Below are 72,089 nucleotides of genomic sequence, written 5' to 3' on the forward strand. Positions count from 1 at the left end.
CGTTATCCACCGCTCCATGGATTGATTTTTCGACAGCTTCGTTAAAAACAAATGCACATGGCCAGGCGGAGGGTTATCAAAACAGAGGAAAAGAGACAAGACTTGCATAGTTCCTCTTATATTTTGAAACAGTTTAATCACTTGGTCTGAAACACCATCGACTGTTGCTGGCTGCTGGTGTTTGATCTGCAGCAGTAGTTGGGCTGACAGCACTGATCGCTCTAATTGGTGTTTCAGCCTGGGTGAAGGGTGTCACACTATTAGTGAATCTGATTCAACGGCTCAGTTACTGGAAAACACTCACAGGGAGACATGTTTTCTCTCACACTCTGCTGCACACACACACACACAGGTATTTTTCTCACTTGTGAGGACAGTGGCTTAACCACAAACACCACATGACAAATACAACCGTCACCCTGATATCAGTCTTTTCTACTGTAACCATAACAGCAACAACAAAGCTTAAAGGTATAATATGTAGGAATCCCCCCCATCTAGCGGTGCGGTTGCATATTATCTGAACGTATTCTTGATGTTGCATTCACGTGAAATGGGGCAGACGTCAGACAGACAACAGACGCTGCATGTAACAGGATAAACAAGCGTCTATGTAAACAAGTGGTCCACCAGCACGAGGCAAAACAATACAGGCGTGACAATATGTTGTCATGGTGATGTGGTATTGTTTACCTGACCCACCGTCTTTCTCTCGTTGAGTAAAATGACATCCGGTTGGTTTGCCGACGGCCGTCTGCCTGACTGCACCTGAATGCAACACCAGTGCCTCCGTCCTTCCTCACACTACACAGTGGTGACAGTTTTAACAGGCCGAGCCCACAGCTCCGCTGAGTTTCTATGGTTACCTACGGTCACGCTGCCACTCAACGTAAAAAATGGCGATGCAACATAGCCGCCTCGGTTCGGTGCGTCGCCCACTTATGTATTTGTAACGACTTGTAACAACTCATTCCAAGGTACGAAAAAGCTTTCATTTGTATGCGGGTGTGATTCCACTTAAGTGAAATACGTATTTATGAAAGACATATTTGATTTTTGCTAATAAAAAGCCAAATAAGTTACATACTGGGGCTTTAAACTCTGAGAGGAAAAAGATGCATTGTTTTTTCTGATGCAGTGTTTAAAGTTCCAGATGAAACCCCCAAACACTGCTCAAAAGACTGAGCAGTTGCCCATCAGTCCTCATGGGAGACGTCAACTCCCAAACAAGTGTGACGAACTGGCAGCCAGCAGCATATTGGGAGTGTTTCGTGTTCGTGGAGGGAATGGGGAATGGTGGTGGAAGCTCATCTAGATCTGTAGATAGTTCCCAGTGAGACTTCATCTATTCATCTCATGCTCTGACAGTTGAACGTCATGCTGTCATGCTTTTTCTTACTTGGAGGATTGTTTGATCCTCCCTCTTGTACTTACCATGTGATGAGCTGTAGACATGTGTAACACTGGTTGAGGACCATTAACAATATTAAAGGGCCTCTCTCTCATCATCACTGGTGTTTCTCCTCTGTAGTCTTGTTTAGGTCGTAACCCAGACGCCTTCAGGCCCAAGATTGCTGGTGGGAGGTCAGGAGTGGTCAAAGGTTGGCACAACAAAGGCTGCAACTGTAAACGCTCCAACTGCCTTAAGAACTACTGCGAGTGCTATGAGGTACACACACACACACACACACACACACACACACACACACACACACACACACACACACACACACACACACACACACACACACACACACACACACACACACACACACACAGTGACCCAGGTTCACTACTGTTGACAGTGGCCAACATTGGGGGCCCTAGTTTCGTGGCACAGCGTAGGTGGCACAGGGTGGCGCAGCCGGTGTAATGCAAGTTTGGACCAGCGCAGCCTGGCTCACGGTCAGTTTGGCAGATTGGTAGATCACGCTGCGCCGAGATGGGTGTGGCAGCGCAGATTCAGCCTGCCGCAGTCGAAGTTTCGTGTGAAAATGTCCCGCCGAGGGTGCGCCGAAAGCTAGCCACCTCAAACCAGGTCTACTCTCGGCACACGGCAAGCGCAGCTGGTGCAGTGGTAGATTGGCAGGCAGGTTTCCACAGTTCCAGGCGCATTTAGATGCAATAAATAATCACAACAAACACTATTTAATGCAACTAATGGAATCAACACGTGAATTTATATCTATAGAGATTGTCCCGTCACATCTGACGTCAGATCAAAGGCTGTCGGCAGCGTAATGGAAACTCCACCTGAATTAACACAGCAGGGACCAACTGGCACTGAAAAGCAGCTGTGGATGTCCCAATAGCAGGACTGTGAGGGTGGATGACTGCATGTCGCTGCCGTGTTGAGATACGCACTGTGTCGTTGTGATGATCCGCTTTATTTATTTATTTACTTATTAATTTATTAGCGGGCGAGCGACCGCGGCGTCACGCAGCCGTAATGAAAAACAAAAAACAAACCACCACAACAGCCTTGGCATCAGATAGTGAGTATATAGCCTAATCAGCATTTCTCATCACAGAAAAAAAAATAAAAAAGAGACAGACAGAGAGAGAGAGAGAGAGAGCGTCCTTTACGCTGAGATGCTCCTGGTTTCATCCCTGTTACCATGGTGTTTGTTTACGTTGTGATCAGTGTACACCTCTCATCTTTCTTACACAGGGTTTAAATACTAAATGTGAGTTTCTTTATTAGTTGTTGTTTCTTACACTGGGCAGCGGTTCTCAGTGTATCAGGTCAAACCTGATTAAGGATATTAGTAAACTCATTATTGGTCACTCTGAGCTCGGACCTCCGGACCAAAACAGCTATTTCCTCCTGGGAGAGGTTCGGCCTCTGGAGTCGCTGTCTCCGTCCATGTCCAAGTATAAAATGACAAACTTGCAGTTAAAGGTGAGGAGAGGAGCTCATTTGATTGGTGAAGATCTGAATCGGCTGTGTTAATCCCACTCCACGCCTTTCTCTCCTCCTCCTTTCCCACTCCCGCCTTGTCTCCTCCCTCTTTGCCGTTTGCGCCGGTAGGAGGGATAAGGGGAGTGCCCGCGCTGGCCTGAACCGGACTGCGCCGTGCACCAAACTTGCAAAATGCACCTGGACACGCCCCGTTGGCGCGGTGTCTACAAAACTAGGGCCCAAGGCCTCTGGGTCTCTGGCCATGTCCAGGCTACACCTTCATGATGCCAACACGACGCAAAATGTGGCAAAAACATTCACTTAGAATCAAAGATGAACTGATTAGATTTTGGTGATCAAAGGTCAAGGTCATGTTTTGTCATCACAAAACATGATTTTGGCCTTAATGAACCCACCTTGAGAACTTTAATGGGATTTTCTTTAGTTTTGCTACAAATTCCAGTGAGATTCAAGCATGAACTGATGAGATTTGAAGGTCATCAGTTTAGGTGAAGCCTTTATGCCAGTGGAAATTGGCAAATGGTTAATTCAAGGATCTGACCTGTCTAGTCGGAGAAGAGTAGGCTGACAACCATAGTAATCTGTTGTGTTAATTCCAGTTTCTCTGGTAGAGATAAATGTATCATTTTTTGGAATAGTAATTGAAAATCTGCCTGTATGCCTCCTTTTTATTTCTTTTGTTTTATATCACCTTATAATATCAGGCAGTTTCAAACATACAACATACTCACTTTTTTTTTCCACTGTCTTTTGAGAGTGCGTTAACCTCTGTGTGTGTGTGTTTGTGCAGGCGAACATCATGTGTACCTCGAGCTGTAAATGTGTTGGCTGCAGAAACTATGACGATAGCTCTGAAATGTGCCTCAGAGAGAAAAGTGTCAAGGACAAGTGAGTCAGTTTGACACCACATCATTCTGCATCCGAGCTGCTTTAAATCTCTAATATCAAACAAGAACCATGTGAACAGATTTGTTCTGTTGCAATTTGGTAGAGAATTTTTAAATGGACTCGCCGTAGTTAATTAGCTTCAAGATCACATTACATTACTAACAATTTCATGTTTGTGTCTTTCACTGTGTGGCTTCACCAGTCAGCTCCATCAGCTCTCTGTGTGCTACTGTTGACACCTCAGTAACAGTAGGGCCAGATAGTTAGCAAATGTCACTGACTGACTGACTGAATGATCATATGTCCATCGCTAATCAGCCGACTTTCGCCATTGGTTGTTGGGTTTTTTAACAACCATTGCCACAGACCGGCTCTATTATAAGGTGTTTAGTCTGTAGTATTCCCAACTAGATTTAGGGCGTATTCACACCAGGAAAGTCTGATAGTTCACTTGCTTTGGTGCGGACTACATTTTTTTTTACTTGGTGCGGTTTGTATTCACATTGCATTTTTTCACAAGCGGATCAACTTTGTAAACAAAAGCACGTGTGTCCCACAGTCGCTCAATCATTGGATACAAATGATCAGCGGGATCTTCCACGAAAAGTAGCTACACAATGGAGGTCATGAATGCGTCCTGTGCTTATTCATTATTTCTGTTAACGGTTATTAATCGGATAACGACTTTCTGTTATCAGTTAAAAAAAATATTAAGAATGTGAATCCTTGACGGTGACGGGTGCGTCCTCTCCAGCATCTGATAAATGTTTTGGTTCGGTTTGCATTCACACCATACGCGAATCGCACCAGGGTTAGTTTCGGACCAAACAAATGAACCGAGTCCCAGCTGCAGACGTGGTCTCGGTTCACTTGTTTGATCTGCACCAGAGTCCGGTAGTTTGTATTCACACCTCCCCAAAAAGTCTGCACCAGAGGAAAAGTCAGTTTCAAGCGGACCAAACGAGCCTGGTGTGAATACGCCCTTAGAAAGTGTTTTCAGACTGGATGGGGTATAAACCTGGTACAGGGCTGGACCCTGTGTGGGTACGAACCTAAACACCTTACGGTAGTGTTGTCACGATACCAACATGTTGGTACCGGTATCGGTACCAACATGTTTTTCGATACTTTTCGATACTTTTCGGTACTTTTCCACATAAAAAGAGAACACAAAAAATGTCATTATTGGCTTTATTTTAATAGAAAAATTTTGGACCATAAAACAGGAAATCAGTAAACAGTTACTGCTGCTGCAGGATTAACATTCCATCTATATTAATCTGAACTCTTCCTAAATTAAAAAATGTCTGTTTAAAAATGAACATCAACTTGTTTTCTTTGCATTATTTGAGGTCTGAAAACACTGCATCTTTTTTTGTTATTTTGACCAGTTGTAATTTTTGGGAGAAATTGTTATCAGTAGTTTATAGAATGAAACACAAATGTTCATGTTACTCAAACATACACCTATTGTTTCCCATATGTAGACCAAATTGATTCTGTTCCCCCCACCCCCATCAACGCAATATCGTTCCGTTAATTCATCTCTGCATAGCGCTGCTTCGCCGTGCTCACTCACAGAGAGAGAGAGAGAGAGAGAGAGAGAGAGAGAGAGAGAGAGAGAGAGAGAGAGAGAGAGAGAGAGAGACAGAGACAGAGAGAGACAGAGAGAGCATGCAGCCAGTGGTGATCCGCGGTAAAAACAAGACTTATTAACGAGGCTGTGGCGGCCGTCTCTCTCTCGCGCGCGGCGCACACACACACACAAACACAGGCACATGGACAGGTGGCGCTGTAACGGTAATGATAAAAAGCACCTTGCTTCGTTTGTGACTCGCTCCTCGCGGCTCAAATTACAATGCGGCGACTTCACGCGGCGACGTCACCGCTGCTGGCGGCGCAGAATGAAAGTACCGGTCCCATCTAAGCGCAGTATGGTACCGTTTTAAATGCGTTAGTACCCCGGTACCAATCTAGTACCGGTATACCGTGCAACCCTACCTTACGGTCAGTCCACTATGCCACTCTGGTTTGCTAGAGCTACAGTAACAATCGAGAAGTGGAGGAGTGCTTCCAATACAGTGAGCCATGTGTCCATTACAGAACTATACTTAGATGTATCATTATTCCTAAAAGAAGCAGAGGAAGAATTAAACAGGGAGGGAGAGAGAGAGAAGTCAAGGTTAAAGCAGAAGTAAGCGATCCGGTGGTTTTGGCTAACTTCCTGTCAGCAGATGGAGTTAGCAGTCCCCGCCCTCGTCCCTACGTCACCACATTCACGCGCATCCCTTGGCTGCACACACAGAGAGGACCGACCCTTTATGCCGTTCGCTCTCCTCATTGGATAAAGGTTGTAGGATACAAGGAAAGTTTTCTCCTCGGCTTACAGCAGAGCAGAGTGACTGACAGACCCGTGTTTCAGACCAAACACTCTATATAAGTGATTGCTGTCGGAAGATAGAACTATTTAAGACTTGTATTAACACAAACATTCCGCTTACTTCTGCTTTAACAGCTAAAAAACAACCCTACCAGATCTGAACGGCATGTAGACAACAGAAACAGCAGCAACAAGAAGTGAGACAATGCACTCATCCTCTTTACTTGACCAGTTAAGAAATAAAGGTTGTCTGTCAGTAACTTTAACACAACAGACAAGGGTGTTTGAAAATTGTCCAGTTAGAGATTCCAGGGGAACGGATGCTGAGCAAACAAACAAACAAAAAAAACAAGAAACAGGACGGAAATGAGTGTTTGCCTGTGTGTGTGTGTGTGTGTGTGTGTGTGTGTGTGTTCAGATGGCCCGTGTCAGTGATAACTCCGGCTGTGATGGATGCTGTGTGCGGCTGTCTGCTGGCCCAGGCTGAGGAGGCTGAACGGGAGGACCAGAGTCCTGCCCAGGCCGAGCACATGGTCCTGGAAGAGTTCGGTCACTGTATCACTCAGATTGTCAAGGCCATGTTCAAGCCTATTGAGACATTACAATAAGACTGTGGAGTATGACCAAAGGCAATAGACAAAATAAGGTCTTTGATTTTATTTTACAGCTTCATCATATGAGTTCATTTACATGTGTGAAGATCTAAGTTCTTTTTTGTTGAAGAATGTAAAATGTATGTTCTGGATGTGTTGTGTGCTACTAAGTTGCACTTAGTACATTACTGTTTTATTATTTATACAGCAGACACTGTATGACTGGTTAAGAGCAATGTTTTTGTGCTTTTAAAAAACATTCTGACTCAGTGTCAGTTTTTTTTTTACCATAAACAAGTCACTGACTAATCTGTGCGCATCCTGTGAAAAAAGTAACTTATTTAATTTATTTATTCTTTGCTGTGTGTTCTCCTGTTTGGGATATTTAAAATAATTAAAATGTGTTTATTTACTTAAAGGGCTCGGAATAGAGGTTTATGTCATTTCTGGTCTGAATAGGTTCCAAAATAAAAGTATTAAGTTGCATCTTGTTTTTACATTTATTTTCTCACTTACCACACAACACTGAGATTTCCAAATTGTTTTTATTTTTCGATGTAATAACTGAAAATGTCGTCTTGTTTCAGTACGCAGCAGGACAGAAGCTGAACTGAACTACAGACAATCCCTACCAGGGCCGTTGTATAGGGGAGAAAGGTGATGATAATTCTAGGGGCCCAGCGCCCAGTAGGGCCCACAAAAAACCCCAGTAGTCTAATCTTTGTATGACTGATTTATTCTGTGTAAGACCCTGACTAATACTCATAGTACACTGTAAAAACTCAACATCCTTCCAAGAATATTTGTCTTATTTCTTGTCCAAATGTCTCATTTCTAGTCAAAGCCAATCTCTTTCCACTTAAAATAAGACTATAACCTAAAAATTAACTTGTTTTTAGATCATTTTCACTTGTTTCAAACTAATTTTCACTTGAAATAAGTAGAAAAATCTGCCAGTGAAAGCATGTTTTTTGTGCTTGTAATAAGGAAGAAAAACTTGTTCCACTATCAGATTTTTTCTACTTATTCCAAGTGAAAATCTGCTTGAAAGAAGTAAAAACTGTCTAAAAACAAGCTACTTTTAATATGATGTGTCTTATTTTAAGTATAATGATATTTGTTTTGACTAGAAATAAAACAAACATTCTTGGTAAGATACTTGGGTTTTTGCAGTGTAATGTTGCATTAGCATCAAAACAAGGTAGGCTAAATAAAAAATGATAATACATACATAGTCTAAGAAAAAAAACTGGAAGAGTTAGGCGGAGGGGCCCACTTTAGTATTATTTAAGGGGACCCAGAATTCCTAGCAACGGCCCTGATCCCTACACAACTTTTTTGACCAACTTCAAAAACTTACACTTGTGATGTACAAGAACATAATGCTGTCAGGCGGCGTCTTGGCAGAGGTTTGCCACGGAGCAGCGTATCTCTGATGGCTGCTGTTTACATGTCTTTGTTTGATGATGAAGACTGTGGATAATCAGTAATGCTCATCTGCTAGAACTGATTTGCTGATACTGGGAAACCTGTTTTGGAAATAACAATATACACATAAAACACCTGTGTTTCTAGCGGTCGCACACAAACACAGAGCTCAGCACTCGGAGGGTCCACACAGCGGCTCCATACTATTGATGTTCCTGGGTGCAGATCACGGCCGTGACGTCAGCCTGTGTTTTTGTGCTGTTTTTGAGCTTCTAGTAAACAGGAGTCCTGCCAGGCCTCACAGGGAGCAGGATCGAACCGGTTCCTGCTGCTGCTGCTGCTGATGGAGGATATAAGCAGCCCAGAACATCGCTCTGAAACACACACACACACACACATACATGCTGAGACCGGACTGCAGCAGACATGGTGAGTGAAGCAAGTGCATGTTTTCAACTTTTCATACTCGCTCAAATGTGTGTCTGTCTTTAAACTGTGTCAGTGCTGAAGAGTTGTTTTTATAAAAGTCTAAAGTTCTATAACATCTGAAATGTATTCACTTTTAAATGTAAATGCATCAGTTCACGAAAGAAAATGACTGATTTATTTATGACAATAATTTCAGTTAAACCCTTTATTTTTTATTAAGAGAAAGTTCACATTTAATATTTAAAATAATACTCAGGCCACTCAGTGTCACTTGAATATTTATCATTGAATATTTTTTGCTATTATTGTGGTTATTATTTTTCTTTGACTTTTTTGATTCATCGTTATTTAATATGATACTGAAAATGATATTTTATTATATTATTTATTGATATATTGGTATTTATACAATATGCATGATGGCAGATATTGATTATTAGATTATATTATTTTGTGTTATATTGCATTGCATTGTTTTATATGATGTTAAGTAATGTCATGTTGCGTTCAGGATACAAAGACCAAGGAAACAAAGGACATGTCTTTCTCCACACACACGTACCACTTGTGTAGTGTATGAATTCTATACAGCACTAACAGTGACTGTATATTATATTATTATTATATTATCACATTACTCTACATTCATGTGCAAATGGATTCACAGTCACAGTGGATTCAAAAGCAGTAGGAGCTCGGTTCAGCTCTACGGAGAGCACAGTGTGTTTTAGTGATGCAGTTTGGCTGAAACAACTCAGCTACCAGGTCTCTTCAGCATATGGGATGTTTTTCTGTAGTGACTCCACTGTTCTGACTTGAGTTTTACTTCCTGATCTGTGGCTGAGCTCACACGTGACCGCAGTTAGCGTGATTTGTGCATGTGTTTCCAGAAGATAAAGGCCAACGCTGTGTGGACATGTGCTGTAATCATCTCCCTGCTGGTCGCGTCCTGTCATGCACAGAAGGTAAAACTCACCATCCAGTCACAGTCTCCACTGGTCTCCTGTAACACACCCAAAGCAAACAGTTGTCCTGTCTGTCCTGTCCCTCAGCTCAACGTCCACTGGGGTCCTCAGTCCATGATGTATCTGAAGGGAAAACGTGAGTATGGACACTAGGGCTGGGACGATATGCTTTTCCCCCGATTCGATTCTTCTACGATTTTTTGGATGCCGGTTTGATTTAAATTGCCCATTTTCTTGATTTTTAGTCTGCATTTTTAACACTAGTGAAACAGTTGAATGATTATGATTGTCTACAGACTATTCTGTACAGGCGGCACGGTGGCACAGTGGTTAGCACTGTTGCCTCACAGCAAGAAGGTCCTGGGTTCAAATCCCCGGCCGCCCAGGTCCTTTCTGTGTGGAGTTTGCATGTTCTCCCCGTGTCTGCGTGGGTTTCCTCCGGGTGCTCCGGTTTCCCCCACCACTAAAAACATGCCAGCTAGCCTGATCCTCCAGTCAGCGCCACTGACCAAAGGCACTGGCTCATAATCTGGAGTTGGTCCCCGGGCGCCGCACCGTGGCTGCCCACTGCTCCTCAGGGATGGGTTAAATGCAGAGAAAGAATTTCACTGTACTAGCTGTATATGTGACAAATAAAGTACCTTTACCTTTACCTTTACCTTTACCTTTACCTTTACCTTATTCCAGGAACCATATTTCCCCAAAAAATACACGTCACATGTTAGTCAGTTTTTAAGATTTATTCAGCAGCAATATACTATATGTTTACTCTCTTTTCAAAAGCCTGGACTGCATAAAAGAGGCAAAAATAAAAGAGTATAGAAAAAACAGGCTTCTGAAACCTTTCTTTAGCTCATACACTGAGGCAAACTGCTACATTTTAACATTTATCTGCACACAAATACTGTAGGAGCCTATAAATTAACATACTAACAAATGCACATGGCACAATATATATATATATATATATATATGTATATATATATATATATATATATATATATATATATATATATATATATATATATATAAAAATGGATTTAAAAATTGTCAAAAAAAATATCGCAAAACTTATGTGAATCGATTTTTTCCTCCCACCCCTAATGAACAGAGCAGACAGACTTATTTCTTCTTTCATTATCTGTAACAGTGATTGTACAGAATGGGTGTGTCTAAAGTTTGATTGATCCCAGGTTTGGTGAAAACCAGAGGAATTGATCAGCTGATCAGTTGTGTGATGGTAACAGGTGTCTAGTGTTGGGACTGGCCCGCTCACAGCAGCAGTCCACTGTCAGAGAAACCATGTGTCTCCTGCTGTGTCCTCAGATGGCAGGAGGTTTGTCTCAGAGGAGGACAACAGCGTCCTGAAGCAGGGTCTGCAGGGCTGGTACGCAGCTCTCCGAGGTACAGGAGCACGTCGCCGCCATCATCACACAGTGTGTTAAAGGGATAGTTCACCCAAAATTGAAATTTCACTCATTATCTACTCACCCTCATGTGGACTAAGGGCTGGGAGAAGTTTCAGAGTCCTCCGTGGCTTCTCTGAGTTACAGGGGGTCTCGGCGTAGCAGTGCATGTCCATATAACGGTTGCAAATGGATACCAACTGTCTTCGTAACAAAAAGAAACAGCAAATAACATCCAAATACCTCCATGCTGCCCGTATGTAATGTCTGTCTTGTATTGAAGCCCCGAAATGCGAAATTGTCCCGAAAAAAATTAAATAAGTCTATATTTCAAGCCAATTTCTCATGTCGGGGCTTCAATACAAGACGGACATTACATTCGAGCAGCATGGAGGTATTTGGATGTTTTTTGGTGTGTCTTTTTGTTACGAAGAAAGTTGGTATCCATTTGCAACCGTTATATGGACATGCACTGCTACGCCGAGACCCCCTGTAACTCAGAGAAGCCACAGAGGACTCTGAAACTTCTCCCAGCCCTTAGTCCACATGAGGGGGAGTAGATAATAAGTGACATTTCAATTTTGGGTGAACTATCCCTTTAAGGGTTAGTTGGCATTACAGTACAACAATGCATGTAGTGAAGCTCTGTCCTGTGTGTGTGTGTGCAGGCATCCAGAGGCTGCAGTCACTGGACTTCAGTAAAGCCGGTCACATCGTGAGCTCAGAGAAAGTCCTGATCCACTACCTCCAGGACAGATGAGACCACCGGGACACCAACAGTTCAGTTCATCATGGTCAGATTCCACTTTCTATTGAATGTGACAGGCGGAGACATAAGAGGTGCTACAACCAGACCATCAGAAGTTTATCACAAACACTCTCTTTACGTTTCTGCAGTGTGAGTTGTTTGTTTTTTCTTCTATATTGTATTTTTTACTCATGAATAATCTGTGTGTGTCTTTGTACAGACTTCAGGCTGCTGTATATAAATCTGATACATACCGTAAATGCTCTAAATAAATGAACACGGTCTTTACCTCTATGTTCTGTCTCTGTGGCTGCATTGTGTCAGTGTGACCACCAGAGGGCAGCCGTAGATAACAGAGAACCTGCTCACTGGGGAACAGCATTTAAATCAGTAGAAGATAAAGTACATAATGGTGTGGCTGCTTTGGTGTAAATATGTCAGATAGCCACGCCCCCTTATTTGAATATTACAGATGGAAATAAAAAGAGATGGGAAATGAATGTGGTTTTAAGAAATAAAAGACTCTGGGAATAAATAAAAGTGGGATCAATCATTTGATTCAATAATCAAGATCATTTAGCTTTTTATTGACACAATTTTATATTTATATCTACTTATGTATTTCATAATTTGTAACCAGATCAATTTATTTTATAGCTTTATATTAAACATTGATTTATTCAATACTGATCGAGATGGCATGCCATACTTTATGTTGGTGAAAGTCACAATGACAAACTTATTGTTGCAACAGGTGATTTGTGTTATGTAGTGTCAGTTGCCTGTGGTCTTTAATTCACAACTGAAAAATGGAAATTACACCTTATGCAAAAAAACCATCAAAATCCAGAAAATTTGTTGCCCTTTCTTTGTTTTGTTTTTTCATTGCTTCAGTGCCATGGCCATCGAAACAACTGCAGCACCTCTGTGGGGAAATATCAGGTAAATAAGAGGAAGCAGCTCTGTTTTACTGCAAGGGAATGACAAAAATCCGTTCTCCAGTATCTGTTCCTACCAAAATTAGGACACCATTGTCAAACTGCCAATTAACAGATTAGCTTGTTAGCAGCAGGGCTGAGTCTGGGTCCATGTGACTGTAGCCTGTCCCTACAGAGCCAGAGTGGTATGTGCATCAGGTTGTGTGAATGGAGGCTTTCTGCTCCACAGCTGTATCTTGATAAGATGTTGCTTTCTGCCAGAGAAGCTCCATCTGAACACCGTGACCTCCCTGTCCCCTCCACCACCTCCACCACTCAAAGCCCTATTTCCTCCAGCCATATAAACAGTCTGTATTAGCCTCAGTAAAACAAACAGCAGCAGTGCTTGGTTTAGCTAATCCTGTAACGGATATCACCTCTGTTTGGACTGATCACATTTCTGTCCAGACCAACCCAGAGAAGTTTCATCACTCTGCTGCTGGAACCACTTTAGACATTTCTGCATGTTTCCATCTGCAGGGAGGAAGGAAGGGAGGGAGGGAGGGAGGGGAGGGGGGTTAACCCTATCGTCACCCTTTGGGATTCAAGTGTGGCCCCCACACTCTACCTACCCACTCTGTGTGTTTGCATGATCACCGTTAAACAGTCTCTAACTTCTGCCTCTAGGGGTCTCTCAATCAAAACAACAACAATATATGGCGTTGGGTGACATCATGAAATAATGTGGCATCATGGGAATTGTTGTTTTCATCCCCATTACTGTAAGCTCCTCCCAGTTTCTTCACTGTCAGTTTGTTTTTGTTGCTGTTTGAGGATTAGAATTACAGGTGCATCTCAATGAATTATATTGTCATGGAAAAGTTGTATTTATTTATTATATTTATGTAAGTAATTCAATTCAAAAGGTGAAACTAATACATTATATAGCTCCACTACACACAGAATGAAATGTTTTATGACTTTATTTATTTAATTTATTTTAATTGTAATGATTATGGCTTACATTTAATGAAGACCGAAAATTAATCTCCAAAAATTTGAATATTACAAAAGAGCAATTACAAAAAAAAAACATTTTTAATATGGAAATGTTGGCTTTCTGAAAAGTATGTCCATCTATATGCACTCAATACTTGGTTTGGGCTATTTGACTTGAACTGGAAATTGACTTTTCCATCATATTCTAATTTATTGAGATGATGTAAGTCCAGGTGGCAGAAATGTTTTTGAGATGAAAGTTATACGTGGCAGACATACTAAGTGTTGTGATGTTCAGCAAGTGATTGAGGAAAAAGACAAAATATTTCTAGCATGAGTTAGATGAAGTGATACAGTGAAGTGCTTTCGACAACATAATGCAATGTTGACTTTGTTCAGTGAGGAAGTTCAAGGGTTAACATGATGTTGTCTCTTGATAATCCATCCTTAAGACAAGGTGTCTGCTGGTCAGTCAACCTCAACATAACGCTCCTGAACACACCTCACACCCATGGGCGTTCAGAAGGTTTCATGTGTGTTTGCTCACGTGCTTTGTAAAGGACATGGGCGAGTGACAACTGTGTCAGCCTGAAACTCACAGAGATACATGTGCTGGGTGTGGTGTCAGGTGTAAGATGGGGTAATTAAATCTTGGTTTTGCCTGAGTCATGTATTTAAGTATTTGCCTTGCAGTTACCATTCCTTACACCTATACATGTAGTTAATACTTCTATAATAAAGATATGAAGTGTACTTTATCATAATTATTGTATAAATGCCCAAATTATAACCATTATTATGTTGTTGAGACAAGTCACCGTTGACCTTTGACCTCCAAATCATACCAGTTCGTCTTTAAAGGGATAGTTCAACATTTTGGCAAATTGGCCCACTGACATAATCCCTATAGTTTTAGGAGTAGGTTCGTTACCTTTAATTGTCGGTGCAATTTTTAGAACGGTGGAGCAGAGCCGTGAGCTGCTCAGAGCTACGCTACAGATTTGTGACCTGCACATTCACCACGCTATGAGATAATAACAGAACGTTACGAGACAGAGTTGTTTTCAAGGTAAATTCATGCAAAACCACTGATTTGTGCTCCCGTCGTTGGCAGTTTTTTCGGCAAGCAGTCTCTGCATTTGCCTTGAAAACAACTCTGTCTCGCAACATTCCGTTATTATCTCATAGCGTGGTGAATGTGCAGGTCACAATTTGTCGACAAGAGTGTTTTCGAGTTGTTGGATTGTGTATTTGATGAGGGAAACCAAGAAATCCCATGAGCCTCCGTGGCGTAGCTCTGAATCGCTTGCACCAACAATTAAAAGTAGCAAACCTACTCTTAAAACTATAGGGATTATGGCAATGGGCCAATTTGCCAAAATGTTGAACTATCCCTTTAAGTCTATGTAATTTTAACATGGATGAGGTGGGATCACGGTGACGTTGACCTTTGACCACTGAGAGAAGGAGAGCGGGACAGAAATGAGACTCTGTGGCTTGTATTAATACTTTATTACTTTAATATAATAATTTGATAATCATCATATTTTACCTCCAAATGACATTCACAGTTTAGTTACAGACTCTACAGAGACCAGCTGTGTGCAGCTGACACCACGTGCTGCCCTGAGCTGACCTCAGCCAGGTACTGAACATCACACAGGACATGACATCCAATCAAACACAAGTATCCTCAATGGGAAAAAGGCACTTGCTTTATTTTCTAAAAACGGACAGTCACGGGAGGATATCCTTCATTTTTGCTTCACCACGTGAGCGTCCACAACGTCTCCGGGATCCGACCCTGACGCAGAGATCAGGGGAGATACAGAGGTGATCCACGACATCACAAACAGAGCGGCTGTTTCCTGTTCAGTCAGACAGCAGCAGCGTCCAGAGGAACATTTCAGATCCACAGCTTTTTACTTCCGTTAATGGCTGTAGTGGAGGGAGGGGCCATGTGAACTGAACTTATTCCTTCCTTATCCTTCATTTATTTTGTTTTTTTTATTTCTATTCCATCATTTTATGATCATTCATCAAAGAATCAGCCTGATGTTTGAGATACTTCAGCTTGTTTGTGCTCCAGAGTCAGATGAGAAGATCAGTGGTGTCCAGCCCAGGACAAGTTTAGCCTAGCTTAGCATCAAGACTGCAGACTGAGAGAAACTCATAACAGAGCTACATACAAAGATACACTTATCAAAAACAACATATAGCTGTCTGATTTAGGTTGTACACATGATGTAAAAAAAAAACAGACAAAAGAACGTTGTTTTGACAGTGTTTAACCAGGCAACCCTGCTGGAACAGTGTTTCCTAGACGGTGAAATAAATTCAAGCGTTTCAGCAACTAGGTGACAATCAAATGAAAGTGATGCAGTGCGGCTGTATTGAGCTACGACGCTTCAGATTTACAGCATCAGAGTCGAGGAGGATTGTGCCAGTCTGATGCCATGTTGTGTGATCAGCAGCCCAGCAGTTCACACCGGGGCCTCGCTTCTCAAATTTCTCAAATCGTGTTTCAATCAAATCATTGGAAGGGGCTGGGACACTTTCATTTCCATGATTGACTTACATGTGATGAATAAATAGGCTCCATACCGTTTGACTATTAAGGAAATCAAACTGAAACAATTTCAATATGATCATACATTTATGGTTCTTGAACAAATATTATTTGACCTCACACCTGGGGGCTACTGTCTGGTTGACAAATTGCTCCATTTCCGTTATGAAACGTAAATGGAGCAAGGATACCAGTTTCCTCCTGCTTTCACTCTTTATGCTAAGCTAAGCTAAATGTCCTGGTTGTGTGTTTCTGCCACCGATACAGTACTGATCTCTCCACCCACTCTGTGTGGGAATAGCCTACTGGGCTGTTCTTATTTAATTAATACTGGGCCTGTTAAAGGGATAGTAGCATTTTTTTTAAAAGTGGGGTTGCATGATCTACAAATAGCCCCTAAGTACTTTAATTGCAGTAGAAGACTCTCTACACTCCTCCCGTTAGCAACGCCAGCCCATAGCCCTGCCCAGAGATTTACAACATACATTGTTGTGAACAGACCCAAAGAAACGGCCTATTATCGCGGCCTAAAAGAGGTTTTACCTGAAAAAAAATACACAGTTCCATTGTTCACTATAATATAATTTTTTCCAGCCCTTCAAAGTGCAGGAAAAACACAGTTTTTATTTGGACCTAACCAACTCACGTATCCCTCTCCGCCCAGGGTTAGCGCCCGCCGATCAGCAGTTGGTTACTGTATGTCCAAATAAAAACTTTGTTTTTCCTGCACTTTGAGGGGCTGGAATAAATTATATTATAGCGACAGTGGAACTGTGTATTTTTTTTCAGGTAAAACCTCTTTTAGGCTGCGAAAATAGGCCGTTTCTTTGGGTCTGTTCATAACACTGTATGTTGTAAATCTCTGGGCAGGGCTATGGGCTGGCGTTGCTAACGGGAGGAGTGCAGAGAGTCTGCTACTGCAATTAAAGTACTTAGGGGCTATTTGTAGATCATACAACCCCACTTTAGAAAAAAAATGCTACTATCCCTTTAACAACAGTGACTTTACATACAATAAAGAATCTAAAATCAATAATGTGGCCCTTATCATTTAAGTTTTTACTGCATAAATCCACACACTGCCAACCTGGTGTTACTGTAGCTACTTCACTGCCTGTGCTTGGGACAAATGATCCAGACAGTGAGGGATGCACTGATGATCCATGGTGGCTGTGCTGACAGTACACCATCATTAACATGTGAGCATGCATTCACTGCTAATTAAAGCAGAACTTCATCTTTAATGAAGCTACCAGACCCACAAACACACAGCCAGTGACAACCTACCACACATGCACGCACAGACACATAGACACACACAAACATACACACACTCTTCACCTCCTCTCCTCCACCTCCTCTCATGTACAGTTTAAAAGTACAAGAATAAGAAAAATACTCTCCATATTTTACACACTTTATAAAATGTTTTCTTACATAAAAACTTCTCCCCGGTAACGAAGCTCTCCCTTATTTCATAAACTTACATTTACATTTACATTAAAATGAAAAAAAAAAAAAGTTTATGTTGAACCACCTGTTGACATCAAACTTTGACAAAATATGTTTTGTCGGCTGACCTGGTTGATTTTTGCTGTCTGATGATAACGGAGCAGGTGTGAAGGCAGACGTGTGACTGTATTTAAGGTTTGCATGAAAACCCTATGAAGACAGTGAAGAGCTGGACACTGCCAAAGGCATGATGTGTGAGACATGAAGCAGAAGCCGTAGCAGATGCACCACAAGGTACGAGTATGACCTGGAGGGTTATTTCTTGAGCTGTGGTCTTGTTGAATGAAACATGCATGAGTGTAACTGCTTTAGGTCCATTCTTAATGTAAACATTAATATTTTAAGTAAAGCAGCAGGTCAAAGGAACAAATGCAGCTTTAGTTCTCTGAGAATCTCTGTGAGAAAAACCGATACATCTCTGACTGCACGGACGTTCAGGTGAATCAAAATCAAAAACCGGTGTTAAAGGGATAGTTCACCCAAAATTGAAATTTCACTCATTATCTACTCACCCTCATGTGGACTAAGGGCTGGGAGAAGTTTCAGAGTCCTCCGTGGCTTCTCTGAGTTACAGGGGGTCTCGGCGTAGCAGTGCATGTCCATATAACGGTTGCAAATGGATACCAACTGTCTTCGTAACAAAAAGACACACCAAAAAACATCCAAATACCTCCATGCTGCCCGTATGTAATGTCCGTCTTGTATTGAAGCCCCAAAATGCTCTTCCCGGTTCGTCAAATTTGGACAAACCAGGGTCTGTCCTCTTCCCAGTTCGTCCAAATTTGACGAACCGGGAAGAGGAGCTTCGAGAAGCTTCCGCTACAAAATATAGACTTTAATATAGACTGTAACTCAGAGAAGCCACGGAGGACTCTGAAACTTCTCCCAGCCCTTAGTCCACATGAGGGTGAGTAGATAATGAGTGAAATTTCAATTTTGGGTGAACTATCCCTTTAATGCTCAGGGAGCTCACCGCAAAAACTCCATCTACGTTTTAATTATGATTTGACAGCAGGATGAAGCTGTTCACACACAGACACTCACAGTGGGATCAGTACAGACAGAAAATAATTTGTCTGCTACATCGGGACGTCCCCACATTTCATTTGTTATTCAGTGTGATTCTATGGTAACACATGTGGTGAGAATATTTCAACGATGTCTCAGTATAAACTACTTTAATGTCAGCTGTCAGTTAGTCAATATGTTTTGACAGATATTTACCGTAACAGCTGTTTTTAACCAGCTAAGAAAAGACTCTTTGAGCCAATCAAAAGGTTTCCTGCGGAGGTGAGGTGCCATCGAGCAGGAAGGACTGTGGACAGGAAGACATCGATAGAAGATGGTTGAAAACAGAGCAGGGGTTCCTGGGACTGGACGTCTGTGACCACGGTTACACTGTTGTTGTGAGACCGACAGCACGAGCACACACTGTGGAGCTCTGTGGTGAGGCTTCAGTCAGGGTGCTGCTGTGATTTTTAATTTCTCGGACCTTCTGTAAGAGGCAGATGGAGGAGGGGTCCGTCTAATAGCTGATCAGGTTCAGTAAACCTCAGTGAGGCTGATTGGGGTCGACAGATGTAATGTGAAGCAGGACGTGACAGAGGAAACACAGAGAGCGCTGTGGACAGACTGTAAGCTGATACCCCCAGAGCTGCCTCACACACACACACAGACATGCATGCACAGAAAAACCCAGATAAGAGCACAAGAGCGCTCTGTGTCCCATAATGCACTGCTCTCAGTTCAGATTGTTCAAACTTGACTGGAATTTCCCTAACAACTCTCTGGTGGTTTATGTGTTTGTACCCAAATATTTTTAGTGTAAAAACAGATTAAAAGGTCCTAAAATAATGCCTTAAATAAAACTTTCCACTTCCTCTCCAAACAGAAATGATCTAAAATCATCATCAGACAGTGAATAATATGATCTCCTCTGACAGTTTAACAAGAGCTGACGGCTCTTTTCATTTGTTATGAAACCATAAGCTCCATTTCTTTTATTTACACCTTTCCCTAATAAATATATATAATATTTCAAACCCGTGAGATGAATCACGTATCATATTGTTCAACAAATTATTTTGTGAAAAAAAGAGAACAAAATAATTACAAGAATTTAAAAAAAAAAGATGATTATTGCAAATATGATTAAATCTGTTGAAGTTTTAACTGGTTTCAATCATTTCTTCTGCTATAAGATACAAGTTCACATGTCTGGGTGTTATTCAACGTCTCCTCCTGCTGTTTTGGTTCCTGTAGGTGCAGCGGTGCAGGTCAGATCATTACAATCTCAGCCAATCACAACACTCCGATACCCCTTGAACAGCTGTGCTCTGAGCGTCCAATCAGAAACGACAACACACAGCGGACGTCCTGCTGCCTTCAGGTGCTGCCGTAGGAACATATTATCCAGGTGTTTCATTTGCTTAAGAAACAAACGTGGTTTCCGAGATGTCTCTTGACAGCAACGGCCACCGACTTAAAATACCCAGCGCATCTCTTCACACGGCGGCGACCGCGTCCCCCACCTGTGTGTCAGACAATACCTAACTGGGGCAGTGCTTTGTGCTGCCATGGAAACGGGGTCCTGATTCGATGCTGTTTGTTCTGTCACTGTCTTGTTGTTGTGATGTTTCTGATTGGTGGTTTATAGAGTAGATGGTGGACATCAGACTGAGTTATGGCTTTTACAGGAGCATCTATCATGATCTTTTACTGTGTATTAACCAGTTCATTTATTATGGTGTTAAATCATCTCCTGGGGTGAATAGAAATGGTTTTCAGCCTCATGCTGCAGACATGTAGTGTTGCCTGTGTCAGACTCAGTCCACCTTAAAAACAGGATCTATCAGTGACTTTTTGTCTGTCTGATGGGAGCACAGCTGTCTGTCACTCTTGCGGTCGACCCCTCCCCCTCGCCATCACTGCTACAGTGTTAAGTGTCAGTGTCGTCGTGGTTACAGTGTAATGATGTTCCCGTCCTCCCTCAAACTCTCGTGACTGCTACCGGCTGTGTTTCCGTTGTGACTGGACATCCTCGTTGTCGTGGAGCTGTCACTCAGGGATGCTCCGACGCTATTGGGCAATGAGATGCTCTGTGGGAGGGGCCTACCCACCGTGGAGTTGTGCGGCGTTTTGCTGGGCGAGTCTCTGTTGAGGTTAGTGTTGTTACTGCTGAGGGTCCGCTGGGCGTCGTAGGGCGTCAGGCAGTCGCTCTCCAGAATGAGGTCGCCGTCATCGTCGTCGTCATCGCTGTCGCCTTCTGCAATGCTGTTGCTATGGTGATGAAAGACACCATGTTTAGAGATAAGTTGAATCGAGAATTTGAATGTTGTTTTAATGTCCCCTCTCTTTTAGCTCTATGTTTGGTCTCCACCATCTTAACTCCAATCACTGTGATTTACATATGAAACAAGTTCAACATAGCCAGGATAACTCTCTATTATCTGGTTTAAAGGGATAGTTCAACATTTTCAAATTAGCCCATTGCCATAATCGCTATAGTCATAGCAGTAGGTTTGTTACCTTTAAAGGGACAACAAGGAGTTTCTCCAGCGGCAGAACGAAAAATTCTGCGACAATAAAAAAGTCTTATATTAATGTGGATGAATCTACGTTACCAACACTTGTTAATGGGCCCATTTTCAATAAATATATCATTTGGTCTCTATCGTTATTTTGTTATTACAGTGGTGGTGGAAATGCTGGTCGAGCCGACCAGCATTCACCGTGCGCGCGGAGGCTCATGGTAAATGTAGTAGGAAACACTTCGCTTTCCAAAACTCCTCGTTGTCCTTTTAATTGTCTGTGCAAGCTATTTTTAGAACAGTGGAGCAGAGCCGCCAGCTGCTCAGAGCTACGCTACGGAGGCTAAAGGAATTTTTTGGTTTCCCTCATCAAACTCATCAAATACACAATCCAACAACTCCAAAACGCTCTGGTGGACAAGTTGTGACCTGCACATTCACCACGCTATGAGATAATAACAGAATGTTACCAGACAGAGTTGTTTTAGATGAACCTACTGCTATGACTATAACGATTATGGCAATGGGCCAATTTGCCAAAATGTTGAACTATCCCTTTAACTGAACCCAACATCATAACCTGCTCCGTGAAGCTGGTTATCAACAGCCTGACCCTGGGTTTACCTGTCCAGCGGTGAGTGGACTCGTGTGAAAGATATTTTTACTCTGTGATGATGAACAAACTGTTATGAACCTACCTCGCGGTGATGGGGTTGCTCTGAGAGGCGGGGCTTGGTGAGTCATGTGACAGAGTGGAGCCTGTAGAACCAGCCGAGCCCACCGAACCAGAGTTTACAACCGAAGTCTTACTCCCACGATGCACCACGTTGTTCCTCTGGTTGGCCGGTTTCACAGTCACAATGAGGTTGTGACTGTTGGCCACCATCATGTCTGTGACCTGGAACAACAGGTGGAGGGTTGATGATGATAATACTGATGACTGACTGACAGATGAATCACAGTGTCTTCTTCTTCAGATTGAAAGATAATTAAACCTAAATGTCACTTCATGTTCACCAACACTCAGCTCTCCTGACAACTAACATCTACTTTAACAACCTGACTAAACATTATTTTCCACCTGTTTCTCTTACTCTGATGTCAGAACTCTGAGACTTAACATAAATCCAGCAAGCAACTTTTATCACTGACAAAATAAATCTGATTTGATTGCAGTCAGTATTTTTAGTATTTTCATTAGGATTCTCACTAAATATGGATAAACATTGCAGGTCATCACTAACCTTTCTGTCTCTGTCTCTGACATGTTAAATTAATGTGAGGCAAATATCTTAAAATAACTACATGATGCAGTGGGATTGACATCAACTAACATTTAAATAGAACTATGACTAATAGATTTAAATCTTTGTAAAATGTGAACAGACAGATACATGACTGCCATAGATTATTTCCTTTATGATCTAATATCTTTGTGGGTTTACAAAAATATGTTTGTCGAAGGTGTTTTATGTTAACAGATTACACATTAACACATGCATTGTCAATCTGTTCACACAATACAAAATAAAAACCAATACTATTAATTACTAATACTAATAATAATTGAATAGTTAAAATAATATTAATAATTAATTAATATCATCAGTATAACAATCTTTAGGCCTTTCTCACCTGACACAATTCTGATTATAAAACATATACACTGTTCATACAGTTTATGTGACTCTGTCTGTCTGTATTGAATGTTTCAATTCCACCAAGATGGACTCCTGTGTATTTACCTGATCCAGAGATTTTCCAGCGACGTCAATTCCATTCACCTCAAGAATCTCATCATTAATTCCCAGCAGCCCCGTGCTCTCTGCTAGTCCGCCACGTACCAGACGAGATATGAACACCCCCGGAACCTACAGGACAGAGGGGAGGTGTTAAACGTTAAACATCTCTCACCAAACCCACCACACAAACAGCACGACACAGCGGTTCCAGTGAATGAAATGAGAGATCTCACCTTCTCCACGCCCTGTGGTGTCACCCTCACGCTCACCCCGTCACGGATGTAGAAGCCCAGTGGCTTGTGGGTGCCGTGCTTGTGCAGTCGTACGCGTCGATGTGTCTCAGGTAAGATGTCAACGTCGATGATGGACGAGATCTGTCTGAAGTTCTGCGGCCGGCCAATCACCATGCCCGATTTCTTTGAGTGGGTGGAGCCTGAGACGCTGGTGCGCAGTCCAGTTAAGCCCAGCCCCTTTTTACGCCTCTGGAGGGAGTTGGTGGCAAAAACTACAGGTTCATCCTCTGAAAGACGACAGAGAAGAACAAGAGGGAAGAGTCCATTAATAAACATGTCATCAATCAATCAATCAATCAATCAATCAATCAATCAATCAATCAATCAATCAATCAATCAATCAATCAATCAATCAATCAATCAATAAATCAATCAATCAATCAATCAATCAATCAATCAACCAACCAACCAACCAATCCGCTACCAATCTATCTATCTATCTATCTATCTATCTATCTATCTATCTATCTATCTATCTATCTATCTATCTATCTATCTATCTATCTATCTATCAAGGGGGGAGTTGTGGGTTCTACAAGTGAAGACCACTTCCGCGTTCAAAAAGGCTGGGACCAGAAGAGACCAGTTCTCCGTTGACCCCCATGTTAAAATAGCTGAATTTTTTTGTAACACAACCGTTTTAGTGTTGTTTAGGCTTCATAAATGGGGGCGTGGTTACGTTGAGTGTCAGGTTCGCAGACAGTTAACGGCTGTTAATTGGTTGCTTCGAGTTCAGTGGGCGGGTTCTCGGCCGGCTAGCTGCCGCACCTCTCCAAATATGGAAAGTAGACTCCCCAAAGTAATGGGTGACGTCACGGGTGCTACATCCATTCTTTTTAGTGTCATAGTTCCTTGTCACTGATGATGTGTGTTGGGTTGTCCACTTGTCTTGGGATGTGTACATCTTTTTCATCCATCACCATACACTCAGTTACAGTAAGACAGAGCCAGAGGGACCTCCTAACTTTCGTCACTTTGGTGCAGTGGTTTAACAGACTGTAGATGACTCCATCACTATCACTAACTCAGAAAATCTCAAATACTTGGGGAACCATTTTAAAAAAAAATCTTAACTTAACCCTCTAGGCGCCAGAGTTTATTTAGGAAAATATTAAGTTTGGATTTCAATATTTCACAAGGCTGTAGCTTGTAAGTGGTGAGAGATAAATCTATGGTGTAAATGAGAAAAATATTCATAAATGACCTATAGTTTGTGATGGGAGTAAATGTACTCATCTAATTTGCATATTGTGACGTCACCGGGTGGCAGCCCCATTGGATTACGTGACTTTCAGTAAAACTTAATTTTGAACATATTTACACAGAAAAAAAAATTATATTGACATCTCATCCACAAAGTAAAGGAACATTGTTCTGATTGGAGTACATTGCGCCAATCAAACTTTTTTTCTCAGATATTTTGCAGAAAAACAAATGACGTCAGGATTGAAGCTGAACGTGTTCGCCATCTGGTGTTACCAAGCAGTAACAATATAGGGCAGTAGATTTAAAGATATGGGCTGTTCATCCAAGAATGCTGCCTGTCGCAATAATGTGACTTTGGTGCCTAGAGGGTTAAGATGTCTGTGCAACTGGCCCCTGGTTCCTATTCCATCTCCTAACAATAGTCAGTGATGGCCCTGTGTTCATACAGTTCTGCCTAACCCACCAGAACAGACAAGAGTTGAAACCTGCAGATATTGTCGTAGAAACACAACCAGAGAAAGTGTCAGTGTCTGTGGGAACCTTCAGCAGAGATGGCCCCTGGCCCCCGGCGGAGGTGTGGGAGAGGTGAAAAGAGAAAGAGGAGTACAGACAGACTGATGAAGGCACACACACACATGCTTCACATATTTCAGCGCAGTAAGACAGGTTTGTCTATATAATCTAATCAAGTGGAACAGGACGTCTGAATATTTTTCTTCTTCTCTGTTTAGAGGAACTTTCATACAGTTCAGTCCAACAATATTATTCTGTGTGTCAGGTTTCATATCAGCACCCATCACTCTGACTGTATTGCAAATATTTATAGTACAGTATTCACATCATTTTTTAATTTCACACTTCTCTTCCCCCACCCCCATCTCTCTGTGTGTGTGAGGCTTCATCAGTGATCAGCTGACAGCAGGAGTTCATCAAGAAGACAAAGAGAAGAGGAAGGGATATTCAATAAAAGGACAAACTAATGAACCGGATCATCACAGTGTCCCACTCACTCCTGCTGTGAGCAAAAACCCACCTCTGGAACTTTTCACATGTTCATTTGATAAAACAGTATCTCTAACTCATCCATTTCTGACAGCCACAATGACCCCTGGCCCTTTAATATTACAATACTACTATTACAGTAATAAGCAGGGGAAGAGTATGTTACAGGTATCATCACTTCATGCCACTGGCCCCTGTCTCCCAGTATGTTTTGCCAAATGGCTCAACAAGTCTACATTTTTTCAAGAGGAACATTTTTACATGGAATTTGTAATCACAAATTCCATGTAAAAATGTTCCTCTTGCTCTCTGACATTTTGAGCCAAAATGATTGGTCAGTAAACACAACATGGAGTTAAAAAAAACAACAACTCTACTAAGAACTAATGTAACTTTCTAAAACTACTACACCTACTGTATGTTATAAGAACAATGATCATCAAGCCTGCCATCTTTGGTTAAAAAAAAAAAAAAAAAAAAAAAGTTATTTTCCTGTGATCCATCCAAAGACAAGGAGGGGGTGGGGTTTATTATGTCATGTCCTGCAGCCTGCCACCAGGGGGCAATTGAGATTTCTAGGCATTGCTAATAGGTGCCTACAGTCTTCAATAAAACTAGTGATTCGAATACAACAAACGAACTGCAATCTAAAAATATTGTGGAAAAAATGAATGATTATAACAATTTAATCGCATTTCTACTGACCAGTAGTAAGAAAGAAAGAAAGAAAGAAAGAAAGAAAGAAAGAAATATCTTGCTATAAATTTTGGGGTAATTTTATTTTATGCTAAATTAGGATTTCTGAACTTCACTTGCACATGCAGATGAAGCGACACATTCTGTGTTTATAAGGACTTTATGTGCAGCAAATTGTGGTTTTGTGTGTATGCATCATTAAAGTATCTGGCCCCTGATTGTCTCTGCAGTCGGGGTAAATGCATGCCCAGGTTAGTAGTATTTGAAAGTGGGTTTTGTAACTTGTCCAATCATTACACTGCAAATCATTCTCCTTTATGTCAGTAACTGATGCATGTAAACAAGTTAAAGCAGATATCAGTGGAATGTTTTTGTTAATATAAGTCCTAAATAGTCCTATTTTCCGTCAGCAATCACTTACATGAAGTATTTCAGCCTAAACACGAGTCTCTCCGTCACTCTGCTCTGCTGTAACCCGAGGAGAAAATTTTCCTTGTGGGATACAAGTGTTATCCAATGAGGAGAGAGAACGGCATGAAGGGCTGTGTGTGCAGCCAAGGGATGCGCGTGAATGTGGTGACGTAGCACGAGGACCAATTGATGCCTGACAAGGGCGGGGGCTGCTAACTCATGGTGCGTTCAAAGAAACTCGTACTTTGTGTTTTTCCTTCCTGTGAAGTCATACCAGTTCGATCTGGTACGAGTTCACGGGTCGGAAGTTACGAGTGGCCGTTATAGGGAACTTTCACAGACAACAGGATGGTAAAAACACGAGCTACGGGTTACCTGGAACGCTACCAAGTCGTAGTTGTGACTTGAAGCTGTAACTTACGGTTTCAAAAGCCTGCCTTGAACGCAGCATTAGCCGAAACGGCCGTGAAGCTGATATCTGCTTTAACACCAATATAAAGACATTATTTTTCTGTCACCCAACCTCAGTGAGTCCCACTGTGTCAGCCTTCACTAACTTCCCTGATTGATCAAGGATTAACATCTGGTAACCTCTGGATTAATCCACACTCTGTGGATTAGGACTAGCAGGGAACCATATGAGTGATGGCTTGTGCTGCGTTTAAGCTCTGCTGCTCTGAACAGATGGATGATAGCAGTCACGACTGAGAGGTTTAAAGGGTTTCTCCAGATGTGACTCAGATGTGATCTATTGATTCTGGCTGTATGTTGTAAAACAATATTTCACTCACGTGGGGTTAAACAGCAGATTTTTTACAGAGTAAACAGGGTTAGAAAAGCCTCGCCCACTAACTGCAGCAGGACTCAAGTGCACCTGGACCTGACTCTGGACCACAGCTCAAAGACTGTCTGAGCCTGATTCTGTCTGCTTTACTCTGTGTGGGTTGTACAAACTTTTCTCCCATTACATGATTGACTGATAGTGATAGGTCTAAAATCAGACAGTTGTGTGAGAGAGAAACTTCTGGAAGCTCTGTCTGACTAAAGGTTTCTAGGTAAAAGTTTTCCCCTGAATCCTCTTCATCAGGAAAAGTGTGAAGCCATGTCTTACATACAAATGTGTACAAATGGACGGACATGTTCATGGCTGTGACATGTCACTCTTATTATCAGACCATCAAGTGAAGTGTTACCAAATGTACTGACACCCACCAAAGTCACATCCAGCTGCCTCATGATACTCTCTATTACCACCCACAACTCGTGTAGATCCTGGACAAAAGTGTCTATATTTTAGTTTAGTTTAGTTTAATAAGTTTATTTGTATCAGGGACAATGTACAAAACAACATTAGTCTCAAGATGAAGAGATGCCTTGTACCGGATTTAGCTTACTAGCTACTTTCTATCCGTAGTCCCTGGGCAGGTGAATAAGAACAATATAACAAATATAAATATAAAATAAATTGTCAATTTACATAGCGTTCTAAACATCCATACACATGTGCATAATACACCCTCTCACTCATCACAAACACTCAAGACATATTTCATATCAGAAAGAAACATACGGTTATTAAAATACTTTGCACTTTGCCAAGGTTAAAAATTATTTAGGCTCATGATTAAAGCAGAAGTAAGCGGAATGTTTGTGTTAATATAAGTCTTAAATAGTTCTATCTTCCGACAGCAATCACTTCTATAGAGTGTTTGGTCTGAAACACGGGTCTGTCAGTCACTCTGCTCTGCTGTAAGCCGAGGAGAAAACTTTCCTTGTATCCTACAACCTTTATCCAATGAGGAGAGAGAACGGCATAAAGGGGCGGTCCTCTCTGTGTGTGCAGCCAAGGGATGCACGTGAATGTGGTGACGTAGGGACGAGGGCGGGGGCTGCTAACTCCATCGACTGACAAGAAGTTAGCCAAAACCACCGGATCGCTTACTTCTGCTTGAATGCTGACATGACTGATTTCTTAGGATCCATTGTTTGACTTGCCGGGAAAAAACATTGAAGTCTGTACAAAGTTTCAGGTTAGTTGGAAGATTGTTCCATGATTTGACAGATTTAAGGCTGAGCTACGCTAAGTAATTCAGCTTCATTTACAGACTACATATTCAACATAACAACACCTTATGATAGTGTCTATGATTATGAGCTCCAGAAACAAATCCAGTGAGAGGCACTGAGTTAATTAGTTAAGAGTCAAACAACACTTGAAAGTTAAAGCTCCAGTGGAAGAGATGAGAACAGGAACCACGAGGGTCGAGTTATCAATCTCTCCGTTGATCTACGGGAGCACAGATCTACATCTGTCTCTTGTTTTCTCGTGTTGCCATGGGCTCCGAGCCAAACAGACCTGCATTGTCAGCCTGTGCAAACCATTTGAATAAAGTAGTGTCAGCTGATGGAAAACACCTGTTGTGATGTCAGTGAGCTGTCTGCTGCCTCCTGTGAGGCGGTGTTGGTCAAACAGTGTTCACTGTTCTGGGGCTGGACAGAGAGGCGAGGCACGTTCTCATATTTTGCACACAGGAAATAAAAATGTCAGTGGCAATAGTCACATGTGCAATCACAGAAAGGAAGATATGTGTTTTACATGCAGCCTCCACTTGTGGTTAAAGGAAGTTAAAGGAAAGATTGTTTTGTCCAAAAATGTACCTTCTTACATCCTACATGTTAAATAAATATATACTCAGTGATTAAAATAATCCAGACAAACTCTGCTGTGGTGAGTTGTGAGGAGGCCTTCACTGTTTGACCTCATGGCCAAGAGGCAGCTGAACAGGTGGCTATGACAAACATGGCCTCATACCATCACATCATCCTTGGGCTGATAAGAATGTTTATCTATTGTATACATGCTACTAAAACAGACAGTGAGCAATGCTGTGTTATCATCACCTATCACCTATTTCAGTCATCATGTCTTTGATGCTTCGTTCTGATGTTTGTCTGCTTGCTTGCACAACGCTATCAAACATACCCCATAACAAAAGATGACGCACTACGAGCGGTAAGTATTAGACACAGTGAACCCTCCCCGTCTCCTCAGTGGGTGTAGCCATGACTGCTCGTCCATGGCAAAACAAAACAACAAAACAATACAGCAGTAGATGCTGTGTTAAAGGGATAGTTCAACATTTTGGCAAATTGGCCCATTGCCATAATCGCTATAGTCTTAGCAGTAGGTTTGTTACCTTTATTTGTCAGTGCAAGCTATTTTTAGAACGGTGGAGCAGAGCCGTGAGCTGCTCAGAGCTATACACGGCATGGGATTTCTTGGTTTCCCTCATCAAACTCATCAAATACACAATCCAACAACTCCAACACGCTCTGGTGGACAAGTTGTGACCTGCACATTCACCACGCTATGAGATAATAATGGAACGTTACGAAACGGAGGTTTATTTTCGAGGTAAATACAGAGACTGCTTGCTGAAAAACTGTCCCTGAAGGCAACGTGCATCAGCGGTTTTGCATGAATTTACCTCTAAAACAGCTCCGTCTCATAACGTTCTGTCTCATCTCATAGCGTGGTGAATGTGCAGGTCACAACAGCGTTTTGGAGTTGTTGGATTGAGTATTTGATGAATTTGATGAGGGAAACCAAGAAATTCCATGAGCCTCCGTAGCCGTTCTAAAAATAGCTTGCACTGACAATTAAAGGTAACAAACCTACTGCTAAAACTATAGGGATTATGGCAATGGGCCAATTTGCCAAAATGTTGAACTATCCCTTTAACACCTGATTTCTATCAGCTAGCATGTCATATGTAATTTTTCTTGTTGGTATTATTAATAGTGTTATTAGTCGTTTTTGTTCTGGCTCTATGCAGGATGTAAGAACTAAGTTTGCACATATGTTCCACATGAGGAGACTGGACAGGCTGGTTAAAAAGTTGGGAGTGTTATTGCCAGGAACGTCTCCAGGTTAATACACCCTCTGCCACGCAGACAGAGAGAACTGCCCACACACATTATTCTGTTGAAGCAGCAAGAGAGTAAACACTGTGAAAGCTGCTTCTTCTCTGCTGGAGACAAATACCTGACCTGCTGCTCCGTAAGCAGCATTCCTTCACTGTCACACAGGCTGCTTCACATATCCACCAACGCAGAGCAACATCAGTGGCAAAACATACTAATGCACACAAACAAACACACACACACACACAAACAGACACACACACACACACACACACACCGTGTCTACGTAGAAAGTGTGTGTGTTTCCTGACAAGGCAGACAGGACAGAGACAGGACCTCACCGGAAAGAGCCAGACTGAAGCCTGAAGGCACAGACATGCTAAGCCCCCTGTAAACACACACACACACACACTGCAGATTGATAGAAAGATATTATGGGCTTTCTCCCTCCCTAGAATATGAGACCATTCTTGTCCTTTAATGCAGTGATACACCCAAAATCTGATCAGCATTATAATCCATGTAAATCCACAGACTGCCCTGTTCCTAAACGTCTGGCTTCGCCATGACAACAAAGACATCATCTGCAAACTGCATTTAACAGCTGTTGAAAAACCCTGTTTGACAAATACATATGATGTGATGTAACTGTATGTAGCTTCATTGTATTGTAGGGAATGTAATTAAAAGTGAAGTATTAAAATATATATGACATCTTATCAATAGAACAAGAAAGAAAAAAAGAAAGAAAGCTAAGATAGGTAAGGTATCATGACAAGATGTGTTGAATAAGTGTGGTAGTATTATGACATGTATCTTACTCATATAATAATTCCACACATGTCATTGTAATATAATAATTTAATATAAATAATGAGTGACAGGTATTTTCATATTCATATGCATCGTTGTTGGAGATCATCTACAATGAGGAACTTCCTATTCTCTGACAGATAATGTAAAGGCGACAGAGTACATGACATAACTGCAGTATGACTGTATGTAGTTTATTGTTTCAGACCTTTCAGAGGGAGAAAATGTTCATTCTTGCTGCTCCTTGTGTTTTGAAGGTTAACAGGTTATTAACATATGAAATGTGTGGTTATTAGCATAGCATGGATCTTCATAGAAAGTTCCCCTTCAGTTAGCTGGTTGGCTGAAAACAAATGAGCAGCATGTTTTGCTGAAAACTCTCTCTCTATTACATCTTTACATAAAGACACATCAACTCCAATAAAAGGAGAGGTGTTTCACCTTCCCCCTCCAATACAATATTCAAATGAAACCTAAAATTACTGTCTAGTGGTTGTTCCCTCTGTCAACCGGCCAAATTACAGGAAGAGATCACAGTCTCTTCCTCATGAGTTACAGTGTTGAATTACATGCTGTGATGTCACAGTGAAGTTGACCTTTGACCTTTAGGGTCACATCCTTATTGACATGTGTTACACTGTGTCATATTTTGTCTATGAGTTTTTGAGTTATGGTCATAAAGGTCTTACTGTGACCTTGACCTTTGACCTTTGTCCACCAAAATCAAATAAGGTCCTTTTTGAATGTTTGGGCCAGATGTAATGAAGTCCTCTTTGGAGGCTTTTGATATATCGTATAATTATGCAATGATTTTCTCAAATTCTGCAGCAGGTCTCTCATCTGTAGTTTCCATTGGGCCTTGCCACTCAGCTGCCCCATTACCCATCAGCCATCAGGTCTAAGGAGCAGGTGTTCAGCTCCACTCTGACTCCAGCAGCATCTGTTCTCCTCCTGACTCTGAGCCTTTACTGACAAGAGTGTCTTAATGTTATGTTGTGAGTGAACAAGATAGAGAAGTTAAAGAGCTGGAGAACAAGCTGCTCTCAGTCAGTCTGAGGGAGGGAGCTACTTACACACTGACTTAGTGTCTGACCAAGACAATAAAACACAAACTAGTAATCATCATTCATAAAACATGATGTGGACAATGTTACTGTGTCTCTCTGAAATGCACAAGCTGCTATAAGATGCGTGTGTGTGTGTAAGTGTGTGTAACAGTGACCTCACTCTGCAGTGCCCACCATCTGGAGCCCAAGGGGCCGCCATATGGCAGTTGAGTGCAGGTCCAGAATAAGCCTGTTTACAGTGGAGAGACAGACATGGGACAAAGAGCCACTGCATGCTGTGAGGGCGTGGCAGTAACCCACACCACCTACTGCACTGCACTGGGAGCAGCTGAGTGTGTAGAGGCTGCCATCAGGGTCAGCACCTCCAAGTCTGAGGCTGTGGTCCTCCGCATGTCTCTACAGAGAGTCTGCTGATTACTGAATTGTTAGATTTCTTTATTTCCAAATTACTTCTACACACTAAAAAATGTTGGGTTATCTCTGTAACCCAATTTCTGAGTTATTGGTGTTGAGTAAAATTTTTGGGTTATTTTTCCAGAGTGTAACCCATTTTCAGGGTTATAGGGCTATGAATGTAACCCAATTCCTGGGTTGTTCAATTAATTGGGTTATTTTTCAGTGAGTAACCCATTTGCTGGGTTAAGGGTTGGGCAATTCTGTGTGTCTCCGCCCGCCACCACAGCTACCTGTGAATATATTGGGTCGAGCAAGCGCTTTATACACGACCCAATAGTTGGGTTAAAAATAACCCATCGTTGCAGTTAGCATAACCCAACTCTTGGGTTAAATATTCAACCCAAAAGTTGGGTCAAAAAAGAATAACCCAACCTGTTGGGTTCAAATTAACCCAAAAAGGGGTTTGTCTTTATTTGAACCAGCAGTTGGGTTAAAATTGGGTTATTTCTTAACCCAACTGTTTTTAGTGTGTAGTGTTATGTCTTCACATGCAGCTGCTACAGTGGTTAAAGTTGAATTATCACTTCAGATTCAGCTCAGACAGAGACCAGTGTAGTTGGAGGTGCCAGTTTTATGTAATGCTGCTGCTGTGATGTGACGATGACATCAACAGGTCTCCCAGCACACGTGGACAATCTCTAGATGAGAAGCTCTCTCTCTACTTTAACATGAGAGCCAAAATGGAAATCAACACGTTCTGCAGCTGCCACACTCACATGCTCACTCACGTGTTCCTGGCCTTAAACGTTTTATTTACCGAACACCTCCGTTTATTTATTGTATTTAGCAGCTAATTGTTCCCGTGGGGTTAGTAATGAACTGAAATATCATTTCTCTGATGTGTGTCTCACACTTCCTCTTCTACATCTCCTCCTCTCTGGTGTTTCTCCAGTCAGAGCGGGGAACATATGCTGCTGTGCCAAAGCTCCACACACAACATTACCATTATGTCACCACCAGTGCCACTGCATCAGTTCATTAGCTGAGTTAGTGTGGTGGCAGCGTTTCAGGACAGAAGGCACAAGATGTGAAAACCTCTCTGTCCAGCTCTGATTCTCTCCATCTTCCTCTCCGCCTCCCTCCATCCCTGTATCTCGCTGCCTGTGTATTAAATATTTGATTCCCTGCTCCTATCTTCATGTTGTACACAGATATTTTCAGCCATCCATAGTCGGCTCGCCACAGAAATCTCAGTCAGACGGGCTGGGGAAGCTTAATATAAATACATTTCTAGACACATTTACAGACACAAGCATGTCAGCAGCCGCGGCAGAATAAACTCTGTTCATTTGGGTATGTCTCTGTGTGTGTGTTATGTGTTATTTCTGGAAAGTCATTTCTATGGCACCCTCTGGCAGGAAGAAGATAAACCCAACCCTCATCTTCATCCCTCTCTGCCTGCTCTCTTTCAATCTCTCTTTCTTCATTTCTTCATTTCCCTCTCTCTCTCTCTCTCTCTCTCTCTCTCTCTCTCTCTCTTTCACACACACACACACACACACACACACACACACACACACACACACACACACACACACACACACACACACACACACACACACACACACACACACACACACACACACACACACACCAGGCTCTGGCATAAAGATATGTCAGCTTCTCTTTTAACTGTATCACAAAGCTTATACTCTGAACCTGGATGCAGAGCTACAGTAATCTGCCATTGGCTGAGCTGCTGGTGGCAGAAGACTTGATAAAAAATACTCACCAACTACATCACTGTGCTATTATTTCATGTCATTTAATGCAGTAACCGTATTAGTTTGGAGACTGAAAATTCATCTTCAGATTTTCAGATGTAGGCTTATCATGATGTCAGTCACCTCACTCTAACTATAATCTTCACTACCACCAACCTCAGTAGTTTTACAACTGTAACCTGTACAAACCAACTTTCACCCCTCAGTAAAATACTACAACTACCACTGCAAGTTCTTACCACAGCTACTGGTTGCAGTAGTCGAGTTGTAAAAAAAAATTCAGGGGGGATGGTCAATTTTTTTCACTTTAGAAAAAATTGGAAGGGGGGGGGGTAATTCATGTAAATTCGATATCAAAACAAAACACTGAAAATAAGACTTCTTAATCCTCTCAAATCAAATCAAGCCAAGTTTATTTGAATTTTTTTATTTGTGCCCTCAGATTTTATTATTTCTTTTATTCAACTCTCTAATGATGAAATAATTAGGGCTGTCAATCTATTAAAATATTTAATCCCGATTAATCTCATGAATGTCATACTTAAAGCAGATATCAGTGGAATGTTTTTGTTAATATAAGTCCTAAATAGTCCTATTTTCCGTCAGCAATCACTTACATGAAGTATTTCAGCCTAAACACGAGTCTCTCCGTCACTCTGCTCTGCTGTAACCCGAGGAGAAAATTTTCCTTGTTATCCAATGAGGAGAGAGAACGGCATGAAGGGCTGTGTGTGCAGCCAAGGGATGCGCGTGAATGTGGTGACGTAGCACGAGGACCAATTGATGCCTGACAAGGGCGGGGGCTGCTAACTCATGGTGCGTTCAAAGAAACTCGTACTTTGTGTTTTTCCTTCCTGTGAAGTCATACCAGTTCGATCTGGTACGAGTTCACGGGTCGGAAGTTACGAGTGGCCGTTATAGGGAACTTTCACAGACAACAGGATGGTAAAAACACGAGCTACGGGTTACCTGGAACGCTACCAAGTCGTAGTTGTGACTTGAAGCTGTAACTTACGGTTTCAAAAGCCTGCCTTGAACGCAGCATTAGCCGAAACGGCCGTGAAGCTGATATCTGCTTTAACTCGCGATTAATCGCAAATTAATCGCACATTTTTATCTATTATAGCCTAAATGTCCCTTGAATGATCATTTTAATACTTTTATCAACATGGAAAAGTGGATAGGCTTGATTTGTGCAAATGTTTTTTAATGACATCAACTATCAATAGATAAAAAGAAATTGACGCCGTTAAAATTGATTTGACAGCCTATAATTACAAGTTATATGTCCAACATTTAATGTAACAAGGGGAGGGATGGAGAGGGGGGATGGCATTTTTTCAGGGGGGATGATTTTGATCATTTTTATTTCAGGGGGGATGCCACCCCCCCTCATCCCCCCTCAACTCGACTACTGACTGGTTGAGGGTACCAGTGAAGTTCTGCAGGTTGTTACCACGGCTACCACTGTAGTTCTGAAGGTTGAGGGTACCAGTGTAGTTCTGCAGGTTGTTACCACGGCTACCACTGTAGTTCTGAAGGTTGAGGGTACCAGTGAAGTTATGCAGGTTGTTACCACGGCTACCACTGTAGTTCTGAAGGTTGAGGGTACCAGTGTAGTTCTGCAGGTTGTTACCACGGCTACCACTGTAGTTCTGAAGGTTGAGGGTACCAGTGAAGTTATGCAGGTTGTTACCACGGCTACCACTGTAGTTCTGAAGGTTGAGGGTACCAGTGAAGTTATGCAGGTTGTTACCACGGCTACCACTGTAGTTCTGAAGGTTGAGGGTACCAGTGTAGTTCTTCAGGTTGTTACCACGGCTACCACTGTAGTTCTGAAGGTTGAGGGTACCAGTGTAGTTCTGCAGGTTGTTACCATGGCTACCACTGTAGCTACTGCTAGGCTATCACCACGACTACTACTGTTCTGCAGGTTGTTACCATAGTTTCCACTGTAGTTCTGCAGGTTATTATGGTGCGTTCCAGGCAACCCGTAACTCGTGTTTTTCCGACGTGTTCCTATGGTTACCCGTTGGAACGTAGAGTCAAACTCGTAACTTCCCACCTGTGAACTCGTACTAGATCGATGTACTGGATCTAGTACGAGCATTCTTATCAACTAAGAATGCTTTCAAAGGTCAAACCGTTTTTATCGTTTTTAGACTTTGAGAAAGTTGTTCACGCTTTTATTACCTCAAGACTGGACTATTGCAATGGTTTATATCTGGGTGTTAGTCAGTCCTCACCCTCCCGCCTACAGCTGGTCCAAAATGCTGCAGCCAGACTTTTGACTGGTACACGTAAATTTGACCATATAACCCCAGTCCTTGCATCGCTGCACTGGCTCCCAGTTCATTTTAGAGTTGATTTTAAGATCTTGATGTTTGTTTTTAAAGCTCTTAATGGGCTCAGCCCTTTTTTATCTGACTGACCTGTTAAAGCCCTATGTCCCCTCCCGGTCCCTCACAAACCGACTGCTCCTGGAGGTCCCTCAGACCAGACTCAGGGGCAGAGGGGACCGTGCGTTTTCTGTTGCTGGCCCCAAACTTTGGAACTCCCTCTCTCCTCACGTGAAACAAGCCCCTAGCCTAGCTGTTTTTAAAACACGTCTTAAAACGCACTTTTACTCCTTGGCTTTTAACACAGTCTGAAATCCAAATATTTTAGCAACTATGGTCTTATTATTTATTTGTTTTGCTGTTTTTATCTGTTGTGCTTTTTTACTGAATGTTGATTTTGTTCACTTTTTTCTGTGTAAAGCACTTTGGTCAACTTGGTTGTTTTTAAATGTGCTCTATAAATAAATTGGATTTGGATTTGGATACTCCCAGTTCTCGTAACTTGCCTGGAACACCACAAAGTCGTAACTGGTGACTTGAAGTCGTGACTTATGGGTTCAAAAGCCTGGAACGCACCATAACACAGCTAGTCGGCTACCACTGTAGCTCTGTTACCTGTAATTATTCATCACTGTATGTTTTTGTCAGGTTCAAAAAGTCTTAATCCAGTATTCACACTGCTTTTAGCCTCAAACTTTATGAATCTCTCACACCCACACAAAGTATTCAGTGGTGCAGGTGGCTGCAGTGTGCGTATATTTATTTAGTGTTTTTTTGAACATCCTGTCTTAGAAACAGTTGTGATGACATGAGATGTTTTGTATTATTTTTTTAATATCTTTAGTGATGCTAAGAGAGGACACCAGTGACTTTAAATCCACTGACTTCTGCAGTCAGCTTTCTGTCATCTTGTTGTTGTTCTGAGGTTCTAATGGGTGTGTCAGGGTGGAGCTACACTTATTGAACTGTCGGCCTCTGATCCAACCTTCACTAAGAGCTGTGTCAAAGGGAGAGAGACACTGACAGCATCACCATGGCAACCAGCTTCATTCAGCTGATGGACATGCTCGTTAACAACCTCTTTGATATTGGTGATGTTTACAAACACAACCAGTCTCTCTCTCTCTCTCTCTCTCTCTCTCTCTCTCTCTCTCTCTCTCTCTCTCTCTCTCTCTCTCTCTCTCTCAGACCGGCACAAACACACCACACACACACACAACACACACACACACACACACACACACACACACACACACACACACACACACACACACACACACACAGATGTGAGGCAGTGAGTGGAGCTGATATGATTGATGAAGTCTCTTAGTATAAGATAATCCACTTAGTGGCAAATGGCACACAACACCAGATGGGCCTCTATCACTCTCCCTCTCTCTCATTCTCTCTCTCTTCCTCTCCCAATCAGAGCAGGGTGATTTCACGCCGCCCCGTCATGTCGTGTGGAAACAGGAGTGAACGAGGTGAGACACAAACAATACGGCAACACGAGACGGAGCTACGATAAATCACGACAGCCACATGGACAAAAACACAGTGACGCTAAACAGAACTGCCAAAGATGCAATAGAACACATGATAAAATGGAGAGCTGTCCTGCCCACAATAAAAGATGCAGGAAGTGCAACAAGATGGGCCATTTTGAAGTTGTATGCAAAACCAGAATGCTAAAAGAAGTCAGGACAGAGGCTGTGGTGGATTCGGAGGATGATTCATTTTTCATTGGAGGACTTTTCCTGGGAACTGTAACCGAGTCAATGCCAACTGTCATAGAGGAACCGGACTCAGACACAGATTGGGATGTCGAGCTGATGGTGAATGGCAATCCAGTTGATTTTAAAATTGATACTGGTGCTGACACAACTGTTATGACAGAAGAGACATTCAGTGGGTTACGACGGAGGCCCAGACTGATCACCTCCAGGCCGACAGTCTACAGCCCGGGAGGGAAAGTTGTGTGTGTGGGGAAATTCCTCGCCACTACCCTGTACAAGGAAAAAAAATATCAGCACTGGATCACAGTCATTAAAGGACAATATACAAGTAACTTACTGGGCAAGTCTGTGGCAAAGCAAATGGGACTGGTTACAAGAGTCAACGAAATCAACAGCAGCCTACTAGGAGATGTGTTTGGAGAAATAGGATTACTGAACTGTGAGCCTGTTAAAATAGAACTGACAAATGATGCAGAGCCATACAGTGTAAACACTCCACGCAGAGTCCCCTTTCCACTTCTCCCAAGAGTCGAAAAAGAGTTAAAGCGCATGCTCAACCTGGGGATCATAGAGGAGGTCACCGAACCCACAGATTGGTGTGCACCGATGGTGCCTGCTCCAAAGCGCAACAAGGACGAGGTCAGAGTGTGCGTGGATTTAAAGAGGCTGAACAAGGGAGTAAAGCGGGAGCGTTACATTCTGCCCACACTGGATGATATAACGCCCAAGCTAGCCGGAGCCAAGGTTTTCTCCACCCTAGATGCCTCGAGTGGGTTCTGGCAGATCCCATTGGACCCCAGCTGCCAGAAATTAACCACCTTCATAACTCCCATGGGCAGGTTTTGCTTCAAACGCTTGCCGTTCGGGATTACATCAGCGCCCGAGATTTTCCAGCGGCTGATGAGCACGCTGCTCAAGGGCCTGGAGGGGACTGTCGTCGTGATGGACGACATCCTTGTCTACGGGTCTAATAAGGATGAACACGACCACCGCCTGGATGCGGTGCTACGCACAATCAAAGCTTCAGGCCTCAAGCTAAACAGGGCAAAGTGCCATTTCAGACAGACTGAAATACAGTTCTTTGGGCACATAATCAGCGCTGACGGGGTGAAGCCGGATAACAGCAAAGTGGAGGCCATCACCAAACTGCCCAGCCCTACAAATGTGGAGCAACTTCGTCAGGTGCTAGGACTGATAAACTATGTGGGCAAATTCCTTCCTGGCCTGTCCACCATGCTGCACCCGCTCACGAGTCTACTCAGAAAAGAGACTGCATGGGTCTGGGGTGAGCCTCAAGAGCAAGCATTCAACAAAGCGAAAGCTACGCTAGTAGCAGCACCAGCCTTATGCTACTACGACGCAGGCCGGCCAACCGTGGTCAGCGCAGACGCCAGCAGCTACGGCCTGGGCGCTGCCCTGTTGCAGGACCACGAGGGAGAGCTGCGCGCCGTCGCCTTCTGTTCTCGCACTCTCTCAGATGCGGAAAGAAGATATTCCCAGATCGAGAAAGAGTGCTTGGCGTCTGTGTGGGCCTGTGAGCGCTTCGCCCGTTACATCCAGGGAATGGGCAGAGTCCGTCTTCAAACAGACCATAAGCCTCTGGTGCCATTAATTAACACATACGACCTGGACTAGGGATGTGCACGGGTACCCGAGTACCCGGGTACCCGAGTAGGCAATCTGCTACTCGGTTATGAATTTATTATCCGGTTAACCTAGGATTAAAAAAAAACGGCACGTTAGAGCGCAGTCTAGTGTCGGATCAAACTACATTATCATGCCATGGTTCGGCTTTTTGTAGTGTTAAACAGTTTCGGATCAAGCAACGTGATTTTCTGCTGTGTAAAAGCGTTTTTGGATCGAGCCTCGGACTTTCAAACCTTTTACAATAATCTGTGGTGATTCCCTCGGCGTAAACCGTCGGGAGGGAGACGACAGGTGTCATCAAGTCTGTTAGAAAATCTGCTTTCAGTTTACAAACATTCTGAAACCTTCCCAGTTATTTCCTGAAACGATGCGAGGCAGAGAGGACCGAAGGCACCAACATGTAGTGTGGACTAATAAATAAGCACCGCTTAAAAAAAAAAAGTTTTCTCCTCCTCCTCCGAGGCAGCCGCGGCATAAATGCGCTGCGCTCAGAGCGCATGCAGCGCCTTTATTCCCCGGCATAAAGATGCACATCTGCCCCATATGTGCATCTTAAACTCCATCTCTACTCTTATTATCCACCTGATATTTAGTCTGACGACGCTGTGTGTCAGTAATGCGGACTGTCTGACGGACAGAGCGCATTTATGCACCGGCTGCGCTCTGTCCATCAGATATGACGTAATTTTTTTTTTATTTTTAATTTTTTTTTATTACAGTAATCGGTTACCCGGGTAACACCAGGTTAGGTTACTCGATTAGGAAATTATTTGAAATGCCCATCCCTAACCTGGACAAGACCCCACTGAGGTGTCAGAGACTGCTCATGCGCCTAATGCGGTTCGATGTCATTGCGGAGCACGTCCCAGGTAAACAGCTGGCAGTGGCTGACGCACTCTCGAGGCAACCCCTGGATGGAGATCACAAGTCAGACACTGACAGTCAGGTCAGAGCATATGTGAACACTATGGTGGCTAGCAAGCCAATCAAGTCACCTAAGCTGGAGGAAATCCGCAGAGCCACACAGAGTGATGCTGAGCTTCAAAAAGTGATCACCTTCATCAGAAAAGCGTGGCCACAGAGAATGACAGAGTTCTCACCCCTGCGAGGATTTCACACAGCCAGAGCTCACCTTTCGGAATCAGATGGTCTAGTACTGTATCATGATCGCATTGTAATCCCCACAGCACTCAGATCCGATGTTCTAAACCAGCTGCACGAAGGACACCAGGGACTAACCAAGTGCCGCGAGCGAGCCAGGTTAACAGTCTGGTGGCCCAGCATTGGGGCCCAGATCACCAAGAAAGTAAGATCATGTGACTTCTGTGCAGAGCAAAAACCCACACAGAGACGTGAACCACTGGTAGTGACTCCCCTACCCAGTGGCCCCTGGCAAAGGATCGCAGCTGATCTGTGCGAGCTGGAGGGTAAGAGTTACCTCATCGTAGTGGACTATTTTTCAAGAGACATTGAAATCGCTCCTCTCACTACTACTACAAGCAGACAGGTCATTGGCAAGCTCAAGCACATGTTTGTGAGATGGGGAATTCCATTAGAACTAGTCAGTGATAACGCCACCCAGTTCACATCGACTGAGTTCCAGGACTTCAAACAGAAGTACGGTTTCACCCACATAACATCCAGTCCCCATTACCCACAAGGTAACGGGGCCGCTGAGAGAGCTGTTCAAACAGCTAAACACATCCTCAAACAGCCTGACCCCTGTCTAGCTTTAATGTGTTATCGCTCCACACCGATCGCCGCGACTGGAGCAAGCCCCGCTCAGCTGATGACAGGTCGACAAATCCGCACCACTGTCCCAGCACTGGAGAAGTCGTTGCTGCCACAGCCAGCCAACTGGGATCTCGTCTACCAGAAAGACGCCGCAGCTAAGGACGCTTACAGGTTCTTCTACAACCGCAGATATTCAGCTCGTCCTCTCCCTGAGCTGCGCCCAGGTCAAAATGTCAGGGTGAAGCTTGACGGGGACAAAGGTTGGAAGACACCTGCCAAAGTCATCAGCAAGTCTAAGGAGCCAAGATCCTATGTGGTGGAAATGGACAACGGCACGGTGACTCGTCGCAACAGGCGACATCTTCAGGCTGTCCCTGAGACGGCCAATCCAGCAGAGCAACAGCACTGTGCTGCTCCTGTCCCACCACAGCAGGACAGCAGTTCCCCAGATACATCAGTGGCGACTCCACAGGAGACATCACAGGGCCAGCCATCGTCAGGCCCCGCCCCGCGGTCTCCTCTCCAGTCCACCACTCCCCAGAGACTGACCTCTAGAGGCCGTGAGGTTAAACTGCCTCTCAGATTTAGAGACTGATAGAGACATTGATTTTGAAGTTCTCTTTATTAGACCTGTGTTAGTGTTTGTTCTTACAGGAATCACAGACGAGAAGAGGACTAAATTGAGGGGGGTTCATCTCTCTCATAAGGGCAGAATAATCCCTTCCCAGGACTGAGGGTAGTCTACCCCGATGATGTCCAGTGTTCAGTTGTGGGGAGGTAATGGGAGAGTATCGTTATGGAAAAAAAAAGTTGTTTTATGCTGTCAAACTGAAACTGATACTGGTTATGTATGTTACTGTTTATTTACGATCCAGGGGCAAGAAGTAATTTTCATTTGTTCCTTATAAAGGGGAGATGTTGTGAGATAACTTTGGTCATACTAGGCTACCGTAGCCAGTAGGTACGGGACGTAATAACGTTACGTGATGACGTGTGAACGTGACTGATAGCCTGAGTTAAGCTGGAGCTACTGTGTTAGCCAAGTGTTGTTATGCTCGTGTTGTGCTCGTGAATAAACCGAGCAACAAGGAACTCGTCGTGTCTGCTTCATTCCGTGACAGTCATGAACAAAAGATAAAGTTTTAAATTCTCCTAATCACATTAATACCATCAGTTGCTACTAATGGACAAATAAATGCTGCCACAGTAATCTGCATTTATGCACTTGAACCAAGTACATCCTGTTGTGTGACGCTTGTGTAACCATAATCATAATAACACTGGCTGTCATTTAGTCACCTGTCAATGACGGTGTTGTGTTTGTCTGGCAGGAGTTCACATGGCCACAGTTATAGTTCTTTGCTCTGAGGGTTTTTGTTGAGTTTAAAACATAAACGATATTATTTCACATCAGATTTTATAAAGAGTCTTGTCTGTGTTTTAAGCTGCAGTGCTTTGACCTAGGGCCACCACAGATTTGACATAACTCATTTTTGTGGTTTCTTAAGTTTATTTTCACTTAATTATGGTGTTTTCTTGTTGTCTGATATCATCCTGCATTCTGGGAAAATGTTCCATATCTTTTGAGATCATTTACAGCTTTAAAATGATGAGACTCCTTCTTTTACAGCTAAAGCCTAAAGTTAGCATTGTTGAGAAACTAAAGGATATAAAAGATTTCTGTGGCACATGACGGGTGTTAAGACACACATCCATCCATCACTCTGTATGCTCTGTTCCACCATTATGGATTATGAGCCTGATTATTGTAGACTACACACTATTGTTTAGTCTCAGATCACCTTCTCTTGCTGTGCCTCTGCATAATTCATGATGTAATGATGCTTATCTGCTACTTAGCGGGCCACAATTGTTGTTCAGAATCACAGACAGCTGCTAGTTTAATCAGATTAACTCGGTGGTCTGGGAGAGAGAAGTGGGGATGGAGGGGAGGGGGGGGGGGGGGGTATACAGAAGAAGCAAGATGAAATCAACGTATACAACTGAGTTAAACACAGTGTTTAACATGAGATTTGATCTTATTCAGAAGTAACATCTCGAGCACAAACACACGCGCAGCTTTGGGAATAATGTTGTAATTCAATCTCCATGTTGCTTGAGAAAGTTAGCCTGCCCCTCATTAGGAAGAATTGGGCCATGAGTTGGCTCAGCCAGAAATCTACTCACCCAATCACGTTATTCATTTATTCTTTTCCAACTGCTGCCCTGTTAATTCACCACATCCACGTGACTGTGGAGACTCACAGGATTGCGGTCTCATGGGCTTTCTAGCAGCTCTGTTTTAATGTTGCATCTTTTAGGACTTCACAGTGTGTGTGTCGATTAGGGATGTGGAGATTCACCGATTCATATCGGTGGTCCGATATAAACGTGTGCGATGCGACTGCACCGGTAGATTCAGGCTACATCGGACATAATTTATGGTTGAATTTGCGATGCATCTCTTCTAGCCTTCTACATCGGTAAATTCCATGGTTACATCGATCATTTCATTTTCCGAGGCAACCTGAATGCACCACCGCGTTAGCCGTGCGCAGCCTCCTGCCCCTGACAGGTAACAGCAGCAGCAGCAGCAGCTGTAGTCAGAGCTGCCAAGAAAAGTAAACAGTCCGACCTGAAGCGCTGGAGCCGAGCGGCCGGTCAATACTCGGCCGTCACTGGCTGTAACTAGGAGAAGGGCCGTGGTAGTGGCTCTGGTTGTAGTGAGCTGGGAAGCGGTGGTAGCCGCGGATGCTAACCGCTAGTTAGCGGTAGCGGTTAGCATCCGGACAGCTAGCAGGGCTAGTACAGTTGCTCTCCTACTCTGCTGCATGGAGCTACACCTGAGCATTGTGAGCACTGGCTGGAGAGTGCTCACAAACACAGACTCTCCACCCAGAAATGTCCTGTGCACAACAAAACATCTGTGACTTGTCTCTTTTAAGTTGTTTTGTGAAGCACTTTGTAAACTTGTGTTTTTAAAGGTGCTATATAAATAAAGTTATTATTATTATTATAATATAGCAAAAGACCAAACTGCAGAGGTGCCACCACACAAGACTAGCCCATATAATTAAGCTGGATTTCATTTCTACCATTTATTTCCTCTAGACTGTACCTTTCAAATATGATTTATTGGTTTGCCCTGTAAAAATTAACCAAATATAGGCTACATCAATGTTCCCTCTAATTTTCAAAACTCCTGAGCAGAAATTCAACTCCCCTGATGACCTGCTTGAGCGAATGTGAGCGACAGCTTAAGCGTACGTCCACATGCTGGTGCTATGGGCTCTCTCCAACTCCAAATATCAATACAATTGGCTATTAATTACAGATTATTTTGACAACATTACCTAGGCTACTCCATATCTAGGTCAGTTACAGTTAATGATAACAAAATACAATATTGTTTTGGCAAAATAGAGTTTACATTTATTGCGATATGAACAATTATGTCAAAAAATAACTAACATCAAGTTGGTGTCATCAGCTCTTGGCACTGAAGCATTCTTGATATGAACAGTAATAATAATTCTCAAGCAAAAACTTAAATCGTAGTTGCACTACAGAGTGTGCAACTTTTTTGTCTTCTGAGCAAAGAGGTGGGGAGCAGTGTGCAATTGCACAGTAAAACACCTTAGAGGGAACAGTGGGCTACATCCCTCAAATTGATACAGAAAGTAAAGCAGAATGGTATTGAGGTAATAAACTTGATGTGGGAAGAAACTCTCATATCATAACTGTATCAAACATATCGAACCAAATCTCTTTGTAATTAAGTCATATCGTTATCAAATCGCATTTGAATCGCATCGCATCGTGAACAGGAGTGAATCTTATCGCATCGTATCGACGGGAGCTTCAGTGTATCGTTAATGTATCGTATCGGTGGCAGCGTATCGAGATGCGTATCGAATCGGCCTCATTGGTGGAGAATATACAACCCTAGTGTCGATGTATGAGGTTCTTAAAGCCTCTTAACTGTATCAAAGCAGCATTAACGTCTGTACCTATTGGACAAGGGAAAGTAAAAAGCTTTTCCTTCATTTCATGTTTTAATACAGTAGATCATAGAATAAGAACTCTAAATACAATTCATAAATGAATGTTTTATCCATCAATGAATACCTCATGACTAAAAAGCACTAAAGGCCCAGAGAGTCACAGAGAGGCTAAGTGGAGAAGCTCAATCACTTAATCAATTAGCTAATAGGAAAAGGAAAAGCAGCTGGGAAAAGGGAAATGGGAATGGATGAGAGAAATATAAGTGAATAGGTTTCCCTTTTTTTGCTGTCTCTGAACTCTATAATAATATCCTGACCATGTCCCTTAGCCTGTGGATGTGAAACCCTGTAGTGTCTGACAGTGTGTGTGTGTGTCCTCTCTCTCTAATGAACGTGACAGAACAAAATAACCACACACTCCACACAGGAGAGAGCTGAGTGAAAACAACAGGCAGAGGATCATCAGGTTGCTGTGTGTGAACAATAAACCATGTTTGATGTGGAGAACAAACAGCTTCCCTGCAGCTGTGTGCAGCCCATGGCACTCTCTCTCTGTCTCTCCTTCACACAGCAGTAAACAGAGGAGGACAGCAGCCAGGCTTTGTTTTCATACTGAACATGTTATAGTGGTGACCAGGGTTCAGCCTTACCTTTCTTGCTGATGATAATGCGGAGCAGCGGATTGGCCAAGGAGACGGCTTTGTGGAAGTTGTCGTCATTGTTGATTGGCAGAAGGTCTCCATGGACGTCGGCGTATCCCAGCAGCACGTCCACGCCGGGGATGCGGTGGATGGTCTGGAGGAGGCGGTAGAACTCCTGGAAGCCACCGGGGCCGTTCCTCTTCAAGGCGAAGCGGCGGTACTCTGCCTCAAACTGCAGAAAGATGAACAACAGTCAGCAGCTGATACAGACAGTTATATGACATGGCAGTTATGTGATCTGCTATGTTTTTTTTCTTTTACATTAAAGATTTGTATTGCTATTTGTAATTACATTTCCCTGCAATCATATAAGTATTATTTAAAGCCCCTGTACGGAGCTTTTAACTGGATACGCAAAAGTCTCTGGTTTCTGCTGATGTGTCTCTGTTACCTACAACAGCTAATGAGCCCATCAGTGTATTTCTAAGTAGTCTAATTCTATACCTCTGGAAGGCATGGTCGGGTCGGACATTACTACGCACGCTGCAGAAAGCTGCTAAAAAAAAAAAGTTTTCAAACAAGTCCCGTATTCTTTCCAACGTTTCTAAAACAAATTAAATAAAAAGATAGATGCAAATATAAATAGGCATACATACATCATCATCATTTTGACCTTACATGTAAATTGTGTCATAATTTGTGAATAAAATGATGTATGGTCAAAAGCGTATTTTTGTGAGGTCACAGTGAGCTTTACTTTTAACTGTGGACAATATAGTTTTAATCAGTTCATCTCTGAGTCAAAAATACCTCGAGGTCTTACTAAGATAAAATGTTCACGAGAATGGGACAGACTGATGAAAAACCCACAGAACACAGTGGTGCACAGGCAGACTAATCGTCTTAAACAGTTCCTTTACACAGTGAGTAGAGCTAACCATCACTACTCTGACAACTGTTACATGTTTTCTTTTGATAAAGCTCAATTCAATTATTATCAGGTTGTCCACCCGTCTGTCCCATTCTCATGGACATCATATCTCAGTAACGCCTTGACAGACCTTCACAAATTTTTACTGGGACTCGAGGGTGAAGTGACTGGATTTGGGGCATTTTGGTCAGAGGTCATTTGTATCAAGCTGCTGAGATTATGTAAGAATGTGTGTGTGTGTGTTTGACGGCAAATGGGCTGATGGGAGGTGTGTGTGTGTGTGTGTGTGTCCTCTCCTGATGAAGGAGCTTTAGAGGCTGTTCGAGCCAAGACACTTTCAGAGCATGAAACATCTTCACTGAGAGATATGATTAGTCTATTATAGAGGTCTACTTCCTCCTCTCCTGTTTCAGTGAGGTCAGCGAGGTCCATTAGCAGATGGAGGATAACATCAAGACGCCTGTAACTATCCTAAAGCATTGATTCTAACTGCTGTGCTTTTTTTTTGTTCCCGTGCTGCACTCGCTGCAGTGAGCTTTAACATTTTCCAGGAGCTTTATTCTGAAACAAAGGGAAGAAACAGGAAGTAGGTGAACCTGCTCACACATCCAGAACCTGTATGCCATCACAACAGCCCTCATTTCTAACATCCTTAACATATTTCCTCATGACACACAATCATTTGCCCCACAGCTGGTGTCAAATGTCAGATAAACACAGGGGTGTACTGTCTGTCACAACTGTGATTGTAGCAGAATTGCAGGTTTGGGCGTATGGCGTGCAATAGTTAGTCACTGAAGGCAGCTGGTAAAAAGCAGGGTGTCAGAGATATACTACGAAGCACACCAGTAATTAAAGACTGGTAATGCTTGAGAGCTAAATGGTTTATTACAGGGTTATGTAATGATGTAAATGGATTAACAGGACTGTTGCCTAAACTCACTGTGTGTGTCTGCGTCACAGTGCAGGGTAAATGGAGCCATTATTAATACTACAATAGATCAACAGCAGCCTGTGTAATTCAGATTATGATGAAATCCACCAATAAGATTGTTCTGGATATGAATCACTGCTGCGATTGGCTGCTGCTCAGTTCCTATTTTTCCTGTCCTTCACCTTGTGGACTCAGCTTAGGCTGTGCACCAGAAGCCAGAAGAGTGCAATGCTGCTGCTGCTCCGTTTCTGTTTCCAAAATATGTATCTCAGCCACTGAAGAAGCAGGATTTCTCTGGCATAATAGCATTACAGCTTACAGCTCTGAAAGAGTCACACATTCCACCTGATGCAGACAGGGAGGGAGGCTGCAGCAGCAGGTCCTGCAGCTCAGAGCAGCAGCAGCTGGAGGTGGTGGAGAGAGACACTGATGCTGCTGCTGACTCTCACTTCAGCACTGAGCTGAATACAGGCTCCAGTGATTTTACAATTCATTATTCATCGGCTGTGGTGTTATAAAACTGAAGTGTAGTAGATAATTATTGATAATTACTGTTCTATTTGTGTGCAGATTGTGTAACCATATACTGTATATAGGAGTGTATTAAGAAATGCAAAGCCTCTGTAAATAAGCTCCAGGCTGTATATAACTTATTAAACACAGGCAGGAACCATGGAACTGATGACAGATGTTGCCTGTTGTGCACTTTGTGCTGCACACTTGCATGAAAGGTGCTTTATAAAATATATATAGAAATTTGATTTGATTGGTTGGAGAATCCATCACCAACATACAGACTAACACAGGGCACTATGAAGTGGGTCTGTCCTTGACGAACCGGGAAGAGGAGCTTCGAGAAGCTTCCGCTACAAAACAAGCTTGAAATATAGACTTATTTAATTTTTTTCAGAACAATTTAGCATTTCGGGGCTTCAATACAAGACGGACATTACATACAAGCAGCATGGAGGTATTTGGATGTTTTTTGGTGTGTCTTTTTGTTACGAAGACAGTTGGTATCCATTTGCAACCGTTATATGGACATGCACTGCTACGCCGAGACCCCCTGTAACTCAGAGAAGCCACGGAGGACTCTGAAACTTCTCCCAGCCCTTACTCCACATGAGGGTGAGTAGATAATGAGTGAAATTTCAATTTTGGGTGAACTATCCCTTTAAGCAGGCACCCCATGTACAGAGGCTGCAGACGGTCCTGGTTCGAATCCTGCGTTGGGCAGCCCTTTCCTGCATGTCACCCCCCCTCTCTCTGCCTCCCCATTTCCTGTCTCTCTCAACTGTTCTATCTAATAAAGGCATGAAAAGCCGAAAAAATATACTTTAAAAAAAACAATAATAACATCTAAACTCTAAAACATGAACAGTTTTTTTGCTGTGTTTTGTGCACTGTGTGTTTTAGTGAGTGAAAATGTGTTGAAGTGACATCTGCTGTATATAACCAGGTGTAAAGTATCTGGTAAAGAGTTCTGATTCAATAAATGGGTTCAAAAACACTAAGGATTACAACATTCAGTACGTAGGAATTCAGTGTGTTAGCAATTCAGGAAAAAATAGTATGTTATCAGAGAAACAAGCTGAGTAAATGTTGGACAGCTCAGCTGCAGCTCTTTAGCGCCATTTCTAGTGAAGTCAAACTTTGTTTTTGTTTAATCCTGTGGTGTTTGTCATAAAAGAAGAGGGTGACACCTCTGTGGATTTCTCTGCTGAAAACTGAACATCTGCTTTCTAAGTTCTCAGAGAAAGAGTCCAAAGGAAGGTCAGCAGCGATCCTGCAGACTGTACAGTGTCAACAGTAATGATGGTGAAGAACTCCCATGGTCTCATGTTATTTCATGACATCACTCGACGCTGTCTAGAGGCAGAAGTTACACACCGTGTTAAATGTTTGCTTTTACATGGTCTCAGTTTAAATAAAATACCACATATAGTTTGTTTTGAATTGAATCAATCACAATATAAAATAACAAAGGCAGAGATGTCTTAATGGAGCAGTATTGGCCAATACAAACCTGATCAAATAGTGATCCTGTCTTTACTGTGCTTGGTGTGTTTTACTTATCTAGGATCAGCTTCAGAGTTCAGACTGCGAGTTGGCAAAACAGAGGGATTTTTACTTTGTCAACACAGTTTGTGATAAAGAAGCTGCTCAGCTCATCTGAGAGAGACGGAGCATCAGAGAAGTGACTGTGCATATGCACATCAGTGTTTCCACAGATCTGAAATACACTGCCTTGGAATGTCCAACAACAAATATGTGTGAACATTTGCATTTGTTTAAAGCAGAAGTAAGCGATCCGGTCGTTTTGGCTAATGCTGCGTTCCAGGCAGGCTTTTGAAACAGTAAGTTACGGCTTCAAGTCACGATTTACGACTTTGTAGCGACCTGTTTTACCTGTGAAAGTCACTATAACGGCCACTCGTAACTTCCGACCCGTGAACTCGTACCAGATCGAACTGGTACGACTTCACAGGTCAGAAAAACACGAGTTACGGGTTGCCTTGAACGCACCATAACTTCTTGTCAGCCGATGGAGTAAGCAGCCCCCGCCCTCGTCATGGATCTATTGGTCCTCGTCCCTACGTCACCACATTCACGTGCATCCCTTGGCTGCACACACAGCCCTTTATGCCATTCTCTCTCCTCATTGGATAAAAATTGTAGGATACAAGAAAAGTTTTCTCCTCGGCTCAGAGCAGAGCAGAGGGACTGAGAGACCTGTGTTTCGGTCCAAACACTCTATGTAAGTGATTGCTGTCGGAAGATAGAACTATTTAAGACTTATATTAACACAAAAATATCGCTTACTTCTGCTTTAATATTCCTCTGTGATACAGTATGTTGCTCTGACCACACTGGGACCTGCTGCTCCGTCCTCTAACTCATCTGGCATCATCATTACCTGTCAGCAGCTCCACTCACCACCGACTGGAATTGAGGATTGATCTGTCTGTTCAATATCTTCCGTGAGAGTGGGTTAGAGTCTTCTAACAACTATTGTGCATGATTTTTGAATATTCAATTTAATATATATATTTTTTACTGGTACCCAGTAATAACATGCTACTACACAGTATCATTTGAGAGAACAGCATGGTTGTGTAATGTCTGTGCCATCAGAGTGTTTTTCACAGCTGGACTGCATACTGTCGTCATTCAGACCATGTGCACAGGCCTTAAAGGGATAGTTCACTCAAAATTGAAATTTCACTCATTATCTACTCACCCTCATGTCGACTAAGGGCTGGGAGAAGTTTCAGAGTCCTCCGTGCCTTCTCGGAGTTACAGCGGGGCTCCGTACAGCACTGCATTTCGGGGCTTCAATACAAGACGGACATTACATACGAGCAGCATGGAGGTATTTGGATGTTTTTTGGTGTGTCTTTTTGTTATGAAGAAAAGTGGTATCCATTTACAACCGTTATATGGACATGCACTGCTAAGCTGAGACCCCCTGTAACTCAGAGAAGCCACGGAGGACTCTGAAACTTCTCCCAGCCCTTAGTCCGCATGAGGGTGAGTAGATAATGAGTGAAATTTCAATTTTGGGTGAACTATCCTTTTAACAGTCGCTCATATAACGACAGATGTGTTAAAAATCAGTGTTCATGTCAGCTTTGCTGTCACTCAGGAATGTTTGGATTTACATAATCAGTATCACCATGGCTTAGTTAAAGGGATAGTTCAACATTTTGGCAAATTGGCCCATTGCCATTTATTCCCGATAGTCATAGCAGTAGGTTTGTTACCTGTATTTGTCGGTGCAAGCTATTTTTAAGAACGGCGGCGCAGAGCCGTGAGCTGCTCAGAGCTACGCTACGGAGGCTCATGGGATTTCTTAGTTTCCCCTCATCAAACTCTTCAAACGTTCTAAAAATAGCTTGCACCGACAATTAAAGGTAACAAACCTACTGCTATGACTATAGGGATTACGGCAATGGGCCAATATGCCAAAATGTTGAACTATCCCTTTAAGGCCAGCACACCCTTTCCTCGTTTATCCTTAGTTTGTGATACTGACTGAAATGATGAAATTACAACCTTTTTTAAGCTGTGTTACTGATACATGACTATAAGAGCATGATCTTGTGTCATGTTGTCCCCAAATGATGTGCAGATGGCATGGAAATCAGTGTATTTAGCTGCTGTGAATGGGGATAAAAACAAACCCCAGAGTAGCATGTCCCCTGACCTCCTTAAATTTGGGCTAATCCCAAAATGTTTACAATGTGAGGCTCCTCCCCGGGCGGGTGGAGGGTACAACTACTGTACTGTACTTTTCCAGATATAACACGGCACCTTTCTGCCACACACAGATACCACCTCACCCCCTCTCACTATGCAAAATATCCACCATACGTCATACAGTAGACCATATATAAACTGTTTAAACAAATACCACAGGAATGTGGCAGGACAAGTACAGCAGTGGCTATCTGGTTCCAGGTGACATGTACCCATAATGCTCAGCAGTAAAGGACTGAGAGCTCCAGAGGAACTAGTGTAAACAGAAAAAGGACTGAGGCTCTAGACCAGAAAGAGACCAGAGTCATCTTTCTAATGAACTCATAATTTGAACACAAAAGAACTAAGTCCCTTTGAAAATCAATTCTTAAACCTTGTTAACGTCTATGTGATCAGTCAGTGTTACCACCTTAAACTGCAACGAACCAATGAACCAAAAAAAAAAAGAAAAAAAAGAAAATTCATCATAGCAGAGTGTGTGTCCAGTGTTGTTTGTCAGAAATTTAAGCAGAGCTAGTGGCTTCACAGGCTGAGACAGGCCGACTGAGCTGCAGTTGTCCAATAAGTGAACAGAAAGGAGGATGGTGAACATGAGCAGAGTAAAGCTTATCAGTGATGCTTATTATTTAGCTTTCAAGCTTAAGAGAATATATTTATCTCAATGCAGAAGCCTCTGTCAACTTTTTAATTTTCAAGGTGTGAGTATTTTTCTGCGCTATGGCAATTCACTTTGATATTAATTTCTACAGATAAATTAGTAAATGTCAAAAGCAGTAAATTAAGACACAAAAGCCAAAGTGAAAAATCCCATCAGGCAAATTTGAGATCTTTAAGAGAGTTCGGCTGGAAGAATGTAGTGAGATTTTTCATAACTCCCCCAGCACTACGAACAGGCACACAGAGCCGAGGCTTTTGTTGGAGACAATGTGGAACCCCTATAGCTAACCAATTTCATGTTTTTTGGGCCTGTCCGAAAATTCAGTTATTTTGGAAGGAGGTGTCAACCGAGATAAATAAAATAATAGGTGTGGATTTGGATTTTTCTTTTGTTATTGTATATCTCGGTAAAATTCCGAAAACAGTCTTGCATAAGGACAGGTACTTTTTGAAGATTCTCCTGGCTAGTGGTAGGAAAGCCATAACCAGAAGGTGGTTGCAATTAGATCCACATGGCAACATTGATCCAGTGGCAGGGGATCATTCACGAAATTTACTGTATGGAGAGACTTACTTTTGTTTTAAGACTTCAGTTGGAGAAATGTATAGAACGCTGGGAAAAATGGATCGATTATGCACCTTGAATTTGGCTATGATGTATGTGTATGTACGGCATGTATGTGTAATAGAATATTTTGATTTTAACTGTACCATCCATGATGATCTCATGTTCTTTGTACATGTAGATAAATAAAAAGTTTAAAAAAAAAAGAAAAATCCCATCAGAGGCAACTGAATCTGAAGTTATTTGGAGTGGCATGAATACAGGCCCTCATGACGTCCTCATGGACACTGGCACAACAGCAACGGCGCAGTGCTACAAAACATTCAAAGGGAAACACTGAGGACTATACAGATACAGTAACATACTGGAGAGTATCAAGGAAGTTTGTTTGTTTTCGGAGCATCTCAGTGCAACAGTTCAGTTCACTTCAGACTGGTCAGAGTGTTCACACGCACAAATACATGCTCACGATTCCCTCTGAGTTGGTTTCTCAGGGCTGACAGGGACAAAATATGAAAACATCCTAACAGGAGTTTGTCAGTGTGATTGTTTGACAATAATTTTTGAAATGTGGTACAATTTCGATTGCCTTTCTTAAAGGCTCTGTACATGCACATGTGTAAACAGGCTGACAGCAGCAGAAGAATCCTGCTGCTATGCTGCTCTGATGCCTCTCCATTATGACACAAGTTCAATAATGCTCTCAAGTTCACAAACAATACTGTGATACATGGCCGGCTTTTAAAGCCTGTATGAACCATGTATTTTAAAGCTTTGTTTATTTTTATATATTTTCAAGATTTTCTCTCTTTTGGTGATTAATTTGTAGAGCGTATATTGATGTGTGTGAGAATTTTTTAGTGTAGGCTATGTGTGTGTGGTCGGATATGTGCTATGTTAATTTTTATGTAGGTCTATTCTAAAGGATGGCAGAACAAATCATGTTGTATTTTGACGTACAGTGAAAATATGCATTCTATTGAAGTCATATTATGAGAAAAAACTAAGATAGGCTATATAAGAAGAAGAAGAATCAATCTTACAAACAATAACGCTGTAATAAGCTGTAGTACAGTAGCTATGCCAATATTTGCCATATAAGTAAAACAGGATGTTCAATGTTCCTCATTTTACAGATTGGAAATGCTCTGACTGTGACATTCCCCTCTAAGACAGCACCTAACCTATAATTTCAACCTTAGGCTATTATCGTAAAATAATAATAACTTTATTCTCAAAATTTCAGACTGGTTTCCCCGTAATGATCCGTCTATTACATATGGGCCCAGAATGGAGTGTAAATCTATAGAGGAGGACATGACAGAGGACATATGGACACACTGCCTCAGATGTATCTGACTGAGACTCTATGGGACAGCAACAAATAACCTATATGACAACAATAAAGATTACTGACAGTAGCCCTGCAGTGCAATACATGTAAGGCGCTCTATTATATTAAAACTACTTTGAAGTGAACTGAATGTTATGGTTGTGCCTCGTTCTGCAGTCAGCCTACATGTCAGCTCCATGCAGCTCGTCCACTGTCAGACGTTGAGTTACTCTGTTACTCTGCTGGAGAGCTGCTCTCCTCCACACCGCACTGTTTACTGCACTGCATGTGTGGAACAGCCATGCTATTATGGTGATGATAGCACAGACACACGGCTGCACAGCACTGACAGCCTGCTACACTGCAGTCCTACGGTAACACAACCTGAGGACGATTAAAAAATATATATAATAATAATAAAACTGAAGCCACAGACAAAGAGACACCGACACAGACTGCGGAGGTTTAACAGCACCGACACGGAGACAGGGGGGCGGGATGAATGCGCAATAGAAGGGACGGCAGCAGAAGGGAGATCGGGTCTGGTTTCCTGCTCCAGGGTCGGCTACAGACGCACCCAGGCCGCCTGGCAGCGACAACAACCCCGCTGCATTTCCTCTGAATCACCGGTGAAACGCAGCAGCTGTCGGTGCGTCTGTAGACAGCGACACCGCGTCTGTCGTCGACTCGACAGCAGAGGAGGGGGGTTTACATCGGTGAACCAGACCCAGTAGTAGGCTACAATCATCTGATTACCACGAACATCCCCATCAGACCCCCCCCCCCCCCACTCACTTTGCTCTTGACCTCCACCACGTTGTCGTTGAGTTTGACCGGGGTCCGGTAGGACTGCTGCTGCCTGGACATCCTGCTCCCCGCTCGGCTGCTCGGCTCAGCCACTGCGGATAAAACCATCCACTGGAATTACGCTCGGTATCCCTCCTCTGTCCGCGGAGAGGAAACAGCTCCGATAATAAACAGGTGCCGAGCTCTCTCTCTCTCTCTCTCTCTGTACGCGCGCGCGTGTGTTTTTTAAATCTGCCGTTTTCCGTCGAAAACACAGCTCGCGCCTGTGTTCGCGACTCTCGTGCCGTCCTGTGTTGTCACGCGCTTACGACGCGAATACATAACAACATCCCCCGTCCGTCCGCGACAGGTGGAGTGAGTCCGGTAGATCCAGTATGGGATGTGAGGAGCCAGTGAAACCTCCTCCTCCTCCAACCTGACGAGACTGGAGGACACAGCAGAGGGGGTGGGACCTCACAACACCACCACCAGCACCTCCACCAGCACAGTGACAGCCCACTGATCGGCTGCTGTTTACACAGGAGCTGGGGTAATATAACCAGTTATTAATTTGATTATAAGACTTTATAATCTTTTTTATGTTTTTTTTTTTTTTTACAATTAGGAACAAACAAGTTTTCATGCAGGCTCTGTATTTGGCAAGATCAAGTTTATGCTCTGACTACTCTTACTATAGCCTAATGAGAAGCCTACATTATTGTAAACAGGGCCGTTGCTAGGAATTCTGGGCCCCCTGAAAGAATACTAAAGTGGGCCCCTGCCCCCTGACTTTTCCACTTTTTTTCTTAGACTACGTATGTTTTATCATTTTTTATTTAGCCTACTTTGTTTTGATGCTAATGCAGCAGAGTATTAGTCAGGGTCTAATGCAGAATAATTCAGTCATACAAAGATTAGACTGCTGGGGTTTTTTGTGGGCCTTACTGGTCGCTGGGTCGCTAGAATTACCATCACCTTTCTCCCCTATACAACGGCCCTGATTGTAAAAAAAAGAAAAAAAAGAAAAAACAGATGATGCATGAAGAAACATGAAGGTGATGATGGGGAGCATCAGCTCTGTGTCCATCAGGCAACAGATCCGTGTGACCAGTAGGACAGAGAATGGATGAGCCCTTCACCAGGTAGAGGAAGGTCCTGAGATGAAGCAGCAACAAGCAACATCTCCATGTTAACATCCTGGTCAACAGCATGCAATTAAACACTACCCAGGCCTCTGAGTATCAGTGTGCTCTGTTCATATGTTAATTTGATCTGTCAGATGAAACTTTTTGACCATTGAGGTGCTGATGGTGGGTCACAGCTAGTTTCTCACATTCCCTTTGGATTAGTTTTCAAATAAGAAAAGCATTTTCAAAGCATTAAACTCAAATCTCTAATTAAAGCAAATTGCATAGTTTTGGGGAGCATGCAAAAGAGTGAAGTCCTACCTACAATTTTCTACAAATCTGCACAAAAATAATGTCATTTTAGAATCAGATGCAAAATGATCCATTCAATTATCTCATACATGTTTGTGCTATGACCAGACCAACAAGACAGACAGATGAGAACTTGTTTTATGCAGCCGACTGTGAAGAGATTTTGTTTGTTTTGATTTTTTTTACTCAAGGCTTCTTTTTCTTTTTCTTTTCTTTTTTGTTATGGGACATTATTTGTTTTTTATGTCAATCATAATCATGATGCAATTTGTGATTACATTGGTGTTCATAGGTTCTTCCACACACTCATTAAACTTTATCAGAATGTCAAGATGGATTTTATTTGTCTATGACGGTAAATCACTTGAAGAGTCCACGCAGAGGGAGCTGTGTCCTCATGCACTTTGGGGGTGATGGATAGTGTAGGCTACTACAGGCGTGGAACAGCAAGGAGCTGTTGTCTTAAAATGCAGACTGTAACTGGACAAACTTCTGGCAAAGACAACGAGGTCAGTAACAGTTTGATTTCATTATCTGTTGCCATCACCACTGGTTGAGGCTGAGGAGACCTAATCAGGGAGCAAGCGTGGGCGTCCTCGTCATCCATATTTCACCATATTTTTCCAGAGTTTTTGAGCTAAAACAAGGTCAGTTTCCAAAAGCCTCCATTTCTGGTACCTAAAAACACTGGAGTAATGTGGCCATATGGTAGAAAATGAAATATGTCTATCAGGACATTTGACAGGAATTACTTCAGTTTTGGGTTTAAAGTTCCTCTCAGACATGTTTATGGTGAATATTTTTTATTTCACATGGGTATCACACATTGAATTAGTTTTGAAGCTCATCTACTGTTTCTTCTTGACTGCATGAGAAGCCTGGTTCAGGACTTTAGTCCAGGTGAAAGAGCAGAGAGCCAGACCCAGACTCTGTGGAGACCAGAACCAAAGATAGACCAGACCAGTTAGCATATTGCATTTGTTTAGTGTATGTTGTTTGTTAGCTTGTAGCCTTTAGGTTTATTTAGTTACGCCCCCTGTCCTCACAAATTAATGGGATTGGTTCCTCAGGTTTGTGATGTAAAAAACCAAGTGGAAATACTCAGTCATAGACTTGATTGATTATTTTCTCCTGTAGTGAAACACTTGGTTTTCATCAGAGGGTCTTTAGCAGTCAGCCCAGAGACAAGTGAAACAAACATCTGCCCCCCCTCCTGAGCTGTCTCTGATAACAACAACCAGCAGGAGTCATTACCACAGTGATCTTACACTTCACAGAATTAAACCGAGGAATCCTGCTGATACGCACAGGATTAGGACCAGAGACAATCACAGGAGCCCGGCTGATACCAGACCAGTCAACTGCTCCCTCTATGAGGCTGATGGCTTACAACATGAGACACAGTTTAACATTTGAATCTGAGTTCAGCTCTGTAATATGTCAGATATAAGGATGAATGACTGATTTGTCAAAGTGGTTTGAAAACAGTTTCAGTTTTGAATCATATTGGAGCTTTTCACATCTTTTTTTTTTTTCAATTTCAGTTTAATTTCAATTAATTTGTCTAGTGCAAAATCACATTACAAAAAGACACACTACAAGAAAGATACATTACAGTGTAGATAACTGAAAGAAATCTGAAACATACCCACAGAAACAGACAGAAAAATAGCAAAAGCTAGGAAAAATAAATAGGGGTAGTGACATGAAATAGAATATAAATGGAGAAAGGAGTCCAGTTCTACTCATAAATACTAGGAACAAGAAGATGAACTACATTTAGAGAGCAGAGTGCTCTGTCCGGATGGTAGGGAACTAAAAACTCTGAGATATGACTGACCATTAATGGCTTTAAAGGTGAGGATGAGGAATTTTATTCTGCATTTTGATGGGAGCCAGTGCAGAGAAGCCAACACAGGAGAGGTGAACTCTTTTCCTCGTTCCTGTCAGTGCTCACACTGCAGCTTTTCTCAGTTTCACTGAATTTCTTTTTCCTCCAGCTCAGTGTTTTCCTCCTCCCCCAGGTTTAAACATTGTACTACCCCGATCGTGTCCATTTACAGTACCAGCCAGTACCAGCGTGTTTATGTGTGTGTGAGTGTGTGAGAGAGAGTGTGTGTGTGTGTCTAACATGTGCTTACGAATGAGGCTATAATTATTAACATGCGCTTTCAGATAAGAATGAATTCCAAAGAGGAGAAGAGCAATATGTTTTTTTTTAGATCATAAACAAAAACTAATTTCCTTCTTTCACACTCCTCTTCTCCTTGTCATGTCAGTCTTCCCCTCCTTCATCTTTTCCCTCCACTCCTCTTTGACCTTCCCTCTCTCACCCTCCTCCTCCTCTCAGTGATGAAGGAATGTAAGAATGTGAGAAGAGAAGAAAAAGGGAGGACGTGGACTGACAGTTCATCTCACGCAGCCAAAACTTTGATGCTTGCTCACAGTCCATGTGTGTGTATGTGGGAGTGCATGTGTACTAAATTAGAGATGACAGTGATGATTCAGCCTCAGTATTGAGTCACTTGTGTTTCACTGTGATGCTTCGACAGCTGGAATCTCCTTGTTTGTTTAAGACCTCTGTAGACATACTGTATCAACTGTTTTGAATAATAATAAAAGTTTAAGAATAGGCTATAAATAGGTTGATAATGAAGAGAAAGTTAAAGGGATAGTTCAACATTTTGGCAAATTGGCCCATTGCCATAATCGCTATAGTCATAGCAGTAGTTTCGTTACCTTTAATTGTCGGCATAAACTATTTTTAGAACGGCGGAGCAGAGCCGTGCTGATCAGAGCTACGCTACGGAGGCTCATGGGATTTCTTGGTTTCCCTCATCAAACTCATCAAATACACAATCCAACAACTCCAAAACACTCTGGTGGACAAGTTGTGACCTGCACATTCACCACGCTATGAGATAATAACAGAACGTTACGAAACTGAGCCGTTTTCGAGGTAAATACAGAGTCTGCTTGCTGAAAAACTGCCCCTAAAGGCAACGCGCATCAGCAGTTTTGCATGAATATACCTCTAAAACAACGCTGTCTGGTAACGTTCCATTATTATCTCATAGCGTGGTGAATGTGCAGGTCACAACTTCCACCAGAGCATTTTGGAGTTTAATGAGGGAAACCAAGAAATCCCATTAGCCTCTGTAGCGTAGCTCTGAGCAGCTCACGGCTCTGCTCCGCCATTCTAAAAATAGCTTGCACCGACAATTAAAGGTAACAAAACCAACTGCTATGACTATAGCGATATGGCAATGGGCCAATTTGCCAAAATGTTGAACTATCCCTTTAATCGAGTATTTAATATCTGCATGACATCCTCAGAGGGAATCTGGATTGGATTTTTATCTTGAGATATTATGACCTGATGGAGAGGCTTGAACAAAGGTCAGGGGGTCGTCAGAATAATTAAAAACACCCACAATACATTTCAGGGCAAATACACCAGAGAAGTTTCCTATAATAAAAACACAGTCCCTCTGAAGACTGTGTGGTCCAGATAACAGAGACATTGTTTCTCAAAACACTCACTGCTGTACTCAACCATATTAGAAAACATGTTTGTGTTTGATCAAACTAGAGATCCAGCAGGGAGTACTTGTTGTTTTTCATATCCTGGCTATTATTTAATTAAAGGCCCTCTAGCATTCAGTGGACAGGAACTCTTTACTCTTTATATCCAGGACTGTTATTGCTAATGTGTATGGGTTCATGGTCTTTCTGTTGTCTACATGCTGTTTAGATGTCCCTGGGTTGTTTTGCAGGTGTTGATGACTCCTCTCTCTCTCCTGCTCTTCCTGCTTGGTGTCATACCCTGTCTTGTTTGAGTAAGAGAACTGGTTTGTGATCAGCAACAGCTAATGGAGAAACTATTCATGTGGTATTCGTCTGACTGGACCAGCGATGGAGCTACAGTATGATTTGTCAATCAATCAATCTGTCAGTCTGTCAGTCAAGGACAGTCAAGATTACAAGGCTGGCTCCACTGTTATGAAATGAATAATGAAGGTAACCTGAGAGGTATTTAAAAACTGCTCTAGATGACAACAACAAATGGCTGAGGTAGAAACAAGGACGTTGTGTTATGAGTCAACCTCGAAATGTACAGGACCCAGAAAACACATATAAGACCATTCCTTACATCTGTGAATGCAGCCACTGTCATTCTGCCACAAAAATAACAAAACAAACAACAACAACAACAACAACAAAAATATTTGTTTCTGGTTTGTTTGCATTTCTTCAAAACCTGTCACAGTTGTCTTTGCCGGCACTCAACCAAAAAGAGGTGATGGCGCTCCTGTCATGGACAATGTCATGGTGAGGAGATGAGCAATGTCATGGCTGATGAAACCAACAAGGATGTAGTAGGTCATCAGTGTCTTATCAGTGAATTAATGAATTAGTAAGTGTTAGTCAATCTGTTATTTGTTTTCAACCCACAATGGAAAAGCAATTGGTGTCAGAGTCAAATGAGGATGAAAAACAATAGAAATGGTTGGTTTCTTCTTTTCTTTTTCTTTTTTGCACACTGTGTTTAGGAATTAAAAACAACAAATGTGTTGATTGAATTAATAATGTTTGCATAATTTGATTCTGACACCAAAATTTTTATTTTATTTATTCATTTTTAATTATGATTGATCGTGGATTATCCAGTGATGCATACTTCAACTGTGTAAATGCATATGATCCAGTGGTTTTTGTCTGTCCCCACAGTGAAGTGGATTTTAAAAACAGATAATGGAATAGCAGAGGCGCCCAATAGTGGGACTATATGTCCATAGTCTACATTCAGCCTACATGAGTCAGACTATCAGCCTATAGTTCATTTCTGCTCCAGGCAAAATGAGTTGGCACCTTCACAGGTTAATCCACCCTGAGTGTTATAGTACAGTCTCTCCTGTACTGAAATATAAATGGTCCACTTATTGAAGAGACCTCCATCACCTTGGCTTTCATACACACACAGAAACACCCACAGAGTCTCCACTGTTGTTACAACCATGTCCTGTATGAGACAGAGAGCTAGTGTGCTGTATGTGGGCCTGTTAACCTGCAGCCACACCCAGGAGACCGGCGCACTCTGGCTTAGTCAATTCAAACCTGACTCACAGCTCAACCTCTCTGCTATCTGGCCTCTCTCCCCGGGGATGTATGAGTGAGAGAGTGAGGCAGAGAGTGTGTGTGTGTGTGTGTGTGTGTGTGTGAGCAGGAATGTCAGCTATGTGGACCAGTCGAGTTAGTGAGCCAACCTGTTACTGCTTTTAATCTAACGCTTCTCTTCTCTTCTCTTCTCTTCTCTTCTCTTCTCTTCTCTTCTCTTCTCTTCTCTTCTCTTCTCTTCTCTTCTCTTCTCTTCTCTTACATGTAATCAGTGTTTTCCTGATGTGTTCTTCTTCCCTGTAGCCTGCCTTGTGGTTATTGTGAAGTTGATACTACAGTGACTGGTCAAACTGAAACCTCTGTTCCTGTATGACACAATATCTGACATACATGAGCAAGGCGAGACTTCATGAAGACTTTATTTAGTCCTGTGAGTCACACGTGGCTCTGCAAGGTGCGTTTCATTGAGCCCACCTCATGTATTTGGGTTATGCCTGGTATGTCCTGGCCTCCGGTCAGGGTACGTTTCTTTTGTATGACAGGGTGTGACAGGTGGTGACACTGAAGGACAGGTTTTTATCTGTGTCAGGTGGCTTCATTCATTTCTGGCTGGCTTCCAGCTACAGTGTGAAGCTCTCTCTCTTTCTCTCTCTCTCTCTCTCTCCCTTGCTCACACACACACACACATGTCTGCTTGTCACTGTTGGACCTACATACCAGTGTGTCTGCCTGCACCAGATGATTGAATGATTTCCTGCTTTTTTTAAAGCCTCTGTTTATGATCTTTAAGAACGACATGCACACACCACAACTACATCTAAAACAGTCACAACACCAGTTTCACCTGCCGAAAACATAGTCAGTGTAGTAAATGTGCACACTGCTGCCACTCAAAGAGGCCAGGATCTCTTTAAAAGTAAAACTTTGGCCTTGATATAATGTAAACAGATGAGTTACATAACATAAACAGATACAAGTAGAACCCAAACTGTTTTTGCACCAGGCTGGAAACATGTTTATGTCTAAGTTGGACATTTTACTGTCAGTCTATGGAGACATTAGAGAATCTGCTGTTTTTGTCACCTCTTCAGTTCTCAGCCTCAGAGGTCGATGCTTTCATCAGGCTGAAGGACGTTTATCACCATGGTTAATATAAATAAGATGACTATTGGTTTCAGGTAACAGGAAACAGTAGCATCGGCACGAAAATGGTAGGTTTCATACGTATATACACCTCCAAACCTACAGTATACTCCACTGCTGCTATTGTCCAAAACCAAGTACTAAGACAAAGTAGTTTACATTTTTCATCGGCTAGTCACAAGATCCAGGCACATTCCTGACAGTCAAAACATGGAGCCTGGAATGTGGATGAGCTCGTCTGACGTTCATTGTCTGTCAGCACAAAAAACCTTCCTCATACCCCACCACCACCACCACCAATGTATTAGGTCCTGTAAGGTATACAGGTGTGGATTGGTGAACATAGGAAGACTGATTTAAAAACTACAACCAAAACTCATCAAAGCCCCCTCCAGGAGCCCGAGGACTAGTGACCCACAACTCCTCAAAACCCGACCTTTGTGAGGCCTTGGTAAGAGGGTCCTCCTTCAGTCTCAATGCTTCATAAACTGTAATGGGAAACTTTGGTGCGTTTGATGTGTGAGTGAAGTAAGTGGTTGTGGGAAAACAGTAAACAAAATGTCCCTGTTATTGATTTTCTTTCAGATGTATTAAATTAGAGATGACAGTGATGATTCAGCCTCAGTATTGAGTCACTTGTGTTTGACTGTGATGCTTCAAGGTTCCTCTGACAGCTGGAATCTCCTGGTTTGTTTTAGACCTCTGTAGTTGACATACTGTATACAAGGTGTGTGTTCTGCACTATACTTGTGGCTGCTCATTACAGTTTTGAATAATAATAAAAGTTTAAGAATAGGCTATACAAGTAGGTTGATAATGAAGAGAAAGTTAAAGGGATAGTTCAACATTTTGGCAAATTGGCCCATTGCCATAATCGCTATAGTCATAGCAGTAGTTTTGTTACCTTTAATTGTCAGCGTAAACTATTTTTAGAACGGCGGAGCAGAGCCGTGAGTTGCTCAGAGCTACGCTACGGAGGCTAATGGAATTTCTTGGTTTCCCTCATCAAACTCATCAAATACACAATCCCAAAACTTCAAAACGCTCTGGTGGACAAGTTGTGACCTGCACATTCACCACACTATGAGATAATAACGGAACGTTACGAAACTGAGCCGTTTTAGAGGTAAATACAGAAACTGCTTGCTGAAAAATTGCCGCTAAAGGCAACGCGCATCAGTGGTTTTGCATGAATTTACCTCTAAAACAACTCTGTCTCGTAACGTTCCATTATTATCTCACAGTGTGGTGAATGTGCAGGTCACAACTTGTCCACCAGAGCGTTTTTGAGTTGTTGGATTGTGTATTTGATGAGCTTGATGAGGGAAACCAAGAAATTCCATGAGCCTCAGTAGCGTAGCTCTGAGCAGCTCACGGTGAGTGAATAAGTGGTTGTGGGACAACAGTAAACAAAATGTCCCTGAAAATGTTATTGATTTTCTTTCAGATTTACATGCAAATAATATCAGCGGCTCTGCTGGAGCTGGAGGAAGTCAGCTGGCGGCCCTGAACAGCGATCTGTTAACTACCAGAGTCAAGTGGGTGCAGACAGAGTATGTACTGTAGCTACACTGTGTTGTATGGTGCAAGAAATATTTTCTATATTTATTCTTCCTGTTTTCAAGATACTTCTCCTGCACAATAAAATTCTGTTCGGTTCATAAAGTAATGATGTGCTGCATCAACAACCTCCACATATGATTCTCCCTTGTAGGTAGGCTCAACACACAAGTACCAAAATTATTGTATGACAAACTACACTCCCATTTTGCCCAACATAGTTATGGAACAAGAAGTACATCAGAAGGGAGGTTCATATTACCGAGAGTGAGAACAGGTATAATTCAGAGAACAGTTCTGTACAGAGCTATGGTTGCCTGGAACTCTCCACCAGTTCATATTGCTCATGAAAGTAACAAAGATCGGTTTAAATTGCTGTTAAAACAGTATGTACAGTATTATGAAGAGGACTGGCTACAGTTGTGGTTGTACCCTTTTTCTTGGAGTGTATGTGTATGAGTAGTTGAAGTGTATGGTCACAGTCACTTCAGACAGTCAATTCTTATGTATGTGATTTATTTATTTTTATTTATTTACTTTGGGGGTGTATTATATTATATTACTCAAGGTATTGAAGCATTGAATGGAATCTGAGTAGAGAAATGGTGATGTCTGTGTTGTCTGTCAAATGTTTCTGTGGTTTGTTCATTATTAGGGAGCCTTGTTGTTTGTTCTTGTTGTGTCATGTATAAATGTGTGTTTCTCATGTGTATATGTGAATGTATGTTTCTTATGTGTAGCTATATGTGAATGTTTATGTGTATGTTGTGTGTATGTCCAACCCCAGGAAGAAGAATAAAAGAATAGAAGAGAATAGAAAAGAAAAAGAACACAACATGGTGGCAAAAGCTGAAAGTCGAGATTGTCATGGGACGCTCCATCTCACTTGTATTATTTGTCACCACCTCCAGGATTATCCTCATTGGAGCTGGGTAAGTTACCGTTCAACAGACGGATCCACATGCCTTGACGCTGTGGCAGCACAATCAGATGTTGCAGATGCTAGAGATGCTGAATCCCCAAGAAGCCATCTGTCCCCTCCCCTCAGTAGATAATGCTCTGGTTTGGGGGTGAAACACTAGTGAACAGTGGAATCTGTCCAGCTGACGATCCTGCGCCTGCCTCCAGTAGCACGCAAGTTATAGATAGCTATCTGGAAGTTATGACCAACAGTAACAGAAAATTCGTCAATAATGCAAAAGCCATTGTGACTACATTATTTTCAGTAAAGAGGAAGATTTTCTCTTCTCCTACACTCACTAACCCTCTTCTTATCTGTGCAATTCAATCAACAACACACTAGTATTTAACCTGTCAATGTCTGTAGAGCTGTATGTTCCTGTTTACCTGTAGAAATGAAGAAAGTGTGGTTGTTCCCACTGAGATTTGGACAAATATGCAAACACAATAATATAATTAGTGCTTCCTGACTGATGACCCCCCCCCCCAACTGTCAACTTTGTGACAGTAATTGAATAAAATACATTGTTGTACAGCAAATTCCCAGAATATGACTGACTAATTAGTAGAGTCTCCTCTGGCATGGACAGTGTCCATCCTAACCTAACCCTATCCCAGGACCTGTCCTCTGAGGACACCTGCTGGTCACACTGCTCATGTGCAGTGTCAGTGCAGTGAGACAGATGCTGCTTGGTGAATATTATGCTTTCTGTGTTCAGTCACAGTGAGGTGTGTACTTTGCTTCAGTGCTCCTAAGTGAAGCCTGACGGATTCTGTCTTGTCTTTTTTCCATTCTGAGATCTTTGGTCCGTCTCAGCCCGTCACCGTACATCCCAGCTCAGATCAGAGGCAAAAGAAAAACTAAAGCCTGAACAATCAAGTGCTCTATCACATGAACACACCCAGACATTTTACAGTCCTTCATTCTCCTGATTCATCTGTCTCTGACTTTTAATCATCATCATAACAATCATCCTCCTCACCAGCATGTGTCATTACTATAAAACTCACTCACACCAGAGTCATAATTACCAATCAGTTTACTCAGCATTACCACTATTGACGATAATTATCATCATCACTTTCCATAAACGTCATCCTTATTATCATCTTGGTCATCTTGGTCTTCTCTGCACTGTTTAAACCTTCCACATGGTGGCAGCAACAGCACAGAGATGAAGCATTACTGACCACAGAAGGAGAATAAATATCCACAGTCCATGGTTAGTTTATAGTCTACAAATCAGACACGGTTCGTCCATTATGTTATGACACCAAAACATGAAATGTTCAATTAATTAAAAAAAAAAAAGGATTTTATTTACAATAGAAACAATAACAGCAATAACAGAAACTAGAAAGTCTGGGGGCAGGGCATAACTAACATAACAAACTAATCCAACTAACAGATGAAAACTGAAAATATGACTACCAAGCCTCCATCATCAAACCAAAGTGGTAAAACCTCAGACTCAAAGAAAGAAACCTTAGTTTGAAACTTTTTTCCAGTTGGCCGTGACTGTTGTGAACCACTGTAGAGATATTTAGTTTTCAGCTTCTTTCACAGATATTAAAACATCAGGTTCTGATTTATTTATTCTTTTCCCAGAGAAGAGAAGATTATTCATTTGTCAGAAAGTAAAAAAAAAAAAAAAAAATAGGCGCTGCTCTCTGTTTTCAGTATTTCCCGTGTGAACATTTACTTCAAACTGTCGCTCAGATGCTCGTGTTACAGAGTAACAATGCACATCAATAAAAACAATGTGTTTGTAATAAATACAGGAGGATGTGCATGTTTCAGATCCTGAGCTGTAAAATAGAGGGAATCAATTTTTACTTGGTTGACAGGTTTCATTAAAATGAATAAAAACATGACTGTAATAAACCAATGAGCTGAAACCATGATACATTCAATCAAAACTGGCTGACAGAAAATGAATCATTAAGTGTTTTTTATAGCTGATCGATGTGTCATATTTTGTATTAAATTATATCTTAAGGAGGATGGAATAAAACTTGTGGAAGTGTGGAAGAAAACATGCAAAATGTATTTTTATATGAATGTATTTAAGTGGACAGAATCATTCTGATCCAGTTCAAGATCAGCGAATGGCAGCAGGTTGACCATGCATTTAATTGTGCATGCACAGTGTGTGAGGCTGGCCATGTCTGACTTTTCTCTTTATCCTTTATCAATTAAATAAACAAGACAAAAGTTGCTGCAGCGTGATCATTAAGCTATGTAATTAGCAGACTGTGTCTAGGTGTTGTTAATGACGGACCTCCAGCTTCAGCCTTATAGGAAAACAGAAAGAAAACTACCTAATATATCAGAGATTAGACTTTTAATTAGAAAGCACCTTTTGATTTAGCCTACATGACTATGTATGTGTGTGTGTGTGTGTGTGTGTGTGTGTGTGTGTGTGTGTGTGTGTGTGTGTGTGTGTGTGTGTGTGTGTGTGTGTGTGTGTGCGTGCGATTACACTATAAACTGTATTACCATCAAGTTACATCATATTCTTTATAGCAGCTTGAATATAAAAGGTAATTTCAGCAGCTCATCTTAGTCTGACGTCCTGTCGGAGAAAAAAATGATACTTGAGTTTGTCTCTTGGAGTAGAAACTGGATCAGGTTTAGTGGTCATCATGTGTTTTAATATGCAGGGGAGGGGGGGAGATGAAGGACATCCCTTAGAGACACTTCCATAGATTTTATCACTGGGTTTTCTCCTGAGTCAGATCAGGTTTCTGCAGCTCCTCTAGCATCTGGAGCCACTTCATCCCTCACACGGGGAAGGCCCTCCAACTCCGCGGTGCCAGGGTCTTGGCTGTGGCTGAATTGTGGGGAGAGGAAAGACTAGAAGAACCAGAGTAAACCGTGCTAATCTCAGGCCCCAGGTAGACAACAGAAACCTGTGTCCACATTGGCCTCCATGTATCAGAGAGCAGGACAACAAAGTCCTGAAATTAAAGGTTCATATTTTACCCTCTTTACACTTGGGTTGTCCGGCTCCACAAGTCAGACTTATTTCAGGTTACATATTTTTTAAGATATGAACCATTTGTGCTAAATTGTGTCATTATTGCTCTGTGTAGTCTTGAGTTGTGGCTAAAAGTGTTTTGTAAGGTCACAGTGACCTTGACCGTTCACCTCTGAACAGGGCCGTTGCTGGGTCATTCCATGAAAACTGTTAAGTTTGGGCTTTGGAAATTTGAGTTTTTTGATCTTAACGTTTTTTTTTTTTTTTAGTTTCATTGCATGCAGAACATGTAACACTTGCAAAAAAACATATTTTTCAAGCTCAGACACCCTTTTCAGACGGTCTTTTAGCACATTAAAACCCAGAAATCAGAGTTTCTTTTTCCACCCCGTCACAGGACAAAGGTTAACAAATTGAACAGTAATTTTAGATTAAAATAAGACTAACAAAAAGTTATTCACTTCAGAAGTTGTCTTTTTGTTCAAAAACACCAATAGTTTGTTTAAATTATTATTTTTTAATCTTTTTTTTTTTGTTAAATCACACTGTGACGGGGTGGAAATATAGTGTGACGGAGTGGAATATTGTGACGGGGTGGAATGGACAAAATTTAAGAACATACTGATAACACAGAACAAAGTGTATAATTTGATGCTGGGGGAGGGAAATGTGAAAGTGATAGAGATTTAAATATTTTATACTAATTCAATATGAAGAACAGTGCCACTGATTCCACCCCGTCACTTTAGTGTGTGACGGGGTGGAATGTGACGGGGTGGAAAATCTAAAGCAATATGGCCGAATTCCTGGATGTGCTAAAAGCTAACACTGCAGTTAGCATGAAATTACATCGTAAAATTAAGTCTTTATACAAATGTAATTTGAAATTTTGATTTAAAAATAGTTTTCTCCACTTTTTGTGTGTGACGGGGTGGATATGCTATGCTTAACAGAGGAGGTTTTGAAAGAAAAAATTACCAAAAATGTTCTAAAAGAAAAATCTGAATTCACCATTGTTTGCACTTCCCTCCTTCAAACTCTTGAATGATGTCATTTCCTGTTTCCTGTTTCCTTACAGGAAGTGTATTGCATTTTGGCGCAAAATTACATTGGTGTGACGGGGTGGAATGTGAAATTGATGGACATGGAGAAATTATGCTATTTTAATAAAAAAAATATGACATTTTAATATAATTAACATATTTCCTATTAAGAAGAAAGTATTTCTAACTATAAGAACAATAAATGTTTGAGATTTATTTGATATTTTTTAAGTTTTACATTACATGAATGAGAAAAATGGTCAGAGCGGACATGAGAAAATGACTGTAGTTTAACACAAAAAGTTATATATGTGCAAATTATATATTTATTATTTACTTTTATTGTACCTCATGCTAGAAAGTAACCTTTAATTAATGGCTTCAGACACTGAAAGTATTACTGACAGTTTTATTATGCCTCCTATACCTCTTTGAATGTTGGGGACCCAAATTTAACAGTTTTCATGGAATGAGGAATTCTGGGCTCCCAGAAAGAATACTAAAGTGGGCCCCTGACTTTTTCACTTTTTTTCTTAGACTACGTATGTATTATAATTTTTTGTTTAGCCTACTTTGTTTTGATGCTAATGCAGCATTACTATGAGTATTAGTCAGGGTCTTATGCAGAATAATTCAGTCATACAAAGATTAGACTACTGGGTTTTTTGTGGGCCCTACTGGGCGCTGCATGGGCCCCTAAAATTATCATCACCTTTCTCCCCTATAAAACGACCCTGCCTCTGAACACTGAAGTCAAACCTTTTTGTCCAAATGAATAATAAATGCTTTCCATTTTCACAGTGGTAGAAATATAGCCTACTGGGCAGGTTAAATTTGAAATTACCACTGCAGCTGTGGCTCTTTACTGTGGTTGATATCTGTTTTTTTTATTCACATTCATACTGTTTGGCATCAGTCAGCAACAGTCTCCCAGAAACATACAACAAGTGTTAGTGTAAAATGTTGCATGTGATGGAGAAACATAAAATGTGTCGACCTTATTATGTTACCCTTATAATCAAAGTGTAGTTCATTTATCTCTGTTTTAACTCTTTACTTTAAAGGGATAGTTCAACATTTTGGCAAATTGGCCCATCGCCATAATCGCTATAGTCATAGCAGTAGGTTTGTTACCTTTAATTGTCGGTGCAAGCTGTTTTTAGAACGGCGCAGTGGAGCAGCATGCTGCTCAGAGCTACGCTATGGAGGCTAATGGGATTTCAGATCAGATGAACTTTATTGTCCCCAGAAGAGGAAATTCGTCTTGGGCAAAAGTGCACCGTGTAGCAACAAGACATATAAGCAGCGAATTTCTTGGTTTCCCTCATCAAACTCATCAAATACACAATCCAACAACTCCAAAACGCTCTGGTGGACAAGTTGTGACCTGCACATTCACCACGCTATGAGATAATAACAGAACGTTACCAGACAGAGTTGTTTTAGAGGGAAATTCATGCGAAACCACTGATGCGCGTTGCGTTCAGGGACAGTTTTTCAGCAAGCAGACACTGTATTTACCCTGTATTTACCTCGAAAACGGCTCCGTTTCATAACGTTCTGTTATTATCTCATAGTGTGGTGAATGTGCAGGTCACAACTTGTCCACCAGAGCGTTTTGGAGTTGTTGGATTGTCTTTTTGATGAGTTTGATGAG

At 42.1% G+C, this 72,089-nt stretch overlaps 2 protein-coding genes across 2 annotated transcripts; one reads left to right on the forward strand and one right to left on the reverse strand.

The window, feature by feature from the left end:
* Positions 1 to 9,519: 9,519 nt before the first annotated feature.
* LOC310987277 (spexin prohormone 2-like) lies at positions 9,520 to 11,772 on the forward strand (the record flags this gene model as incomplete). The annotated part of the gene is made up of 4 exons (XM_083973467.1): positions 9,520 to 9,606; positions 9,694 to 9,742; positions 10,933 to 11,010; positions 11,681 to 11,772. 4 exons carry the CDS (start codon positions 9,520 to 9,522, stop codon positions 11,770 to 11,772), a joined length of 306 nt encoding a protein of 101 aa, XP_083829593.1.
* An 8,945-nt stretch (positions 11,773 to 20,717) lies between these two features.
* Positions 20,718 to 56,269, reverse strand: pard6a (par-6 family cell polarity regulator alpha; the record flags this gene model as incomplete). Its single annotated transcript, XM_083973811.1, has 6 exons — positions 20,718 to 21,036; positions 21,986 to 22,185; positions 23,033 to 23,158; positions 23,263 to 23,549; positions 46,732 to 46,954; positions 56,198 to 56,269. 6 exons carry the CDS (start codon positions 56,267 to 56,269, stop codon positions 20,718 to 20,720), a joined length of 1,227 nt encoding a protein of 408 aa, XP_083829937.1.
* Between the last annotated feature and the right edge of the window lie 15,820 nt (positions 56,270 to 72,089).

The sequence above is a fragment of the Trachurus trachurus genome (assembly GCF_905171665.1).
Source record: "Trachurus trachurus genome assembly, chromosome: 6".
Taxonomy (NCBI): Eukaryota; Metazoa; Chordata; class Actinopteri; order Carangiformes; family Carangidae; genus Trachurus; species Trachurus trachurus.